At 35.3% G+C, this 72,089-nt stretch overlaps 3 protein-coding genes across 3 annotated transcripts; all 3 read left to right on the top strand.

Annotated features, from left to right (window-relative positions):
- The first annotated feature begins 8,152 nt into the window (after positions 1-8,152).
- Positions 8,153-14,627, top strand: LOC132290144 (probable mediator of RNA polymerase II transcription subunit 26b). Its single transcript, XM_059790049.1, has 9 exons — positions 8,153-9,331; positions 9,804-9,872; positions 9,996-10,078; positions 12,631-12,683; positions 12,797-12,918; positions 13,032-13,059; positions 13,175-13,506; positions 13,622-13,679; positions 13,927-14,627. The coding sequence occupies exons 1-9, from the start codon at positions 8,852-8,854 to the stop codon at positions 14,049-14,051; spliced, it is 1,350 nt and encodes a 449-aa protein (XP_059646032.1). The 5' UTR covers positions 8,153-8,851; the 3' UTR covers positions 14,052-14,627.
- Positions 14,628-24,046: 9,419 nt separating this feature from the next.
- Positions 24,047-60,477, top strand: LOC132290128 (stomatal closure-related actin-binding protein 1-like). The gene is made up of 13 exons (XM_059790048.1): positions 24,047-24,271; positions 26,127-26,429; positions 26,791-26,919; positions 28,172-28,264; positions 29,899-30,039; positions 31,160-31,228; positions 41,748-41,831; positions 44,168-44,348; positions 50,944-51,060; positions 51,276-51,334; positions 58,808-58,942; positions 59,522-59,671; positions 60,197-60,477. Exons 2-13 carry the CDS (start codon positions 26,145-26,147, stop codon positions 60,239-60,241), a joined length of 1,488 nt encoding a protein of 495 aa, XP_059646031.1. The 5' UTR covers positions 24,047-24,271; positions 26,127-26,144; the 3' UTR covers positions 60,242-60,477.
- A 3,030-nt stretch (positions 60,478-63,507) lies between these two features.
- On the top strand, positions 63,508-67,318 carry LOC132290112 (G2/mitotic-specific cyclin S13-7-like). Its single transcript, XM_059790047.1, has 9 exons — positions 63,508-64,146; positions 64,876-65,059; positions 65,139-65,193; positions 65,356-65,640; positions 65,757-65,885; positions 65,971-66,219; positions 66,312-66,470; positions 66,564-66,742; positions 66,850-67,318. Exons 1-9 carry the CDS (start codon positions 64,107-64,109, stop codon positions 66,986-66,988), a joined length of 1,419 nt encoding a protein of 472 aa, XP_059646030.1. The 5' UTR covers positions 63,508-64,106; the 3' UTR covers positions 66,989-67,318.
- Positions 67,319-72,089: the final 4,771 nt, after the last annotated feature.

The raw sequence follows: 72,089 nt of genomic DNA, 5'->3' as shown, positions 1-72,089 counted from the left end.
TTTATTTAATTGGTTGTTTGACTTTCCTATTACACCAAAACAGAAATTAAATTTTTTCCCCGAAATTATCATCCAATCAGGTTCAAGTTACTCAATTAAACTTTTTTAAATCATCCCAATCAGGTTAAAGTTGGTGAGATTTATGATGATGAATTTATGAATTCTGAATTTGTTAAAGCAACTAATGGAGTTTCTTATCCGAAACTGAATTGTAGTTTTACCCTTCTAGTCTTTTACAAGGTTTGAGATTTGATGGGAAAAAGGTTAAAGGGTGTGTGGTTTAACTGAAACTACACTGTTAAGTAACATGGAAAAAAAACAAAAACATTGAGTTAATTGGGCTGAGTTTATATTAAGTGAATAGAATACTTGTAAAATAAAAAAAAATTAAGTGCATAGGAGACAATACTTGTGTTCATTGATCGTAATTAGAAAAAAATGATCTATTTATATTGTCAAAATGATGATTCAACCTTTTTTTTTCTTACTCAATACATTTTTCACGTGAATAAAGTTTGTATGAAGTTAAGAATATGTTATTTTTATTTTTTTTCATGACAAGAAACATACTTACATATTCATTTTTTATCTCTATATGAACTTGAACTCTCGAACAATTAGGCTACGAGGGTTTTAGTGAAAAGAATACATTACATGTGTAAGTTAGTGTTATTACTTATTAGATATTTGATGTCCTAGGAGCGATAGATGTAATTTATTTGAAAGTACAACTAATTGTTCTAATTAATTTTTAAAAACTCAGTTAATTTTCATTTTTGAGTTGGAAGCATGGTTTTATGGAAAGGCGTGAAAAATAATGTCACGAGAACAAACTTTCATTTTTCGTTTTGGTAATCCATCTAATTTCCAATACAAAGGCATTTGAAAAACAATTTTGTGGGTTCTAGTTTTTAGAGATTAGAGTGGTCCGTGAAAAATAATGTCATGAGAACAAACTTTCCTGGTTTGATTTTTCAAAGTCCACTTTTGTGTTTTTGGTATTGAATTGAGATATATATATCAATGAGTCGTCACTTTCCAATTTTCCATGTAACACACAATTTAAATCCTCTCTAGTACATCTGCACCTTTGCTTTTTTCTTTTTTTCTGTTTTTCCCAGAAATCACCTTTTCCCCATTCCTTTCTTTAAAAAAAAATGATTATTTTTTCAGTAATTTATTTATAATAATTTATCACTTCACTTGTAGTTGTGGGTTGCTACTTGCTTCCTCTATTTCTTTGGACTATGTTCCTGGCTTCAGAAAATGTAACCAAGGAAGTTGAGTTGGTGAGAATGTCTTAAAGAAACAGGTGTATCTTAAAAACAATATACAGTAATAAAAAACACATTTTTATTTCATTTCATTATTGTTTCATCTCTCCATATCCAAACAAGACCAAGGAAAGGAAACATCCGTGAGACCTACGGATTCAATTTCCATTTCTCTCTTTCCCTTCGTCTCATATTATCTCTTTTCCACCTCCATATATATATATATATATATATATCATCCTACAACTAACAATAATAAATTAATAATACAACCTCTCCTAATAGTAATTAAATACGAGTAATTTATTACTCCGTACATGAATGAAACACGTGTTATAAATACAGTTTCTTACATTGATAATGACTAATGAGACAACATGATATGCCAAGTTGTCTTTGGGCCTACAATATATAATAAGGACTATATACTTTTACATGCTCTCACCAAACCAAACGCCGTAAAACCAACCTTCAACACATCTAAAAGACTAAAACATCAGTACTTAATCTTCACATGAGTTAACCTAATTAAAGTTCAAATAAAAAATATATATATTGTCAGGAGTAGAAAAACAATCCTCCCAAGTTACTCTGTCACTCAATTGGTTCACTGAGAGATAAAAAGTTGACTTCGCCCTATACACATAACTTCGGTACACAATATATTTATTATTTAATGAATTAACTTTCACTTCATAGCTCTCAATTGGTTGGAATTTAAAATTTAAAAAAATAAAGTATCCAGGAACAAAAAAAAAAAAAAAGAATGTATATATATATATATATATATATTTATTCAATTCTTCTCTTTAGAATTTAGGATAAATTACATTGATGTTCTGTTCTTTCAGAGGTTAGGTCAAATCTCACATAGATGGGACATTTTGATTTTAACTTTCATTTACACCCAAATTACTTTGGAGCCTTTAACACATGCAAATTGACTCATTTACCCCTATTCTTTTAATACAAAATTTCTATGTTTCTTCTGGCCAATGAACTTCATAGCTAACAATGAAATCTCCAATGTTAAAGTTCTCGTGCTTAGAGGCAGTTGTGAGATCGATTTCGCATGGTCAGGGGCGGAGTAGGATTTTAGTTTAGGGGGGGCATAATGTTGTAAAATAAATAAATAAAATAAAATTATTTAAAGGAGTAAAAGGGGAGGGGAAAGTAAGAAAAATGACAACTAAAAAATGAAACAATTGAAATTTAATTTAACAAGAAAAATTTAACTTTTTTTAAGGAATTTGAAGAGTAAATGAGGAAAAAAATAGAAAAATAAGAGATAATTTTAAAAACTAATAAATTAAGGGGGGGATTATATAAAAAATTTCATATATACACATAAAATATTTAAAAAAATCTATAATAATTTACGCGCGCGCGCTCGCCGGGGGGGGGGGGGGGGGTGGGTGGGTGGGATTATATAAAAAATTTCATATATACACATATAAAATATTTTAAAAATTCTATATGTACAGTGGGCGAGGCCACCCCCTGGGCATACACTGACTCCGCACGATGGCGACAGTGGCATCATCTTTCTCTGTTTTTCTATGTACCTTTTTTTTTTTTCCTAGTAGATCTTTATACTTCATCTCTCTCTGTCTCCTTGATTTGTTGCTCAATTTGTTTTAATTTCAAATGTATTTCCTTTAATTTTGCAGAAAAAATATGATTGTGACCTTTTTTTTTTTTCCCTAGTAGATCTTTATACTTCATCTCTCTCTCTCTTCTTCATTTGTTGCTCAATTTGTTTTAATTTCAAATGTGTTTCCTTTAATTTTGCAGAAAAAATATGATTGTGAATAGGTTCCTAATTTTCCTTATTGTTAGGGATGGCAATTTACCCCAACTCGATGGGGAACCGCCTCACCCCGCCCTCTTTAAAGCGGGGTTGGAGAACTGTTTATTTAAATGGGATGGGGGATGAAGGTTGGGAAAAAAAAAAAAATCGGCCGGATTCGGGGAGGGGGTGGGGGCAGGGAAATGGTACCCCCACCCCACAACCGCCCCAATTATATATAAAGTTACTCATATTAGCTCCTACCATGTTATTGTACTTACCCACTTCTAAATAAACCCCAACTCATTCCTATCTTCTAAAACGACAGCTGAAAAATGAGAGCCTGAGAAGTGAGAACGAAGTTGTGAGTAACGCGACTAAGCGAATGTCCTACGACCTCCTTCATACTTTCACCATCATCAGATCTTCCCTCTCTTCTTCCCCAGCCACAGATCTCCACAGCCTTAGCTGAGCGATGAAATGAATTCCTTCACCATCTTCATATATTCTCTCTCTTCTTCTCCGACCATAGATCTCCACAGCCTTAGCCAAGCGATGAAGCGAATCGACACTTCTCAATCCCTCACCATCATGTGACCTCCTTCAGTCCTTCACCATATTCTTTCTCTTCTTTTCTGGCCACATATCTCCGATCAATGCTAAGACCCTAGTCATATATATATATATATATTGAAGTAACAAGTTCTACCTTTTCACAGTTGGGTTTCGTTTTCACAGTTTGATTTGATCATCTAGTTTTTACTTTGATTCTCTTTCACAGTTGATTTTGTAGCAATAAAATCCAAAAAAACTCTCAAATTTAATCGGGGGAGGGGCGGGGCAAAAGGGGATGGGCGAGGGCGGTAATGGGAATTAGGGGTAAAAAAATAATCGATTATGGAACGGTTTTGGGGGTGCCAAATTTAAACTGGAATGGGGAATGAGAAACCCGCCCCATTGCCACCCCTACTTATTGTAGATGATTTAACCAAACAAAAAATAAGAAACTTTAAGTGGGCTGTTTAGGTTAAAAGAAAAATTGTTGTTGCTCAAATTGTTGTGTCCTTTAATTTTGTAGAAAATATCTGATTTTGAAATGATTTCCTTGCATTTCAATTCTAATTTTCCTTATTGTAAATGATTTAGCCAAAAAAAAAAATACTTACAGTGGGTTATTCAGGAATTTTTTTTTGTTGTTGCTTAGTTTGTTTATTCCAAATAGGTTTCCTGAAAATAAGAAATTTTGTAATGGTTTCCTTACATTTCAATATGATTTAGCCAAAAATAAAATAAAAATTTGTTGCTTAATTTACTTATTTCCAAATGGGTTTCCTTTAATTTTGCAGAAAATATCTAATTTTGAGATGGGTTGCTTTCAAAGATAGCCTCGATCTTGGGCATGGTAATGGCAGCGGCAAGATCGGTTCTATATGATGCTGACAGCAGCGAAAGCATTGGTCTCGACACCGCGAAGGTGTCGAGATCGGTTCAACAACTCCTCATCGCCGACCATAGTTCCGACAACCATGAATTATGGAGAATCATAAAGAGAACAAATTATCTACACTTATAACAAACAAACATAATACATATATGGAGTAATAGTTTCACCACTATAATACCATTAAAAGATGGTTGCACAAAGGGAATTTTTTTAACTTAAAATGGATTGTAAAGGGTAGTTTTGTCATTTAATAAGTGAAACACTCTTTTTGTAACTCAAATAACAAGTCAAAAGGGTAACATAGTCATTTTACATTCAAAAGTACTTTGACACTTTAAAATGAGAGTGAAAGTGAAAACCAAAATATTTATCCTAACCTCAAGGGGTGTGAGTGTAATTAATCCTAGAATTTAAGGTTAGGGGGTAAGATTTAGTTTGTGGTGCAAGAATTAAAATTGTTAAATTCGACCCAATATTACGCAATTACAGTTGGAAATTTTCGATTTGGAAAAGTTTCGTGAACGAGTGATTTGAATCTACTTTTGAGGTAAGGGTATACTAACTATAATAACCCATAATTATATTTTGTTTCAGTAACATGATCTGTATACATATTTAAATTCTTGTGGAATTGTTTTAAAGTGAGGTTATTTTATTTTATTTTAATTTCAGTCAAAAGGTAAAGTTGAATTATATAATAATATACTCTTGTATAATACTCCCTCCGTCCCAAAATAAGTGTCATGCTTTCCTTTTTTTTTTTTTTTTGCTATCTCAAAATAAGTGTCCACTTTTCTTTTTTAAATAATATATTTCACATCTTTCCATATATGTCCTTTGAGTTTTAAATTTTAAACTTAAATAGTCAAAACTTAAAAGGGTAATTTAGTAACTTTCTAGGGAGACAATGCATATCCCACATGTCCCCTTAAAAATTACTACTCCCCAAACATGACACTTAAATAGGGACGGAGGGAGTATATTGTATAAAGTATAACGTATAGAGTGATATTCGTATATATGATAAAACAAAAATAAATTTCTTTCATAACTTGTTGACTTGGCGCTGACTTGGTGATAACAAAACTATGTTGGGGAAGTAATGTTAATCGCCATCGTTAAATGCTCTAAAAGGGCCGAATTGGTCCCTAGGCGGGTCCAGCAAAACCACGGAGTATTCCCAGTTTTGGGTCAGCCCGACCAAAGATCCAGGAGCTAATCAGGCCTCTACTGGCTTAGCCCCTTCAGCCTTAGTCACAGTAAAGCCGACACCAGGCCTGACTTCACTTATATTCCATATGGGGCTTACACCCATCATAGCCTGAGAAGGAGATCCAATTTAGAAAAGGCCGAAGCCTAAGAGCTAAGAGATGAACTTTAGGGTAAATGTAAACTTCTATAAATAGACATTAGAGAGTATAATCAGGCCTCTGCTGGCTCAGCCCCTTCAGCCTTAGTCACAGTAAAGCCGACACCAGGCCCGACTCCACTTACATTCCATATGGGGCTTACACCCATCATGGCCCGAGAAGGAGACCCAATTCAGAAAAGGCCGAAGCCTAAGAGCCAAGAAATGAACTTTAGGGTAAATATAAACTTCTATAAATAGATATTAGAGAGATAATGGAAGGGGAGATTGTTCTAGGGTGTAAGAAAATTCTTTCCTAATATAAAGAGCTATTTCTTGCATCTTCATCTGACGACCTCTGTGGGAACAAAGGAAAGATCAATCAATTCCAGTAACGAATGACACAACTCCGATTGGGAACCGTGATCAGAGAAGGATCCTCCCGCCAACAGGAACGAAGGATCTTCCCGCCAATAAGAATGAGCTGATGCAAGTCATTGAATGAAAGGACGCACCGCCGCTCCTTCGTCCACCAGCAACAGATCAGAAAGTAGAGCCAACAAATGTCAACCGGAGAACAAAGAGGGCAGGATCCGTACACATGGACCCACAGCTCAGTAGGCTCGAACCGGAAGAGATGATAGAATGTGTTGAGGCTGTTCATTTATGGCAGAAGGAATCGACTACAAACAGGGTTTTCGGCGATTTGCGTCAATCAAAAGTGAACACTCATGACCAAAGAGCCACTGGCAAGTAGCGACCCGAGTAGAAAGCACCTCCGATGAACAACGAAGCCATCTAGTCGTCCGCCAGGATGGTTGATTCTCCCTTCACGTAAGAGATACTATGATCCCCAAAGCCTAGGAAGTTCTTATTAGGATGATGATGATAACTTGGAAGAGGTTGCATGTAAACTTACTCAAGTAAATCTCCATTGAGAAATGCATTCTTAACATCCATTTGAAAAAGTCCCCAATGAAAGGGGAACAACCACAACAATAAGAATGCGAGCAGAGGGAAAACGTGTAACATGAACAAATATCTCCTCAAAATCAATGCGATACTCCTATGTGAATCCTCTGGTTAAAAGTCGGGCCATGTAACACTCAACGGGCCCATCTAAATGAGTGTTGATACCATATTAGAAATAAAAAAGAAAGTATACAACTCTATTGTATTTATATTTATAATATAAGAATTCATAAGAGATGATATGTATAGAGAGTTAGTAATCGTAACCACTATATATTAAACCTATGGCAACAATATATTCTATAATATATTCTAAACCGTCATGCGCTTGGGTTGCTCAGACGTGATGGGTTGCTTCAGAAAAAGGATTTAAATTTCGGCGTCGACGATCATGGCGAAGCTAGAGGCGGTTGCGAAGGCATCGAATCGTCTCCGAAGAGTTCTCAATCGTATAATGGAAAAATCGGCCGGATCTGAGCATCCTGAAACGCATAATCAGTAAAAATGGGTGACGAGAAATCTACTCCTCCCGTTATCTTCCATTTGATTACTGTTACAATCGTTCACACTCCCAACGGTTAGAGAGAAAAAAGAGGGGAGGGAGACCCGGTTAAAAAATAGATCTGATTCAGAGAAATAATAATGTGTGCGACTGTCAAACCACAGTCGCATCCACGACTGCACTGTGGTAATTAGCAATCCTCTCTAATCAATATGCATCTAGGCTGCTGACATATGTGCGACTGTCAAAACATACAGTCGCATACGTGACTGCACTGTGAAACACAACACAAAATTGTATACAAGCCGTCCATCTACTGGTAGTGGGTCCGGTCTCATCCTTACGAATCAAGAAATTATTGGCTGTGTTTCACCCTAGCACAACAGAAGGGTGAGTTTGGCAACACCTTGATCGTTTCAGAAAAACGAGTCGCCGAGTACTCGTCTAACAGTTTTTGGACACAACTCAAAACCAACAGTCGTCGGGACTTGACACACACGTGAAACACGCGACACATAACATTAACATCACACAAATGCCGATTATATATTATATATTATATATTATTATTAATATATAATATTATATTATTATAGATAGGTTAATAACAAACAAACAAGCACAGACCCGACCCTCCCATTCAATTAAATGATTAATTCAAACTTCACATATAATGCTCTCTCTCTCTCTCTCAACCTTCTCAAGTTGTGACACAACAAGTCTAGCCCTAATCCAAAAATTAAAAATAATAATAGTAATAATATTAATTAATAAAATTATTTTTTATAATATTTATACAATTTTATAAAACCGCTTCAACTTGAACCCGTTCTTAGTTCTGATCACCACCTGCCCTTATTTTTATGTTTTCTAACCAAAAAAACTTTTTCGTCTTCTTGCAGCACCTGGTTTTATGATAACTATATATACACACACATAGAGAGAGGAGCGAGAAAGTCTCCCACAGTTCCATTGTCTTCCTGAATTTCCCATAATTCCCATATATATAATTTCCCTTCGATTTGTCCATTGGTTTTTTGGGAAATTCGGTAGACTTGAAAAATAGTAAAAATAATAATTCTACCTTACCCTGGATTCTGTCTGATATTGATTTTTCCTTATCGTAAATTTTGGCAGAGTAAAGAAGATATATAGATTCGTATAGATTACATTTGTAGACTTCCCGAAATAATTATTATTATTTTGGGTTCTACCAAATCCCAGAAAAACCCTCTTCCTTCCATACTGATTGATATTGGTTTGTGTCTCTCTGATAATCTGTTACGATCGTATCCAAAGTCTTATCTGTCCAGTAGACGGTTTGGTTTCTTCATAAAAAAAGAAATCTATCACAAGTCTTTTTTTGGTCGAAACTGATAGAAACCAAAACCTTGTTTCTCCACCATTTTTTCTATTCAAATCGTGTTTTCATTTGTGGGTATATATCGATTAAAATCGCTTGAAAACCACTAAATCTCAATTTTCCGATCTGGGTTTGTCTGAATTTGATCAATTTCCAGTTATGGCTAAGAAATCTGCAACTCTCGATAAATGGAGAGATTATTTCAGGACAGCAAATTCAGATATATTCGATATAATCGAGCATGCAATTATGGTGGCCGCTTCAGATTGCCCCAAGGAGTTCAGATTGCGAAGAGAGAGAATTGCCGAGACATTGTTTTCGTGCAAACTCACTCGCTGTTTCGGATGCGATCGAATTGAGTTGGCAGTGCCCGGAGATGGAGATGGAGACGGAGACGGAGATGGAGAGGATGAAGAAGGTTGTAAGAGTGGGGCTGGCTGTGAACTCGAGCCTGGTGGTTCTAAGGAGAGCAAGGTCAGTAGTAGTAGAGATGATCTGGTTGATATGAATATGAACCAGCAGGTTAGCAATTATAGCTTTGGAGATGCCGAAGCATTGACGGATGAAATTGAGCAAGAGGCTCAGATCTTTGGGGAGGTCATGAGGATAAAAGAAATTCTTGATGACAGTCAAGAACAGGTTTATATATACTCCTTCTAGTGCTCTATTATGCTTTATAAGTTACTATCAATTTGCAACTTCTAGTCCAATTTTAGGGTTGTGTGCATCAATGAAAGTTTTTCACATTTTTTTATGGTCATCAATTTGATAGATTGCCATAATTCTGTTGCTTTAGGTTTTAGCTTTTGAATTTTTTTTGCTGTTAAGTAATATAGTGTCCTATTGTTTTTTAGTAGCCTTTCTCTTACTACTTCAAGTTTAGGGTTCTTTTAAGAAAGTTTGGAATTTTTTTGACATTTTTTGTTGATCCAATTGTTGTATCTTGTTGATATGTTGGCTTCTTTTTACGTTTTGAAGATTTTAAAAAATTTTGCTATCTTTTGGGAGATTAGTTGATTCTAGTTTAATTAATTGGTTTGGTTATAATAGACCCATCCATTTATCCTTCTTAAGTTATCTGGTTTCTGATTATTGGTGTTTTATTTGACAGTCTGATTCAGTATTATTCGATTCACTGAGGAGGCTTCAACTAATGGCCTTGTCTTTGGATACCCTGAAGGTTTGAACTAAACTTTCTGTTAGTATTTTTTGTTTTCCATATGTTTTACGAGCAGTTGCAATCTCTTTGAACTTGTTACAAGTTCTCTACTGTCATGGAGACTTATATTTCTTTATACCACAGGCTACAGAGATAGGAAAGGCTGTTAACGGTCTTCGAAAGCATGGATCTAAACAAATTCAACAACTTGCACAGACGCTAATTGAGTATGAAATTCTTGCCTTCAGTTAAATAACGGTTATATGTTCTACTTGTCGTCATTTGACAGAGAAAGAAATGTGAAATTATCGTCACTTGCTAAACGCCATTTATTATGTTTGTCATGTTTATTGCAACCATTTATGACCACCGACATTTTTGTTATAGTTGATGTAACTAATAATTCGATGAGAAAAGTTATCATCGGCCCGTCCTCACCGTGAGTACGCCTCATCAGCTGTTGGTTGAGAGCTCTCACTGAATCCTCCAACAGTTTTGGTGGCATAAGCCCATTGAGTATGAAATTATTGCCTCCGGTTAAATAACGGTTATATGGTCTAGTTGTCGTCGTATGGCAGAAATGAATGTGAAGCTATTGCCACATGCTAAATATCATTTATTATGTTTGTCGTGTTTATAACCAATTACGACACTGACATTTTAACTTTTGATTTTAAATTTGGTGTCTACTAATAATTCTATGAAAAGCTATCATAAGGGTTGCTCTTACCGTGAATACAAATATGACATTATCACCTCCAGTTAAGTATTGGTTATATGGTCTAGTTGTCGTCGTATGGTAGAAATGAAAGTGAGGCTATTGCCACATGCAAAATATCAATTATTATGTTTGTCGTGTTTATAACATTTTAGTACAACACCGACATTTTAGTTAAGTTTTTATTTTAAATTTGGTGTTTACTAATAATTCTATGAAAATGTGTCGGCGGGGTTGCTCTTACCATGAATACGAGTATGAAATTAACACCTCCAGTTAAGCAGTGGTTATATATGGTCTAGTTGTCGTCATATGGCAGAAGTGAATGTGAAGCTATTGCCCCATGCTAAATATCAATTATTATGTTTGTCGTGTTAATAACCTTTTACAACACCGACATTTTGGTTAACTTTTGATTTTTAATTTGGTGTTTACTAATAATTCTATGAAAAGCTTTTGTCGGAGTCGCTCTTACCATGAATACCTGTTTGAAATTATCACCTCCAGTTAATTAATGGTTATATGGTCTAGTTATCGTCATATGGCAAATATGAATATGAAGCTATTGCCACATCCTAAATATCAATTATTACCTTTGTCGTGTTTACAACCTTTTACAACACCGACATTTTAGTTAACTTTTGATTTTAAATTTGGTGTTTACTAATAATTCCATGAAAAGTTATTGTCGGGGTCGCTCTTACCGTGAATACGCCTCATCAGTCGTTAGATTGAGAGTTCTTTCTGAATCCAACGATTAAGAGGGGGTGTTCATGATAGGCATACTCTAATTATATCTACTCAATCAATGCACCTTTTTTTCTTTTCTTTTTTGGCAGTATGCGCTCATTGAATGAGTATGAAAATATCAACTCCAGTTAAATAACAGTTATATGGTCTAGTTGTCGTCATATGGCAGAAATGAATGTGAAGCTATTGCCACATGCTTAATATCATTCATTATGTTTGACGTGTTTATAACCATTTACGACACCGACATTTTAGTTAACTTTTGATTTTAAATTTGGTGTTTAGTAATAATTCTTGAAAAGCTATTGTCGGGTCGCTCTTACCATGAATACGCCTCACCCTTGTTTTTTTGGCTGCATATGAATTATCGCCTCCAATTAACTAACGGTTATATGGCATAGTTATCGTCATATTGCATAAATGAATGTGAAGCTATTACCACATGCTAAATATCATTCATTATTTTTGTCGTGTTTATAACTATTTATGACATCAACATTTTAGTTAACTTTTGATATTAAATTTGGTGTGTACTAATAATTCTATGAAAAGCTATTGTCGCATCGCTCTTACCGTGAATACGCCTCATCCATCGTTGGATTAAGAGCTCACTTTGAATCCAACGATTGGGAGGATGCTACCATGATATAGACTCACTCTAATTTTCTTTGCTTGATTTATTGTCTTCTATTTTTTTCTCCACGTCTGCTTATATTCTTTATTTGTAAAACCAAAATTTACAAGTCACATGGGTGTAATTCAGAACAAACATAAGGAGAAACCATCGAAACAAAGAATGAGTGTAAGTCCTCCAGACTTAGGATACAAAGTCACAATTACACAGACAAACAACTGGAAAATACTGTCATGCTTGTTAATGGAGAATTCAACACTTCTGGAATCCCTCCCATCTTTTTTTTTTTTTTTTTCTTATAAATTTAGTGATGGTTAATAATTATTATGATTATGATGCTAGCTATTTTCACACATCTGTCAGCTTTTTCTTAGCTCAATATGAACCATGCATTTTGTGTTCCTCAATTTTCTTATGTTAGCAGATCTTGATTGTTTACCAATGTCAGCTTCACCAGGAGTGTACAAGTTAAAATCTTGTTCGATTATTGTTTGATTCATTTAGAACCAGTTATCAATATCCTGCTCATTTTGTTCTCTTACTATTAATCAGAATGATTCAGTTCATTTCCTTTTCAACAAGATGTAGTTGGATGTGTCCTTCAATTTTTCTACCCTCCATTTCAAATTAGCAAAACATATGTCCATCAAATTAAATTCAATTGTTGCAAATTGCAGTGTGTGGAAGGATTTGGTAGACGAGTGGGTCAATGCGACAGCAGCTATTGCTGGTAGGAGCACATATATATATATATAATTGTATTTGATAAATTTGTATAATATATCTTGTATTTTGCATTCTTTACTCGAACCGAGTTCAATGAGCATATGTTTTCACTTATAGGTGCAAAAGGTACCCCAGAATCTGCGAACCCATCTGTTGTTGATGAAGAAGATGGGCTCCCTTCGCCTCCAATGGATGAAGGAGCTTTCTTTGCTACTCCGACTACAATGGAGCTCTCTCAGGTATTTATACCAGTTTTTTTCTTAGTTGGGAAAGTAATTTTGCTTTAATTTTTGTGGTTGTAGACTGACTGGATTTCCGTTGTGTTTGTGTTCCTCAATTTTGCATTGCAAAGTTCTTTGACGGGTTGGATGATTATGAAAGTGAGTTGAATTTGTGATCCCTTTTGCTTTTCTTATATAGCTATTGCTATTCGGTTCTTTATTTGAATTCCCCACTTTTTAGATATTCATGATCCTGATGGGAATATTGTTGCAGATCCTCAAGACAGTGGGGAATTCAACAAGAATCGAGAAAGTGGCAGAAAACTGTCGATGGGGAAGCAAAATGTTTCCAAACAGAAACAGCAGCTTCCCAGTCAGTCCAATGTTCCTGCCAAGGACAAAAAGGGTGAACAGATGAAGAAACAAGAAGTTGTAGTGAGGAAACAAATGGCTGTCGCGAAACCACATAAGCCCTCAAACACCGAATCGGGGCCGGGGAGACCAACAAAACTAAATGTGCAGCAAAAGGTCGATAATGAGACAAAATTGCATAAAAAATTAGACGAAGCTGCAATCCAAAAGAGATCATTGGCTGCTCAACAGGATGTGAGTATCAAACTTACTGATGCCGTGTAGTATATCTCTTGGAGCTTCTATTGATCTTATTGTTTTTACTTGTTTAAATTGGAAATTGAAGTGCTCAAATGAAATTGCTGTCCAGGTGAAACTTGAAGCCACAAAGAGGAAGCTCCAGGAGAGTTACCAACAAGCTGAAAACGGTTCGTTTGTTCTCCTATAAACTTAGATGTCTTATTATTTAAGAATTTAAGTTATTGATTTTATATCAATTTAGAACCTGGTGAACTGAAGGCAAAATTAGATTTTCAACTTATGCTAAAACCCGACGAGTACATTGGACTCATTCCATTAAAAATCTGAGAATTTTTTATCCTTTCAGTTTGGGAGCTTCAAGTTATAGCTAGTTCTGATTTTTATCTGATAGTACATTGTAATTCTTGTCAACAGCCAAGAGGCAACGAACAATACAGGTTGTGGAGTTGCATGATCTCCCTAAGCAAGGGCTTGGCCATAAAAACCCACATGTGAGACCTGGGAACCACAACAGGCACAGGGCAAATGGACATCGCTAGCTTTGTAGACCTGGTTTCAATAACCTTTCCAGTTTATTCGATTTTGAAAGTTAAGATGACAGAGGAACACGAGCAAGTCTCGGGCATACTGTGGCTTAACCTTTTTGTGTTTAACGATGGGGATTTCATCCACTGATATTACCAGAGGGGGCCATACTGAAATTGGTAGGGGTAGCTTTTGAAAGTTGTGTCCAGATGAAGACGACTTGTTTTTTGATGGAGGTGTAGACTTTTCACTGAAATTGGGAGGCAGTTAGAGCTTATGGAGGAGTCTGTAATCATGTTTTGTTGTAGAGGGAACCCTAATTTGCACCCACCTGTTTGATGATTCTCTCAGAAAACAGTGTCTTTTTGCTTATCAATAATCAGAGTGGGCAACATAAATTTGCACAGGGTATATGCATTTTTCATTAGATGATGATAATTGATCACATGTAGAACATTTAAACATGAACATGGTAGGAAGTTGGTCAAATGTTTTTGTTTTGTAGAAAGCATGAATTGTTTGATGTCTTGAGATTGTTTGGAGAGATGAGCTAAGAAAGTGAAGGAAAAATAAATTATATTTTCAATGAAGCCACAGGGCGGGTAAGCAGATATAATGTAGCAGCTATACGGAGTTTTGCAACTCTCTCTCATATGTGACCTTCTTGTAGCTGGCACAATTGCATGTACATAATAATAAAGAAATAAGATGGGAATTACATTCATCGTGATACTAGTATTTTCTTAGCATGCAACAGATGGAGATATATGTATGTATATGTATTGTATGCCTAAAAAACCTAAATTAAGATGACAGCAATCTTGAGGGTAAGAAATAAACTTTTTCAATTTTTTTGTTCTTTTGAAAAAATCTAAGCATGATAAAAGAATAGAGACCCATCTGACTCCTCAAGTGGTACTAGTAGTAGACAGTAGTATTGTTGTGTATATATTAATAATTTATATGATGTTACTTTTGGTACTAAGAATCAAACTACTGAAAAAAATTAAGAATCAATCAAACTTTTAGGCCGCCCGGAAGGAAGTCAGAAGTGGGAGACGGAAGAAGATTTTACATCGTAATTCAATTCTATAATTATATACGTAGGTAGCCACTATATATATACACACGCACACGATGATGATGATTATATCATACTCTATATAATTTGTTTATGATATCATCATCTCTACTACTGCTATGTACAGATATGAGTTTATGTATTTACATTTTACTTATTTACATTAGGTATCCTCCTGTCCTTTTTGCGGCCCACCTTTTTTGACTGGGTCCACTTCCTGACACGACAATTTTTAACATACTTAATACTTTTCCCATCTATGCTAGTATAATACAATCCACGTGAGTGTGTGTGATTAATAACGTTACTAGCTTACCTTATATACCTCTACAATTGGAAATGGAAATTGTGTATGGGAAAATTAATGAAGTTATTAAATAAATAATTAAGGCATTTAATTAAATTGCTGACATTTCAATTAATTAAGAGAGGAGCAGAAGAAGAAAAACCCACCACGCAAAACAAATCTTAATAATCCTCTTTCCATTCAAAAACCACCATCAATGCTCCAAATCTATTACTTTTTACTAATCATCATCATAACTAAATTGTTGGGTGTACTCCAATTAACTAGTAATTTCATAAAGCTTTCTAATAGCAGCAGGAAGTGCTCATATTTATACCAACGTCTCACACTCGTAATAATAATAAACATTGCTTATACAATATATAACGCCATTTTTTTTTAATTTTTTTTTAATTTTTTATAATTGGTTTGGTTTCTTAAATTTAAATCAGTAGTGGCATTATTATAGGATATTTTGAAAGAGGCGGTGATTAAGAGTTAAAACATAATAAACACATTAAATAATCTCATTCCAAATTAGCTAAGCTGCGCATGCGGTTCCATTTACATTTTAATTTCCATCCAAAAAGGGTATAGGATTTAGGAAAAATTATATTTTGGAGACCAAAATTAAACATAATTAGTGTAAAGTGACCATAAAGTCAAGAAAAGGTGAATAGTCACCAAACTTAAAACTTAGTTATTAATAAGTGACCATTTGATGATTTATTACCTAAATAACCTTCTTATAATATTTTTTTATATAAGTGGACAAATTTACCCTGTACATTAAATTAAATAAACACCTACTGAAATTGATTAACAAAGAGACGACATATTATCGGGGTGGGTCTCTGAAGAGAAGACCAAGATGGGAGAGAACTAAGGATGGATGTTCTGCATAGTTTTTTTTAATGTTTTAAAAGGCAGGACGAGAAAATTGTAGGTATAGTTATTATACTTTATAAGTTGATTTGTTTAACACATCTTCCTTAAGATAAAGATTGTAATTTTTAGGAATTTTTTAATACATAATTATTATACTTTACAAGTTGATTTGTTTGAGAAATCTTCATTAAGATATAAGATTGTAATTTTAGAAATTTTTTAATACTACTTGGTTATAGTTTAAGAAATAATGACCATTGTTGATTAATTTCATAATTTTGTCAACTGTTAATCGGTGTTTCAAAAGTGTGCATATTTATGATTTGCAAAATATGAAGTTGTTATATGAGTTGTTATTGAGATTGCTTGGGCTTTGGAACACCTCATATCACTCAATTACACTTGATTTTTGAAAGTGAATATATTACTTTAGACATTGTCATTAATTTACGTCTCAAAATTAAATTACTTTGTAATGCACTTCATTTGTTTGTTAAAATGCTTGAAAAACTACATATTAAGGATTGTGTTTGGCTCTTAACCATGTAGGAAATGCAAATAAATTGTATGTAAAATATGAATACAACATCTGCTCTTACTCACGGCCCATTAACTTTTTGCTTTCTAATGACAAAAATGAGTAATCCACAACCTTAGTTTAACTAAATAGCCTTTTCTATAGCCTTAACCACATCCTGTAGCCGTGAACTTAAAATTATTCAGAAAAAAAGATGATATATTAAAGTAACAAAGTGAGAAGGGACCCACCTCTATAAATATTCTATAAAAAAACATTTTGGGATGGAACTTCTTTTCTTGATTTGCCACGGTAAATATTATGTTTTGCAATCATGGTGGAAAGCCTTAGAAAAGAAAGAAGGGTGGAAAAGAGGTAATGTTCATAAATAAATCTTAATTTTTTAAATTGGTAAATTGGAAACTAAAAAGGAAAAAAGAAAACGTTGGATAAAAGAGAGAGTATGAGGATGAATTCAATGAGTTATTATTTGTATTGTATGACAATTTTGTCATTTAAAATTTATTTTTAAAATATTTATCAAACCTTTAAGTATTTTTGACCAAATTATCTTTAAGTGATTATTTAATATCAATTAAGTTTTAACATTGGTCACTACCCATCTTTTCTTGACTTTAAGATCACTGTAGAGCAATTATATTATATTTTGGTCACCAAAATATAATTTTCCTGATGCACATGATATGACTAGTTATTTAGCTACAATTATTATTATTATTGATGCACATGATATGACTAGTTATTTAGCTACAATTATTATTATTATTATTTTCAAATCAATCTTATCTAAATGTGTAATGGATGTCCTTTTACAAATAGGTGTCTCAAATTCAAATTCAAGTTTCACATATGCATGGAGCAGTGGTGGTGGGATCAGATTCAAACTAAAATCTAATCCAAATCGAATAGGAGTGTCCCAAACCCACCATACTCAAGGCAGCTTGTTGACATCCAACTAAAATAAAATACTAATATTATTGTGTACCACCTCACTCTGCCATTCGTACATCTTTTCTGAATTTTACATTTTTCGCAATAATTTGTAAATACATACTACATGTTTGTATTCGTATTCGTGTTAATGTTGTAATTTGTAGACTTGCTCGTACTGTACTATTCCTCCAGTGATATGTGGCAATATCCAATGCCCAATTAATAACAGTATACAATACAATCCAAACCTTTTTAGGAATTTTGGGTTGGGCCGCATGTGTCCTATTATTTATTTATTATTAAACCTACCTTTAAGATATTCCAAACAAACAAACATGGCGTTTTTAAGTTTTGAACCCAAGTCCGGTCTATTTGGTCTATGCAAAAAACCAAGGCTTCTAGGCCCAGTGGACTATGACCAATTTTTTTGTTTTATTTTACTTTTTTATTTTTTTATTTTTTCCCCCTTAATTCAGTCTACTTTGTAATCTGGATTCTGCCTGATTTACCTCCTTGAAAATGGAAGTAAAAACTTTGGGGGGTCTCCAAGAAATGGGCCACAGGGTGGCTGGCACGTTAGGACAAACGCATGGAGCTTGGGATTAAAAATGGTCCTACCATGTGGATGTGTGTTGACTAGCTGTTTGGACATTCCTAACATTTTCAAACACTACTACTCTTTCTTCTTGTTTTTTAAAGCGCTTGCGTTTGGGATAATATTCCAGACCATAAGTACCAACTCCCAACGTCCTAACAACCATTTATACATACTGCGCTTGGGATAATATTCCAGACCATAAGTACCAACTCCCAACTTCCTAACAACCATTTATACATGCATATAGAGAGTGAGAGTGAGAGTGAGAGTGAGAGTGAGAGAGCAGGATTAACTGTTGATAAATAATACCATGGAGAGCGAGGGTGAGAGAGCAGGATTAATTGTTAATAAATAATACTATGCAGTATCCAACAAGAGTCAAGACACTGCGTCTTAAATTTACTTACCAGTGCTTAAAAAATAAATAAAAATTTACTTACCAAAAATTAATATATATATACGTACATACTATTATTAAAAGTGCAATGAGTTTCAGTATTTCAGTAAATTAATTATAAAATTAAAATTTTATTTATTTAATTTAATAAAAAAATCTAAATAGATAAAGAAATATATAAGAAAATCTATTTAGAGAAGGAAACAAATTAATATATAATATTAAAAAACTCTTATATACTATATATATATATATCCATACTATTATTAAAAGTACAAAACGTTCCAATACATTAATGTGTTTCAGTACATTATTTTTTAATAATAAATTTAATTTGATAAGAATATATATATATAAAATAAATAATTTAGTCTTTCTAATTAGACAAGAAAATATATAAAGAAAATAAATAATTTAGCCTCTCTAATTAGACAAGAAAATAAATAAAAATTTTAACTATTAAATTTTAAAATACATAAAAATTTAAATTAATAAAATATATAGAATATACCAATAAAATTTTAAACTAAGAATTCTATATACAAAATTATTTTTATATTTAATTTTTATTTTTAGTTCATTTTAAATTTTTATAACATTTTTATTTCAAAAAATAATATGTTTTTATAATATTATTTATACATAATAAATAATAATGCAAAATCATTCTTCTACAATATATATTTTGTTATCATTCTGGTAAATGCAAAGAGTTTCAGTACATTAATGTGTTTCAGTACATTATTTTTTAATAATAAATTTATATATTCAGTATGTATGTTTCCTTTTAGAATAACACAAATTACATATTTATTATCCGTTTTTTTTTTATAATTAATATAAGGTATTTAGCAGATGAGTTTTCTATACAACTCAAATTACCTATTTATTATGATTTTTTTTTAAATGAAAAGAAATCTAATTAGATAAAGAAATATATATAGAAAATAAATAATCTAGTCTTTCTAATTATACAAGGAAATAGACAAAAAAAATTAAATAATTTAGTCTATTTATAAAACTTAAATTACCTATTTATTGTGAGTTTTAATTTACAAGAGTAAATCTAATTAGTTAAGGAAGTATAGAAAGAAAATAAAATAAGTTAGTCTTTCTAATTAGACAATCAAATATATAAAAAATATAAATAATTTAGTCTATTTAGTCTCCACATCTTTTATTTTTTTATAAATAATATATAAATAATTTTATAATATATAAATGAATAAATATCAAATTTTATTTTAAAATTAATATAAGGTGTTTAGAAGAGTTTCTATAAAACTCATATTACCTATTTATTATGAGTTTTTTTTAATAAAAGGAAAACTAATTATATAAGAAAATATATAAAGAAAATAAATAATTTTGCCTTTCTAATTAGACAAGGAAATATATGAAAAATATAAATAAATTAGTCAATTTATAAAATTCAAATTACCTATTTACTATGAATTTTTTAAATAAAAGTAAATCTAATTAGTTAAGGAAAAATATAAAGAAAATAAACAAATTAGTCTTTCTAGTTAGACAAGAAAATATTTAAAAAATATATAAATAATTTAGTCTATTTGGTCTCCACATCTTTTATAATTTTATAGATAATATATAAATAAATTTTTTATATATAAATAAATATTAGTAAATTTTAATAAAAAAATAGAATTGATTTTGATATTATTTTAGGAGTTTGAAAATACATCTATCAATAATTGAATTCCTATTCTAAAGTTCAATTAAAAATTATATTTTTATCTTTATAATATAGGTAGTTGAAAATACTGAAATTTAATATAAAAAAAAGGAAATCTAATTAGAGAGAAAATATATAATATTAAAAAATATAATTAGAGGAGCAAACACATTATTGGATTTTAGTGTTTCAATACATTACATATAATTTTTTAAAAATATATATTTATTTAATTCAATAAACGAAATATAATTAGGGAAGGAAATATTAATATTAAAACACTTATATCATTATCCCACTAAATATTTGAACTATCTTATACATTTAGTCGGAGTAATTTTTTAAAAATATAAATTTTAACATTTATCTAAAATTACTACTCCCTCCGTCCTAAAATAAGTGTCATGTTTTCCTTTTTTGTTCTTAAAATAAGTGTCCATTTTCTTTTTCCAAATAATATATTTTACAGCCTTTCCATATATGTTCTTTGAGTTTAAAATTTCAAATTTGAATATTTAAAACTTGAAAGGGCAAGTTAGTAATTTTTCAAGCGGACAATGTATGTCCCACATGTTCCCTTAAAAATTATTACTTCCCATAAGTGACACTTAAATTGGGACAGAGGGAGTATATATATCATAAATTAGAATTATTTAAATGAGAAATTGTACACCTTTAAAAATATAAATTGCACTATAAATAAAATTCATTTATGTCTGAATAAGGATCATGCACCAATACACCTAAACTATATACTTGTTTTAAGTGGGCTCCAAGTGGCGGATCTAGAAATATATTTTGGGGTTGGCTAGTACTACTATTTATTTATTATTTTATTTTTTTTGACTGGACTAAAATTATCTATAGTAAAAAAAAAAAAAAAAAATTGGGACTCAAGTCCCATCAGCCCCCTGCATCCGCCTCTGGCTCCAAGCCTTTCATTTGTAGTTTCTTTGGAAGCTTGCTTCAACAATGTAAAGAAAGCTTGCTTCAACAATGTAACTTTAGGCTTGCTTTCTTTACTGCATTCACATGCTTTCATTAGTGTAACGGTGTAGCTTGATTCTTTTTTCGCTGCACTTATACAGTTATACTGATTTCATTAGTGTAATTGTGTGACATTGGTATAATTTTAATTTTCTAAAAGCTTGTAACATATGGAGCAAAGTTCGTGCCATACCATATATGGTAGAATGTAGTTGGCTACATTTTGCATTCTCCAAGGAATTATAATTGATACTTGTCACTTTCTTGAAGTTAACGATGATAATGTTACTTTTTGCTTAAGGTAGTTGTATTGTTTGATTCTTTCTTCTTTTACTGCAAATCATGCACTTGATTGAGGCTCTTCAAGCAAATTTAGATATCAACTCTTTTAAGTTAAGGCTGGGTGAACAAACTAGCGAGGGGGTAAATTCATGCTCTTCACACTTGTTCAAGTGATAAGGCCGATATGTCAAGCTCCTTACCAACTGCCAAAAACCAAACACGCCTCCAAAGGGACGAGATGCATTATGTCATAGGAACTCTCCGAAACCAAGACGAACAAGATGAACAGATTACAGAGATAAAATTTTTTGAAAATACTTTTCTGAATATTTCTCAATGTCTCGGATAAGCATATTACAATACGCGTATGCTTCTAGTTGCCTGTATAACTCGAGAATATTTGATTTCCTCTAGTTAGTTCACCCAAGACAAACTTAGCAGCAAATTTGGTCTTGACAATCCTTCCACGTCCGCACTCATAAAAGTATAGATATACTGTGAGACATAGTATGGCCAAATAAGTTCATGATAGACTCGCCATAAAGGTGCACACGTATACACACAGTATATTTATATGCAAGTGAAAAAAAAAAAGAAAAAAAAACAGACAATGCATGTATTAAGGTCGAATATCTTATAGTTCCCAACAGCTTTCAGATTCCTGGGCCAGATGTAGTTAGCTTTAATTATGGTTACCAAGCAAAGCTCAAGTGTTGATTAATGATTAAGCACAATAAGTTGTGCAATATACCTACCATTTGCGCCCCATCCACACGTAATAAACAATCTAAAGTTGAAAGCAACCCCAGCTACCTCGCCAATTAATTAGCCGTTTTGTCTATCTAATACTACAACAACTATCATTTCCACCATCAATGTGTGTCCCCACAACAACAACACAACCTAGCTTAATTCTTTATTGTATAGCGTCCATATGTCATCTTGTGGTTGGATAGTGAATTATACGCCACTCGTCCGGAGAGTACGTAGTATTATGAATGTTTACTAGACCCCACCAACTATTCTTACTCGATTGTCATCATTAGAATGTTACTGTACAACACACAAGTCTTAAAGTTGTTTCCTCCGACTAATTTCATAATTAGCCATTGTTTTGAAGACCAGTAGCATATATAGCATCCGAATATAATATATAGTATTTGTCTGAAAAAGTGATCATTAATCTCCACCAATTTTCATTTGACACAAATAAAAAATAAAAAATAAAAAATAAAAAAAATCATATTCCATCAGTCTCAAGTTAAACATTTATTTTTGAGAATCTAATTTTATCTAATTTTTTAAGATAATAAATCTTAATATATTTTTATTATATTAATAGTGAATGAATTATAAAATAATGAATTCACATAATAATTTATTTTTATAAGTTAAAAAATAATAAATAAATAAATTAATAGTAAATTGACTTTTCAAGTAAGACACATATAAAATATATATATATATAATTTGTGATATATGGAATATATATATATATTTACGTTTCAAATTAAATGTCCTATTTAGTGAATCGTGACTTACAATTTGTCAAACAGTACATCTTTTTTAAAATAAAAATTATATTCCATCTACCTCAACTTAAACATTTGTTTTTGAGAATCTAATTTTTTAAGATAATAAATCTTAATATATTTTTATTATATTAATAGTAAATGAATTATAAAATAATGAATTCACAAGATAATTTATTTTTATAATTAAATAAAAAAAAAAATAGTAAATTGACTTTTCAAGTACGGCACATTAATTTGGGATATATGGAATATATATATATATATATATATATATATATATACTATATATTCAAGCACGGGGAAACTGATTACTGCCATCGCTACTCGACTCGACTGTCGTTTTGGGGTGGGACCCACACCATGTTGGTTGTTGACTGTTTGGTTGGCAAAGACATACAGAAGAAGACATCATCGACGGTAAGTGGTACCGCTGACTGTTTTGGTATCGTGGCGTAATGGCAGTTCCGTAAATACAGACAGACCCCCACCCCACCACCTCAAGGGCTAGGAAAAAGAGTAAATGGCAGTCCCACCCGCAGCAGGAATGGATAATTGCGCGGTTGGGACGGGACCCACTTAGGGCGAGTGGGGACTGCGCGTGGATTGTCTTTTTACTATTGAACCAGGAGCTTTTTAGCAGAATTACAATGATGACTTCACTTGGGAAAATATGTTTTTGTTGGTGGTGGTGGTTGTGGTGGTGACTTGTGTCTGTCATGTGTGTGTGTTAAAAAAAAAAATAAAGAAAAAGAATTTGTACTACAGTGATGGGGTTTGGCAAGAAGGGTAAAGGGTGGTAGGGAAGGCAGGGAGGGCAGTGGAGAGGGTCTTTCCTTTTTCACTTTGCTTTTTAAAAAGCAGACATCTCTCAGATTCTTCTTCTTCTCACCTGTTTACATCTCTCTCTCTTTCTTTCTTTTCTTTCCCTGCAAAACTGGTTGAAGAATATATAGACATGCACTGATGCACAACCATTTTTATGAGTAGCCTTCTCCACTTTGTTTTATCATCTATCTGTAAGTGCCATCTCACCTTCTTAGCTTCAATTTCTCTCCCTCTCTCTCCCTATATATATTTATTTTTATATGCGTTGACGCCATTTGTTTGTTGTTCAAAAGTTTGAAGGATTAGAGTTTAGTTTGATTATTTTAAGCAACACTAATTTTCTTTTACTTTTGACTCTGCTTTAGTTATGAGGACTCTATTCTTCTTTCTCTGAATGTTCTTAAGTTTATTGATATCAACCTTCATACTCATATTGTACATGGTATGCATTATCTATATCCATATATGTATCTATTAGAGGTGATGAACATTTAGTTCTGTAAAGCCACTTGGAAACGTGGGTTCAATTTATGGAATGCCGTTCGAACACCAGCAATTCATGACTCCATTTAGCAATAGCAACACACATTGGGAAATCATAATTGCCAACTGATTTCCCATTTCATATTTAACATCATACTACTTATTTTCTTAGATCTTAAATTTTATTTCTTTAATTTTTTGGGGGTAAAATTATAAGAATCTTGTTTCCTTTATTTTATTTTAATTTAATTTAATTTAATTTTTTAAAATTTTCCCCTTTCTTGATGACGGAACTTGTTCTTGAATTTTATATTAACATGTTTTAGAGAGATTAGGTGGCTTATTATGGATGCTCCTTCTGTCTCTAGTCATCAGATATCTTACTTTTGTCATAGAATCACTATTTCCAGTCTTTGTATATTTTTTAAGGAAAATGATAAACATCAGGAAAGGTTATCATGAAAAACGTGGCAGCATTCTATTTGCCACGTTTTTCCTTTTTTAATTTTTTATTTATATTTCCTTTTTTTATTTTATTTTTTTATTTGGAATGTTTTTATTCCTTCTTTGAAGAGAGAGTAGATACTGATTTATTTAGGGAATGCATCTCTCTATAAGTCTGCGAGGAAAAGAATATGATACTAATATGTATAAGAAGAGATAGGGAGGACAAGTTGTGAAGAAGGGGTTTTAGTTAGAGAAATGATTATTATTCCATGAATATTACCATGCTATCAAATTTTTGGAATGAAAATCAATCTTCTCTGTGCAATAAACTTCTCCGCTAATGGTTTCCGTGATGTTAATTGAAAAACTTTAGTTTCATTTCCCGTGATTCAAATTCAATCACAAGAGAAAAAAAAAAAAACCATTAAATTAAACTTTATTATGAAAACAAAATTTAATTAAACAATTTTATGAAATTTTTTATTATTTATTTTTATTGAATCATTCATTTGTCCACTTTTTTTTTTATGGGATTTCATTTAGAACAATTCACTATGTTTTAAAAATAGCCTAAAATCACTGGTATCACCATATATATATATTTGGCCTAAGGGAGAGCCACTTATCATTTAAGATTCAAATCATGAAATTTATTCATGATGTGTATCACTGCTCCTTTTTTAAACATCTTGATTCTGCTTCTTTGGTTATGCTATGCAGGGCTTTTCTTTGATTATCCTCCATTCATAGAAAATCTTTGGCTGTTTTAGTCTTTCCAGCTTAATATTTTCCTTCATTGCTTGGATATATTGGTCATCCATTTAGCTATAGACGATCAGTTGATCAATGTCCTTATAGGAATCTTTCTTGATTACAAGTCCCACCAATGTTGATTTTTACCTATTTTCCTGGTTACTTTCATTAGATGGTTTGAATATTTTTTCTGCACTATGATATTAGTGGTACTTTGTTTATGGACATAACTGGTATGAGAAAAATCAACCATGTCTCATTATTGATTATGTATTGATCACTTGATGTTCCTGAGATCCATTACTAAATTTTATTAGCTGTTCATATTAGAGGTTGTCTCTCTAATTTGCTTATGATGAACAGAACATAAAATCTGGATAAATGACGAAAGTAAGTCCGGAATGTGGAGATCAGATGCAAATGGAGGCGGTTCTCTCAGTTTCAGCTGATGTGAGCTTTGCTGCTAACCAGTTTCCAAAATATAAAATTGGAGCTGATAATCAGATTTTGGAGGAGGTGAAGGAAGACAGGAAGGGTCCATCCTTGAAAGAGGTTGTTTCACAGGAAACGACCCAGCTACTGGAGCAGCAAAAGCGTCTCTCTGTTCGCGACCTTGCCAGTAAATTTGACAAGAATTTGGCTGCTGCCGCTAAGTTGTCTGATGAGGTCTCAGTCTTTTTGTTCTTTTAATATGTTGGGATTACCCCTTTACATTTCTGTTTCTAATTCATACACATGCTAAAGTTGGTATTATCAATCTATGTTATTAGTTGACATATACTTATCTTATACTCAATAATATGTATATGCATTTTTAAAAAAAAAAATTCTTAACCACCCAAATAGTTTGGAAAAAGCTTTGTGGAGTTGAGTTGAGTATATTTATATATTTTAACCAATAATGTCTTTTAAAATTAAATACTCTTTTCCTTTCTAATTTAATTCACTCTTATCTCTTTCTGGGAAGACTCTAGTGAGAATTCCAGATGAGCAAGTGAACTATACACAAGTTTTTCTTGGTATCCAGGCTAAACTTAGAGAGGTGGCTTCTTTAGAGGGACATGTTCTTTTGAAGAAACTTAGAGATGCACTGGAATCTCTGAGAGGCCGATTGGCTGGATGTAACAAGGAAGATGTAGATAAAGCTATTTCTATGGTTAGTCTTGTGTGTTATTTTCTCTCATTTGATAACTGTCATGAGCTGTTCGGTGTAAATGCTCTTTAACCCAAGTAGTTTGATGTTGTTTTATCACTGCATATATTTGATGCCATGTTGAATAAAATACATTTTTGGATATGCACAACAATGTTTAATATTTTTCTTGAATTTATTTTGATCATGCTATATATAATATAGATTGAAGATATACAGAAAATGAGCCATGAACGATATTGTTGCATCTCCCTTATGCTGCATGCTTTGGCCTACTTGTTGTACAAGTCCCAAATAATATTTGTAGCCCATGTTACATGTAATCCAGTATTCCCACTAAATATTTTTATTAGAGACATTCCAATAAGCAATAGCCATTTCAATAAGCATAGTAGTCTACCAAAGAATAAAGAAAATATGTACATGGCAAACCTTAATTGGCTTTGTGTGTGGGGGGACTGGTGATTGTGCTTGTTGCTTATGGTTGGAAAAAAAAAAGAGAACGGAAATAACTTACCGGACGATTGGAAAGTATGTTCTTTAGTCTTTTTAACATAAAACATTTTTTACTTCTAACTAATGGGCCATTTTTATTTTTTTGTAAATTCGAGAATTAAAGGTTGATTTACCTATTACTGGATGACTTACATTATGCCTTCAGGTTTGGGTGTGTGTCTTGGTCCCAAATCTGTCTAATTCCCAAATCTCAAGACGCTCTAAGACAATGGCACGTAAATGAACTGCTGAGTATCCAATTTTCTTCTGTTGTAATGGGCATGTTCAACATGGTTATGTCACTCATTTTGAATTATTTATGTATCATTGGAATAATTCCTAGTTTCTACAAATACTCTTTGTCTAGATGCCTTTTTGGTACATGTTTCAGTATCGCTAACATTTAACCCGTATATGGGTCATATTGTGTCGGGTGTCCTAGATGGTACTTCACCATCTTCAGTCATTTTGAAATGTTTATATGTAACAATTGATCATATTAACCATCTGGGCAGTCTCAAATGGAAATACATCGTTTATAACATTTCATGCTTTCAAGTGACAGGTTAGGATCAACGTGGTCTTGCAGATACTATATCATTTTATTTAAATTTAGTTTATTAATCAAAATTATATGCTACAAAAAATTATCTGTCTGAATCTTATTGTTCGTTTGGAGGATGAGTATATAATGCCCTTTATTAGTGAATCCCAGATTTATAAAATGAGAAGTGCTTCAAACTTTGGTGACTTTGTGCAGGTGGAAGCTTTGGCAGTGAAGTTGACTCAAAAAGAAGGAGAGTTGATTCAAGAAAAGTTTGAAGTCAAAAAACTAGTGAACTTTCTGAAGCAGGTCAAGATGATGGCAATTATTTGCTTCTCATAAAAAAAATATGACGGCACATTTTGGTGTTCTTTTCTTTTCATATTATGATCCTTGCAATTTTTAGATAATAGGAGGATCAAATATTATCACGTAATCCAAATTTCAATTCTGATCTTCTTATTTACAAATTTTAAAATTTCAAATTTCCTAATAATTCCTGTGTAGCTTAAGAAAAGTTATGACAGACATAAGGTTTTGGCTTCTCCAATATAAGCTGCATAATTACATGACATCATATTCTGGTAACAATGCACGATAGATAGTAGATTCTTTTAAGTTAATGTACACTTTCCCTCCTTAAATTACTGTCGGAACAATAGTTGGCAGAAATATGCTTATAATTACTTTTTCTAAAAATATACATAAAATTAAAAGTGATATATAATATATCCTTTATCATAAGTGTATTGTAAAATCCCATTAATTATTGGAGAAACAATAGCTGTACATGTTGATTTTCCTTATCATATACATATCTGCTGTGTATCACATGTTACTGACTAGTGATAAACTATGTCTTTAATCATACTCAGGATGTGCATCCGTTTCATGCATGTAGACTTGATTGCAATTATTATTGGAATAAAAGAACATAATAAATCTTGGGGCGTGTGGGAGGGAGGATGCTTGATTGATGTCAATAAATATCTATTATATCTATTTCTTACTAGTTATAGGATTACAACTTCTTGTATCTAGTAGGTATGAAATTAACTCGGTAGTACATTAAGGTAATATTCCTCAACTTCAAAAGTAGAAGCTGAGGTTTCAAGTCCCAACAGGGGCAAAAAAAGTTAAGGTAATAATAAGCTTCCATCATGCAGGATACCTTGTCATGAATTGGTTATATAATTCAAGAGAGAACTTTTATAATTAAAGGAGCTGTGGGATATAGATGTATAAACTATCTGTATTTCTTTGAATTATAAAGCTAATATCTAATACTGTATGGAGATACCCTAAAACTATGTTAATTGTTAATATTGAAGAAATGAAAGGTAACAATAAGCTCCCAACATAAAGGATAGCTTTTCATGATGTGAGAAGAACTTTTATAACCAAAGGAGTTATGGAACAACGGACATAATAAAGTATGGCAGAGTTGGAAGTTATGTTATATCGACTTGGTTACTATGATATACATCTGTTGGTTTGGGAATTGTGTCTTAAGTGTTAGATTTGGTACATCCTCAAACTCAAGGACTTGCGACAAGAATAAATGTTTGTATTTTTGAATTGTTTTCTTTTATTTTCATAGAGTGATATGGTATTTTTACTTGTTTTGAAGTAATAATATAACAAAAATCAAAAGGTACATTATAAGACATTGACAATGCTTTGTTCTGTGCATCATCTCCATGTTTCTAGCCGTATAACTAGTTTTATTAACCATCCGCTTTTTCCTTGGTCAACTTAACTGCTACCTAAGTTTAAATTCAAGCGATTGCAATTAATGCGCTCAAGATGAATAATTTCTTATAGCTTTTGCTTCCTTCCAGTTTTATATCTGAACTGCATTGATTTTTTCTTTTTCTTTTTTTGTTAATGTTCATGTGTGCATGTGTTTTTTCAGAGAAACTGAATGCATTATTTCTTTTCAGGCTTCAGAAGATGCTAAAAAATTGGTTAACCAAGAAAGATCTTTTGCTTGTGCTGAGATTGAGAGCGCTAGAGCAGTAGTGCAAAGATTTGGAGAGGCCCTCGAGGAACAAGAAAGAATTTCTCAGACTTCAGAAAAGCAGGTTCCCACTGAGTGTTTTCTTTTAAATCTAAAATAATGGTTGCACATAACTTATGTTCAAGCTTAGCTCTAACTTCTAACAAGTCAGCTGATCTTATTGATACTTGGCTCATTAAATTTCAACAAAACTCAAGTGTGGTTTGGAAGATGAAAACCAATCACAATTTTTTCTTTGAACAATAAAAAAAGCAAAAACCAGTAGGTCATTTCTGTTGGTTGCAGGGAAGATTAGATCGCGGCCCTCATCTTGTAAGTGAAGTAAATATTGAAGAAGAAGAAAAAAGGAAAAATTAGCAGACCTGTAAACCTTGTGTTGAACCATCTAAGATAAGCTCCTGAGTCTTTGTATCACATGACTCTTAGTGATGATCCTTGAAAATTTCTAGACTTCAAACCGGTCTATAGAATTAGATTTACAAATTCTCATGCAAGGCAGTTGTTGTCTTAATTTATACTTAAAACTTTACCTGATGATGCAATCATGTCTCCACAGTTTTTACCTAGATATGATTAGACACTACCAAATTTGTTGACTGATGCAATCATGTCTCCACAGTTTTTGCTGCATCTGTAAAAACAGTTACTTGTTTTGCCACAGTGGTAGTGTGTGTTATTTGGGAGTTTGTGCTATAATTGTTGCTATATGTTTCTACTGACTTATGTAAACAATATTTCTCAGTCAAGAAGGCATTGCTATGACCATCTTGCGTTAATACTTTTCTATTTTTTCCCAAATAACTGAAAACATACCGCAGTTCCTTAATGTGAATTGATTTCATAGTTATACTTTCATGCCATTGTTTTCTGAGTAGAATCTTATGTGTGTAACATGGTTAGGATTTTCTAATTTTAATTGTAGAAGTATTATCGGAAGTTGCTTTTCTGCACCTAGATCTCTTGTATACGTTCAAGCTTTATGAATCATATTTTCCCCCTGAGAACCTTCAATGCTTGAACCACATTCTTTTCATTATATGTTATGCCATCATCTGCGTCCATTTAGTGGTATAGAATTGGGCAATGTGCATGGAAGATGAGTTATCTTTTGAGGTGGACACTGATGTTCACCATTGGTTATAGAAGATACTTGTTATCTAATATATAACGCTTAATTTTTCTAGGAAGTGGAGGGACTAATGGAGGAGGTTCAAGAGGCTAGAAGAATTAGATTGTTGCATCATCCCAGCAAGGTGTGTTAAGACCAAGCTCTTTACTGTTTGATGTTGCACATAAATTTATGGGAATTTCACTGCTGCCTGATTTGTGAATATCAATTGCCAAGCCCCCTCCCCACATGGCCCGTGGTGTAGGGAAAAAAAATATCGGGATGAGCCCAGCATTATTTCTGCTGAATCACACTTTTAAAATGCAAATCCATACCTGATTGTTACGGTGCAGAATTCTTTTAATTCAATATATATTTCTTTTATTAAATTGTTTTTTGAATATTGCTGATACTGTTAAAAGAGTTAATAATTGCAAAGCTTAGCTTAAATGATAAGGACCAATAACAGACCCTGCTTTTATAAATTCAGTTTGCTGCAAGCATCCTCAAGTTTTGGGTGGCAGTGGCTGCAGATTTTAAGCTTGCTTTCTACGTAAAGCTACTGTGCTTCTCTTCTTGTGTCTGGAATTAAATTGTGAAAATGGTATGACAAAAACGTTACCGGTGAAGGCTGTGTCATATGTTGACATTCTCTTAGGAAATGAAATATTACAATCATCTGGTTTTTATTGTTTAATGGCAGGCACATTCCAACAATGTGATCTTGTTTCAAGGTGGTGCTAGTTTGGCCACAGGCAAAATAGGCCAATTAATGCAACGTCTAAGGAAGTGATTTTATTCAAATTGAAGGTCTTAAAAGACAAGGGGATGATGTCTTGTAAGAACATGTGTGGAGGTTGGGGGAAAGGACGTTATCACCATTTATTGAATCAATGATATGGTGTCATATAAAGTAGACAAGAGAATGTGGATAAGTAGTTGGGATTAAGGCTTGTCTAGTTGAGTTGGATCCTGTTAGAAGATTTGGAGAATGTATATATTGTATTTGCCTAAATAAACTATACATAAGGATCCTATTTGTAGGCGAGGGATAGGGGTAGGTGAGTGCTATACAAGTAAACTATACAATGCAACTGGGTAGGTGAGTGCTATACAAGGCAGTAATGTAGCGTGCAACGAAGGTGTTTAGTGAATGTAGCGTGTCTAAGTAAATACATCATGTGAATATTATACTTTAACATCCCCCTCAAACTCAAGGTGGTTGAGTAGATAACTTGAGTTTGGAAACTAAATCTTGTAGTCATTCTGGCAGAAGAAGAATTGGTGAAGATATCAGCAGCAGGTCCTGGAGTGATGGAGAATTTATGAAAATCCGACACGTTTAGGCTCGCAAAGGCATGTTGATGGCAGATCTGTGAAGCACGTTGAGGTGTGTTAATTTGATGGATTTTCACCCATGATATAGACCCATGCTCAGTGGATACGTTTTCACCCACGATGTAGATGGGTTTTCACCTATTATGTAGATTAAGGCGGATGGAAGTGCGGTGGCGGAGCTGTGAAAATTCGCCACTTTGTGGCGCGCAAAGGCGCATGATGGCGAATTCGTGAAGATCCGGCATGTTGAGGGACACAGAGGCACGTGGTGGCAGATACGTGAAGATTTGACACGTTGAGGAGCGCGAAGGCGCGTGGGTGGTGGATCTGTGACGATCCAGCATGTTGAGGCATGCGGTGGTGGATCTATGAAGATTTGGTGGCAGAGGGAAAAGGAGATGTGTTTGTCTGTAGAACTTTGACGATTGACTGCCGCCGATGATGGGGCTTATGGTGCCATCCTCGGCAGTGACGACGGTGGACTAAGAAGACTATTACTAGTGAGCATCAGTGATACCATGTTAGAAATAAGTAAACTATATATTGAATTGATGAATCTTGTAACACATAAAAAGGGCCTATTTATAGGCGAAAGCTATACAAGGCAATTGGGTAGGTAGGTACTATAAAAGGTAACAATGTAGTGAACAAGAAACCTTAGGTGGTAGGTAAGAGGTATAATAGGGATAATCTAACAAGTCCTCTTTAAACTCAAGGTCAGCTTGAGAGCTTGAGTTTGGAGACAAGATCACGAAAGCATTGGTTAAGCACGAATACCACTGGAGATGCGTGGAAGCGCAGTTGACGTGCAGATCACTGGAGGTGCACGGAAGCATAGTGGTCCGACACGTTGAGGCGAACGGAAGCACATGGTGGTGGATTTCTGAAGATTCGGCACATTGGGGTGCATGGTGGCGGATTCGTGAAGATTCGGCACATTAAGACGCGTAGAGGTGCATTGACATAAAAACCACTGGAGACGCATAGAAGTGTAGTGGCTCGACATATTGGTGGCGGATGTGTGAAGATTCGACACTTAAGGCGCGTGGTGGCAGATTTGTGAAGATAAGGCGCGTGGTGGCATATCCGTGAAGATTTGGCACGTTGCGGCGCACGGAGGGCGTTAGTGGCGGATACATGAATATCCGGCACGATGAGGTGCATGGAGGCGCGTAATGGCGGAGTTGTGTAGATCTGACACCTTGATGAAAGCGGTGGTGTAGCGTGATGTTTGTCGTCGGTGGCAAAAATTATGGTTCAGTTTGCAGAATTTTTACGATTGACCGCCGCCAAGGATGGGGTTGATGATGCCATCCCCGGTTATGAAGATTGTAAAGATATAAATCAACCACCTTGATTCCTTGATTCTAGGTTGATTTATGGAGCTTGATTGTAGGGATTATTATTCTTTCCTAATGTATAGTTGACTATAGAGATTATATTATTCTTTCCTATTGTATAGTTTGATTATAGGGATTATTATTCATTCCTATTGTATAGCTTGATTATAGGGATTATTAGTCTTTCCTTCGTAATCCAATATTCTGTATTATAAATACAAATGACTGCAGTCCTATTGCGATATGCAAAACATATAAAATTATATGGTATCAGAGCCATAATATTCTCTTCTCCAAGTAATAATCATTCTTTTTTTTTTTCTTCTTCTCCAAACCGGTAGCATGTTTTCTTCTGACAGCACAGCGCCCTCATCTCCCTCTCTTGCCTCCAACTTCACCACTTTCAGATTCGTCTCTCTTGGCTGCACCTCTGTCTACTCCGTTTCACCATATCTCCTATCTAGTCTCCATTAAACTTGACCACTCCAACTATCTCTTATGGAAAAGTCAGTTTCTTCCTATTCTTCGTTCTCATGATTTCCTCTGTTATGTCAATGGCTTTCTTTCTCCACCGTGTGACACCATTGATAAAGGTGTTGTTATTACTGTTTATAGTCCTGCGTTTACGTTTTGGACTCTCACTGATTAACTTCTCTTAAGTTGGATGAATGCCACCCTTACCGAAGCTGTTCTTGCTCAAGTTATTGGGCTACCAACTTCTCATGACGTCAGGTTTGCTTTGGAAAAAGCTTTCTCTGCCTCCTCTAGCCAACACTCTCTTTCCTTGCTCTTTTATCTTCAAAACCTCAAAGGAGGTTCTTATTCTATCACTGACTATCAACATGAAATTAAGGGCATTTCGGATGCTCTTGCAGCCATCCAACAACCTCTCTCCGAATCTGATCTTGTTTTACATGTCCTCACCAGTCTTGGCCCCAAGTATAAGTCTTTTCATATGGCGATTATGGTTCGCTTTGACCCCATTTCCTTTGTTGAATTACAACCACTTTTCCTCTTTCATGAGCTCCATCTCTCTCATACCACCAATATGTCTCAGCAAACTGATCAAACACGGCATTTGTAGTAACACGTGGTGGTTGTGGTTATCGAGGCGGCCGTGGTCGGAACTCTCCAAATTTCTTCTAATTTTTCTTCAAACCCCTCTGGCCAACCTTCCTTTGATCGTGGTCGCCCCTCCTATGCCTCTTCTGGCCCCCGTTCCAACAGCGGTATTCTTGGCTTTGCTCTTTCGGACATCTGCCAGATTTGTGGTGGTCGAGGTCATACTGCACTCCGCTGCTATAACCGTTTTGATCTAACTTATCAGGCTGATGACTCACCATTGGCCTTTGCTACGATGCATCTCCATTCTTAAGATCATCAGTGGTATCCAGACACTGGCACCACCAATCATATGACTGTTAATGTTCAGTCCTTTCAATCACCCAGTGAGTATCTTGGCAGCGACTCCGTAAGTGTGGGTAATGGAAAAACTATACCTATCACTCATATTGGTAAAATTACTCTCACTACTCCTTCTTCCTCTTTAACTCTTAAAAATGTCTTTTGTGTTCTTTCTATTTAGAAAAATCTTATCTCTATCGCTCAACTCACTCATGATCTTAATTGTTATTTGGTTTTTCACTCTTGTGGTTTTGTTATTAAGGATTGCGCCACAGGGAAAATCCTACTCCACGGTCCATGTGAATGTGGTCTTTACCCTCTCTTAGTACCTCCTCTGGTCCATGTGTGTCTCCTCCTCATACCACTCTCATCAGCCGTCGCACATGTGGAGATGTCTGGCATGTGCGTTTAGGCCATCCCCATCATCAAATCCTCCGACGTCTTGCCTCGACCCATGCCATCACTGTTGATGGATCTTACTTAACTAAATCTATTTGTCCTAGTTGTTTAGTTAGCAAAATGTCTAAACTTTCCTTTAGTTTTTCAGACACTAAAATTTCATTCCCTTTAGAGATTTCATTTCTTAAATTCAAATGGAATACAACACCGATTCTTTTGCCTAAAAACCCCTGAACAAAATGGCGTTGCGGAACGAAACCATCGCCATCTTGTTCACATGGGTCTTGCCCTTTTAGACCAAGCCCAACTTCCCAAAACCTTTTGGGTTGAGGTATTTCAGTCATCAGTTTATATTATTAATCGGCTTCCCACCAAAGTTCTGACAATAAATCTCCTAACGAAGTTTTGTTTGGCTCTTCTCCCACTTATGATAATTTGCGTGTGTTTGGCTGTGCATGTTACCCTTATTTAGCCTCCTATAACACACACAAATTTCAACCTCGCACTAGACAATGTGTGATGACCCTGTGGACGGGTGTGCCGTGGGCGGGTGCGAGACACTGACAGACTACCACACTGGCGAGTTACGGGTGCACAATCCCACATCGCCTGGGAAAGGGAAAGGTGAAGTGCTTATATGTAGGTATGTCACTCCAATTGGTATGAGGCCTTTTGGGGTAAAAGCCCAAGAGCAAAACTGTGCGGGCTCAGGCCCAAAGCGGACAATATCATACCATGTGGTGGAGTGGGTCGTTACAAATGGTATCAGAGCCTTACCCAGCCGGAAGTGTGCCGACTGGGACGTCGGGCCTTCAAGGGGGGTGGATTGTGATGACCCTGTGGACGGGTGTGCCGTGGGCGGGTGCGAGACACTGACAGGCTACCATACTAGCGAGTTACGGGTGTACAATCCACATCGCCTGGGAAAGGGAAAGGTGAAGTGCTTATATCTAGGTGTCTCACTCCAATTGGTATGAGGCCTTTTGGGGTAAAGTCCAAGAGCAAAACCGTGCGGGTTCAGGCCAAAGCGGACAATATCATACCATGTGGTGGTGTGGGTCGTTACACAATGTGTGTTTTTGGGATATAGCACTCGTCATAAATGATAAAAATGTTTTAATCCTCTCACAAATCACCTCTACATCTCTCGTCATGTGGTTTTTGACAAGACTCTCTTTCCATATCCTTCCTTTACCAACTCAGTCTCATCTTCTCGGGTCTCTCCTCCGGTCTGTCTTTAATGGTTATCCCCGGACTCATTGTCTAATTCCTTTATTGTGGTTTCTAATCCACTTGTGCCACCTCCCTCGCTCGAGTCTCTCTCCCCTTCCATTGAGCTTTCTTCCCCTCCCACGTCTCATCACAATCCGCCTCCATAATAACATGCCTCTCCACCACCTTCTCCCATTTTTGAACCTCCTCCCCCTATACTACCTCTACTCATCCCGTGATCACCGGATCTAAGTTAGGCATCCGAAAACCAAAAGCTTTCCTAGCCACCAAGCACCTGCTACCCTATTGCCTTCTTTCAACCTTATCCGACATTCCCCGAATCCCACATCTTTTACGGTTGCTACTAAACATGCTCATTGGCATAAGGCTATGACTGAAGAGTTTAATGCTCTTCTTAAAAATCATACATGGACTCTTGTTCCTCGCCACCCTCACATGAATGTTCTCGGGTGTAAATAGGTGTTTCGTACCAAACAAAAACCAGATGGTACTATTGAACGGTATAAGGCCCGATCGTTCTTCTTAGTCTATTGCCCTCACTCAGTCTAAATATGCTCTTTTTCTCCTTGACCGTGCTGGCATGACGGGCACCAAACCTCTTGCTAGTCCGGTTGTCTCAGGTACTAAACTCTCTAAAGATGATGGCACTCCTCTTGTTGATCGTACTCCTTTTCGACAATTAGTAGGAGGGCTCCAATATCTCACTATCACACGACCAGATTTTTCTTATGTCGTGAATCAAGTATCTCTCTTTATGCATGCTCCGACTTTAGCTCACTTTGATGTCGTCAAACGAATTCTTCGATATGTGAAAGGTACAATTTAGTTTGGCTTGCATTTTATTCCTATCAAAGACATGCATCTCTTTGCCTATTCAGATGCTGATTGGGCGGCTCTCGGGATGACTGTCGTTCTACTTTTGGTAGTTGTATTTTTGTTGGTTCTAATTTATTAAAGATTTAATGGAGGAATTAGTGGAGGAAAATCTTTAAGTAATTGACGTTGTTTCCTATTATTGAAGATTTGGTGTTATAGAGGAATCAGTGGAGAAAAATCCTCCTTATTTCCTATTTTCTCTCTTTCCATTCTCATAATTTCGTCTCCTATATAAAGGAGCCTCCAACATTGTATTGTGTATAAATTGAAAGAGTATTACAAAAGTGATGTAGCCCTTTGTTGTGCTGTGGATGTAGGCCCTAGTAGCTGAACCACGTAATATTCGTGTGTTCTACTCGTTTAATTTCCATTCGCTTCCATTTTATGCTTTACAACATGATATCAGAGCCTGATTTATCTTCCTAGGTTTGGACCCCTGTTTTGGGGTATTCCCTTAGCATCTGAAATGTTGCTAAGAGTTTCTCGGTGTTATTTGTGACTTGTTTGGGTTGCCGGTTTGTTCGGCAATAATGTTCTTCACCTTTGCCGTGTCTCCAGTAGTTTTTATTGACTTGTTTGGGCTGCCGGTGTGTTCGGTAGCACTGTCTTCGTCTTTGCCGTGTCTCCGGCAATTTTTTGTTGACTTGTTTGGGCTGTCGGTGTGTTTGGTAGCATTGTTCTTCGTCTTCTCTCTTCATCATTCACACTTGTTGCTACTCGTCATCTCAATGGCAAGTTGGGCATTCATGCTCCAACTTGAGGGGGAGAATTGAAGATTTAATGGAGAAATCAGTGGAGGAAAATCTTTAAGTAATTGACGTTGTTTCCTATTATTGAAGATTTGGTTTTGCTACTCGTCATCTCAATGGCAAGTTGGGCATTCATGCTCCAACTTATAAGTTGAAGAACGATTTGAAGTGGCAAGATTATAAGTTTTCTGTTTTTGTCTTATGATGTCTTGTTTTCCCACGTTTTCTTTTCCTGTTCATATTGTTGCCCTTTAGGAAGTGCTGCCATATGTAAGTGATTTTTATTTTTAATTTTAATTTGTTTAAGGTTTATTCCTCTTGGTCGACGTTTATCATTTTTAGTGCCATCTTGTTCTGTTTTACTATTTATATATTTTGCTATTTACTTTCATATTTTCGGACCTAATTGAAATTCATGGCTTGAACTTAATTCTATTTATTTATTTGTAAGCCTTTTGATACCACTTCAGAAGTATGGATTGTTTTTTGTTTTGGGACTTGGGGGTTACTGTGTTAATTTTGTTCATGTTAATTTGCTTCTATTTGTACAATTATTTTATTTTTTCTTGCTAATTTTCTTTTACTTTGAGGCACAATTTTGTGATTTTTAGGGCCTGACATTTGCTAGTAGTGGCTAAGTCACACAATCGTCTTAAAGGGGTTTCGCTCTCACATTCCATGCGTAAACTAGCTCTCTAGGAGCAAATCTTTCCCTAATTCGTAAATTAAATTCTATGAATCCTCGAATTCAATTAGGGCCTGTTTACTTACAGGAATGATTCTTGATTTCTACTGTCAATTCCTAAAATTATGAAGTAAAAGTAAAAATCATGTTTAATAAAATACTTTCACTTTTTTGCTTTAAGAAAGTACTTTCTAATTTTGTGAAGATAACAGAAAGTGAGAAATCCTTACTTTCTCTATTTTCTACACTGTTCACACAAATTACTTTCTCTACTGTAGCACTATTTATAAAAATAAAATAAAAAATATTCTAACCATCTCTCACCACCATCCCCTCCACCATGGTCATTGCCACTACCACCTTCTCCCACCATAGCTACTGCCAGAACCATCTCTCTTCTCTCTCACACACATTAAAAGCGATGAATATACCTGAATCAACTTCAGTCAAAAAAAAAAAAAAAAAAACCGAAAGCAGACCTTCGACGTCGACAACCACCGCCATCATCGCCACATCCGAAATCTTCTTTGGTTTTTGCAAGCTTCCCAGAATTTTGGCGCAAAGCACGACGGGGCCGGCATGGGATTCGCAGAGAGGGGGTGATGGTGAGTGAGGGTTTTGAGATGGTGGAGGTGTTGAAGCGGCGAGGAATGTCTCCAAGATGAGGCCAGACTGAACTTATCGGTGGATCGAACGGCGACAAGGCTATGACGATATGAGCAAGGAATCCGGCAATTGGGCATAGGAGAGGGAGACCCAAATTCGCATCCACAAGCAATTCATACTCCAAAATTCTAGTCCCAGTAAGTTTGTCTGTGGATTCCGGCATCCGAGAGGGAGACCCAAATTCAAGGCTCTGATTTCCATGGATTCCGGCATTGGCACACAATAATTCCCATCTCAGACGCAAGAAGCCTCTGTGTGTTGCCCATCTCTTACACACAAGATGACCAAGAAAGAATGATGTATCGTGACTCTTCCTCTTTCTCTTTCTCTTTCTCTCTCTTTCTTCTCTATTCTTCCTCTCTCTCTCTCTCTCTCTTCTCTATTCTACTTCTCGTATTCTATTTTTCTTCTTCTTTGTGATGAGATGGAAGTAACAGCAAGCAAAGTAAACATAGTAATCATTTTAGAGAGAGAAAGATAACAAAAAATTAGAGAGACGAATATAACAGGAAAATAAAATTAAATTTATTAAACTTCTTATTTTTTGATTTCAAAATTTTGAAAGTAAAATAAATTATTGAACATTATTTTACTTTCAATTTCAGTTGAAGAAATCAAAATCATGATTTTTCTTTTTGAGAAAGTAAAAATAAGAAAGTGAAAGCGTTAATAAACGGGCCCTTAGTGAATCCTCAAACTCGTAACGTTTTCTCATTTCTTGAATGATATACAATACCATGTGACATTTATGAAGAAAGGATAACAAACCGTTGTCATATTGTTGTCAGCTTCATGTTGGTTATTATTATTATTTTTTTATTTACCTAGTCCTGTGATGTTATGGCCCGAATTTGGTGCCGGGTTGCTTTACGACCCAACGACCATTGATTGAGCTTTGTGTGGGCCTAAGCGCATGGGGGTTCGGGGGCAGCGTCTTGAGGAAACTTTTTGACCCGGTTTTCTGCTTGCGGCCTGTGGACTCTATTTAGTACTCTCTTGTAATCCGATATATAAGGGCGCTTAGGGTTTGGAATTGGAATATAGAGAGACTGAAAATTGCAGAAAAGAGAGTGAGAGCGAGAGCTAGGGTTTCAGGGCAGAAACTTGTAATCTTCAGATTTTCGTATAGTGAATTTTTTCACCGGATCTTCACCGTGGATGTAGGCTTTACCAAACCACGCTAAATCTCTTTGTTCTTTGTGTGTGGCTTGTTTACTTCCTGTCATGTTTCTTGATTGTTTCTGGGTTCGCTGTGTTTGTCGTAACAAACCCTAATTATAAGAGGTGTCAAAATAAGTTCTTAAACTAATGTAGTAATCTAATTGTATTAGGTGTGGGTGTATATATCACATAGGTGTGGGTGTTAAGATGCTTTGTATTTTATTTTATTTTATTTCATTTTTATAGTAATTCTTTCATGTATAAAAATTTAAATAGCATCTCTCTAAGAATCTAAAATTAATGCATAGATTTCTTGGCGCGTGTTTCTTAAAAAATGAAAATACAGTATAGCTTTTGATATTTTAAATTATTGCTAATATTACATATCTCCTCACATAGAAAATAATGACGACATATAGTTCAAACACATTTACTCATGCTTATCTTTTGAGATTAAATTTTTATTATTATACTAGGTAATCGGCTTTAGCATATGTACAAATATTAAAAGTGTTGTATACATGCACATATTATAACTATAATAGTATATAAGTGTACAAAGCTCTTTGTGGGCGCTCTTGCTCTCACGAAATTTTAGATTTTGTCACTTTATTCTCTCCCGCTCTCTCAGATGCTCGTTTTTCATGTTCCTTAGCAATGTGCATTTCCCTTTGTTCTCACAGTTGATACCGATGAATTATTTTCTATTTGTTTGTCATAATTATGAACTTCCTTTACAGTTTATGATGTTGAATATTTTGTTTCAATGGAATAACCGCTTGTTCTTATAAGAAAGTCTCAAATGTTTTGCAGGTTATTGATATGGAACATGAACTCAGAGCACTAAGAATTCAAATTCGAGAGAAGTTTACATTTTCGGTGAAGCTGCAAAAGGAGGTTTGAACTGTTTTATTTTAATAACTTCTTTTTCCATATGAATATATAAAATATATATATTTATAAGTATACTAACACAAATGTGCCCTCATCGGGGCTTTGCACCCTCAACCTACCCTTTAGATAGGTCGAGGATATTCCACTCAAGCCAATACTTATAAATAAATTTTAATGGCTTAAAAACTGAATTTCCTACAACTCCACTCCATTTATGACAGATAGTAGCATTAATAAATCCCATAGTGCTGTACATGCTGTATAAGAATTTTATTTCACTGATAGAATTTCACTTCTTCATAAGAATTGAAAGTGGTTTCTTTTTTTATTTTGGAGTGTGAACTTCGTAGGGCCGTAGCAGCCTTTTATGCTGATTCTTCAATAATGTAGCTCACAAATATTACATTGAACATAATTTGCAGCCTCACCCAGCTGTGTTGAGCTATTTCTTATTTTAATTCAATTTCCCATTAAAAAAAATTAATATTATTATTTTTTGATAAGTGACCCCATTAAAACAAATTATGCCTGGATTATAATCTTAATCACATAAGAATTTCACTTTCCCTTGAAGTTGACATAATTGGGCATTAGTTTTAATTGTAATATCTCTATTTTGAAGTTCCTCATATATTTAATTTTAGTATTTTCATAATGTTTTTAAGCATGTGGCACCAAAGCTTGTTCTTAATTGTTTGAATGATGTAAAAAAGAATACCAGTTATCAACTCAGTTATATATATACCATCTGCAAGTTTTCTTAAGTACATCCAGCGGTCACCACCAGTGCTCCTGTTTGTGTGATGAATTCCCAAATTGAATCCTTTTACCCTAAAGTACTCAATAATTAATTGCATTGCGCTCGTGTAGCAAATACTTATTATTTGAGTCTACCAGCAAAATCTTAAGTATCACAAATATTAGCTCTCTGAAAATTCTTAAGCACACCCGTGCATCACATCCCACTTGCCTTGGATTGTTTGTATGTAGATTGGCCATTTCCTGCATGGGAAACAATAATTTGAAAAATCACACACCGTGATGCACTATTGTCCCATACTGGTTCAAATCATGGTTAGGTTAATCAACCATACTTGCTGGAACTTGTTTTCATGCGTGACTAGGAAGCACAGATACGGATATGGGATATGGGATATGGATACGACATAATACGGGTATGGCGATATGGCAAATATCAAAAAAATAAGATACGGGTACAGCAGGATATGGCAATACAACATTTATAAATTTTATTTTTATATATATAAAAAATTAATTTTTGGTCAATTTTTTTATAAATATTATGAATGTGAATGCAATCATTAATATAACATAGAAGTTCGTTTCACAACACATAAAACAAGCATCCCTAGTCGTAACTTAATAAAATTTGAATTTTTCTTAACAATTATTCTATGTTATTATTGTTGGAAAAGTTGCATTTTAATGTTCAAACTTGTTAAAAATGTGTGATGAAGTGTATGAGAAGTGTTAGATACGTAGTCGAAATACCTAAGAAGTATCCAAAAAGTATTGGATACGTGTTAGAAATTAAAATATATATTTTAAAATTCTGGATACATTTAAGAAGTATGGACACGTATCCGCGAGTATCTGTGGAGTATTGGTATCCGACATGTATCCGATATGGGTACATTGCTCTCCTAGAAGTGTCCGTGCTTCCTAGATGCGTGAGAACTCAGCTTTTCCTTTTGCCATGGTTGCAGAATTAAGAAAGTATATTGTGCAAACACAAAGCCATAACAAAAACAAGGATAGAATTGTCTTCTAAATATTTGTAAGTTAGTTTCCCCAATAATCCCATTAAGATTATTACATTAAATTAAAATTTTCTTCATTTTCCTAAGAATTCGAAACTTTTGCACTTATCAATAAAGAGTTTGAAATTTTAAAGCCACGGTGTTGTACAGGGAGTGGAAAATTAGATCTTTTTCCCCCCCTACTAAATACTGCATAGGTGTTTATTATTCTTATTTTTTCCGTAACACAAAGTCCTATATGTAATTTACTGTTGTGCTACCCTGTAATTCAGGGGAAATAGCTGGAGTATAATTATTTGGTTCCATTATTGATCTCCTGAACACTTTATCATTAAATTTATGGGTACTGGTTCTTATTTTCTCAATTTCTTACCTTTAGTTGATTTCAGCTTTGATTTTATAGGATTGTCTTCTACTTGTTTTCAGACATCTAATTTTTTTGCTGTTTCTTCTTCTGAACTTGCCTAATCATTAATATTACGAAAAGAAGATGTGGGAGGGAGATATAATTTTTTCATTCCTCATTTGCTGCAATATCTTAATCTTTAACATTTGCAGCTAGCAATAAGCAAGAGGGCTGAGGAGAACAAGTTCTGTTTATATGAGTTAGGTGGGTCAGAAACTTTAGGTTCACTTTTACGAGTCCAACCTCGCTCACACGAAGCTATAGAGGTCTCAAAATGTTCAATCCAGTGGTATCGTGTACCGTCTGAAGGTAGCAGAAAGGAAATTATTTCAGGTATTCATTCCATCTTTGACATGTGCTACTTTTTCACTGTGCTCAAGTTGGACAAGCTGTAAATGGTACTGCTTAAAAAGAAATTATATTTTTTATTGTGATGCATTTAGCATAAACTGCAAGTTTTGTGTTTCTATCTTTCTGTTGTTTGCAAATATGGACTTTTTGTAATTTGAGGATGTCTTAATTTTGATCACAGATTGTTTGATGCATATGATCAGGTAGTTGTTTAATGCTAGCGATCATTAAGTAATTCGCTTAGACCCCTTCCCCCTTTTTACCCCCCAAAATGCACCCATAAAATAAGAATATGCTTCATTTTTTTAGTTGTAACTGGTGAGATTGTTGCCGTGAGATGAAAATTGAGTACTCATTTATATGTCAACAAGGAATTCTAAAAGTAATAAACTTTAGGCTTCTTGTAAATGCCACCTGGGAAGTGTTTGCCTATTTTTTGTTCCATACATTTCTCTTTGGCAGCTACTTGTTTATGCATTTACCCTGCATAAGTTCACTCATGGGAAGGAATTTTCATAGGCTTTGATCATCTTCTAAGAATCCGGACTTACATTAGTGAATATAAGATTGTTTCTGCATGACCAGCCTAAGTGTGTTACGCACGAGCAATTTCTTGTAATTGTTTCAATGTGTAAAATATTGCAAATATGCAGAACGATAAAAGCACTCGCATGTCATCTCCATTTTCCGGTGATTTGTGAAGAGAAGCGATGAATAACATAATGGAACCCACTTAAATGAAACATGGAATTATTCTTGGAGTAATCTAGGCTAAACAAGCATGAGAATGCACTCGGTGTAGGTTAGTAGTGCCATGGGAAAGTAGAAAAATTGAATAAAATTTCTCTTTTGACTAAAAACAGCAAATGCAAAAAATCAGAGCAAGCTTTTGTGAATTGTCAAATCTGTAAAATATTATATGGAAATATTAGAGCAAATGCCTGGTTGGTTTCATTCTTATTGTCCAAATCCCTGATTATCATTATTATTATTTTTTATGCATCAGATCTATTATTAACTTTAACCAATGAAATAAGAACATGAAGAGTCAATTCATAATGATGTATCAAAACAAAAGAAGTTTTGGGTTTTGGCTTACTCAAACCGAGAGCCAAGATCTATATTTATATATAAGAATTGGGTACAAAGAAAGGAAAGCAAATCAAAGAAAGACAGAAAATATGCCAAAATCTACGTGATCCCATGATTATAGGGATCTTACATAAAACACCTTATAAAAGGCTAAAAACAGTTAATAATAATAATAATAAAGATATTTCAACACTCCCCCCTCAAGCTGGAGTGAAGATATCAATCAAGCCCAGTTTGGTAATCAAGGAATGAAGCAAAGATGGACCAATTGATTTGGTGAATACATCGGTTGAATGATTAGAGGAACGAGCAAAACACGGCTTGATAATTCCCGAACGAACCTTCTCTCTAATAAAATGAATGTCCACCTCTATATGTTTCGTCCTCTCATGAAGAACATTATCTGAAGCAAGCATGATGGCTGACTTATTATCACAAAACAAGTTTGAGGACTGTTTTTCCCCTAGCCCTAGCTCCTCCAAGAAAGATCGAAGCCAGAGAATCTCACAAGTACCCTGAGCCATGGCACAATACTCAGCCTTTACTAAAGATCTCGAAACTACAAGTTGTTTCTTACTTTTTCAGGATATAAGATGGTCTCCATAGAAAGTACAGAAGCCAGATGTGGAACGTCTGTCAGTCTTGGACCCAGCATAGTCTGCATCATTGAAACAAGATAGCCCAACTTGCTTACTAGAAGAATACAATAATCCAAGTCCAGGACAGGAATTAAGATATCGAAGAATATGATATACCGCATCTATATAAGATGTACGAGGAGCATGCATAAACTGGCTCACAACACTAACCGCAAAAGCCAAATCAGGACGGGTGTTGGTAAGATAAATCAATCTTCCTACCAAGCGCTGATACTGCGAGGGATCAGAAAGGAGATCTCCGGACTCAGCCGAGATATTTAGATTAGGATCCATAGGAGTGAAAGCAAGTTTACACCCAAGCATACTTGTGTCTCGAAGAAGATCCAAGACATACCTCCTTTGCGATAAACAGATATCCTGCTTAGATCTAGCAACCTCAATTGCCAAGAAATTGCTAAGAAATATCTGAGCTGGCCAAGGTTTTTCACATCAAAAACTTTAGCCAATTGAAGCTTTACTTGAGCAATCCCATGGATGTCATTGTCAGTAATGATGATATCATCAACACAGACAAGCAGAATGATACATCGACCATTGGAGGAATGGTGGATAAAAGATATATGGTCAGAATGGCATCTAACAAGCCCCATCGATAGAATTACATCACTAAAGCGGCTGAACCAAGCTCTGGGAGATTGTTTTAATCCATACAAAGACTTCCGCAATCGACAGACCTTTCCAGCATACTCCCCCTCAGCCCAAAAATCGGGTGGAGGATCCATGTAAATATTCTAAAGATCACCGTTAAGGAAAGCATTCTTCACATCAAACTAATGAAGGGGACAATTGTGAGAGGCAGCTAGGGAGACAAGCAAACGAATTGAGGTCAATTTAGCCACTAGAGAGAAGGTATCATTAAAGTCTTTACCAGGAATCTGAGTAAACCCTTTGGCCACCAAACGGGCTTTATACCGATCAATAGAGCTATCAGCCTAATATTTAACACTGAATACCCATTTGCAACCAACAGTATTTTCATCATGAGGGAGAGATACAAGCTCCCATGTTTCATTATGCTGCAAAGCATCCATTTCTACCTTCATAGCAGACATCCAATTGGGATTCCGGAGAGCCTCAAACAACTTTATGGGAATGGAAATGGAATCAAGTTTGCCTAGAAAGGCTCGGTAAGACCCTGAAAGACCATCATAAGAGATATATTGCGAAAGGATGATCAGTACTACAAGCGAATCCAAATCGAGCAGGGGGTTTGCGGTCCCGAGTGGGATATCGAGACTCAGGAACAGGAACATGGTCAGGGCAATGTATAGGAGAGAGAGATGTACTTGAACCTGAATCTGAGGAGGATGAAGGCAGTGGAGGCGGAGCACGAGGGCGACGTGAATAGACCTGCAAAGGGGGTGAGGAAACCACAAGAGAAGACTTTTCTTGAAAAATAGGAAGAGGACGAGCAAGAGGAGAAGCCTCTTGATTGAGAGTAGAAGTTTCATGCAAGATAGTGTTAGAACCATAAAAAGGGGTGTGCTTATGAAAGGTGACATCAAGAGAGTGATACATGTGTTTGTGTACTGGATCATAACATCGGTAACCTTTTGACATGGAAGAGTATCCTAAAAAGATACATTTAATGGCCTTGTCATCAAGTTTAGTACGAGAAGGATTACGATTCTAAACAAAACATTTAAATCCAAACACCCGAGGTATGATGGAAGAGTAGTATCAGGCTGAAGCACTTGTAAGGAGACCTTACCATTTACGACTCTACTAGGGGTACGATTAATGAGAAAAGTAGCTGTAAGAACCGCTATGTGCCAGTATGACTTTGGCACGTTCATGCCACTTAAAGGACATCGAACAACTGACATTAGTTGGCGGTTTTTACGCTCTGCAACACCATTCTGTTCAGGGGTATATGGGCAAGTAAGCTGATAAAGAATACCATGTTGGTTAAGTTGAGACTGAAACTCATTGGAAACATATTCACGACCATTGTCAGACCTAATATTCTTAACAACAATTTTATATTGAGTTTTGATCATTTGGAGGAATTGAGTGAACAATGGAAAAATTTCAGATTTCTTTTTAAGTAAATATACCCATGTGCCACGGGAATAATTATCAATAAATGTGACATAATAACGATGCCCCGAAAAAGCAGTAACAGCAGAAGGACCCCACACATCAGAATGTATGAGATCAAACATTCTAGGTGCACGATGCATATGAGAAATATAATTGGTTCTAGTATGTTTAGAAAGCTTACAAATCTTACATTGAAACTTATTATCCTTACAAGCCATTATTAATGAAGGGAACAGTAGACATACATACTGAAAGTTTACATGCCCAAGGCGAGCGTGTCATAAACTCAAAGTCTGAAAAGAAAAATCATAAGACCTGGAAACTGGAATAACAGAGGCTTGAAGCAAGTGGAGGAGGTGTCGGTGGAGGATCCCTAAAGTAGTAGAGGCCATCATGCTCATATCCTCGGCTAAAAATCCTCTTTGAGCACAGGTCCTTTAAAACACAGTAATGAGGAAAGAAAATCACTACACTGTTTAGTGGTTTGGCAAGTTTGCTAACAGATAGAAGATTGAATGTAAAGTTAGGAACATAAAGAACAGATGTCAAAATAATATCACGGGATAGATGAATATCTCCGATGCTACGAATAATGGTGGTTGACCCATCGGCTAGACTAACAGCCTGATTAACAGGGGTAACGAGAGTAGAAAATAATGACAACTCATCAGTCATGTGATCATTGGCTCCGGAATCCAGAACCCAAGTAGGTTTCCCCGCTTTAACATGATAAGCAAAAGGAGTACCTGTAGCTATAGTAGTCGTGGGAGTAGAAAAGTCGGCCCTAGTAGATAAGGCTCCGAACTGCTCCTGAAGAAGACCAATCTGGGACTGTAACTGTTTGGAGTCCTGAAAAGATGGTCTGGGAGTAGTTGAAGCAGGATGGACAACAATCAGTGGAGTAGTATATCCACCAATAGTATCAGCTACTGCGGCAATGCGGCCACAGCCTGAAGATAAAGTGTCCTTTTGGCTACTAGAATCACTCATAGTACCAAAATAAGGCTGGTCCACACGTCGAAGAGGGAGGAAAGAGAAAAATAAGGCCGGAAAAATCGGCGCGTTCCTCCAAATATGCTGCCAAACAAACACCGGCAACCCACAAAGAAAACAAAAACACTAGAAGAACCATTGCATCATAAAAAAACCTAAGGGATTTCTCCTAAAAAAGGAGTCAAAAACATAGGTTTACCCGAGGGGTCCGGCGCAAGGGCTGGGAGGAGATGGAGGTGCGTTGGAGGCGAGGGAAAATGGAGAGAGGGAGAGAGAAGGTGGCGGCGTTGACGAGGAAGATAGGGAGGCGAAGATTTTTGTTTTACTCTGATACCAAAAAGAAGAAGTTTTGGGTTTTGTCTTACTTAAACTGAGAGCTAAGATCTATATTTATATACAAGAATAGGTTACAAAAAAAGGAAACCAAATCAAAGAAAAACAGAAAATATGCCAAAATCTACATGATCCCATGATTACGGGGATCTTATCTAAGGGATCTCATGATTATGGGGATCTTATCTACGTGATACCATGATTATAGGGATCTTACATAAAACACCTAATAAAAGGCTAAAAACAACTAATAAAAATAAAAAATAATAATCATAAAGATATTTTAACAAAAACACTAGAAATGGTTTTGTATGTTAAACACACAAGTTGAAAAGGTTTTATGTTTTGCTGACTCAATTTTTCAAATTTTGGGATTAATTACTATTAGACTTGTGTTTTGACAAGATTGTTTTCTGTCATCATATTTTCTCTCCGAAACTTGCTAGATATAAAAAGAGTAGCTATCTTCAAAGCCCGTCCTCTAGCATCTCTTGGCACTATCCCACCACCACAAGAATCACAGATGGAATTAAAAGAGTTATCCACATTAAGCTTAAGACTCTCAATCTCAGGGGGAGACCGCTTCTTTGTAACAGAATGAGTATGGGGAAGATTCGTGTGAAAAGATTTATCAAGTTGACAATTACCTTCAAACTCATTGAAATAGAACTTCGCTTTTTCAAGGATGTTGATAGGATCCCGTCGTCCAACTCCATTAAAGTGGAAAAAAATTTCTCCCCTTCCACAATTGCCACAGATACTTTTCATCCTCTTCATATCCCAAATTACATTGGTTGCTTAAACTGAAAATTGTGGTCTCAGTGGGGACCATTTCATATCAAGTCAGTGAAATTCCTTTATCTTATTAAGGCTTTCTCTTCATTATAGTAAGATATTCCAGTTTGTTAGATGTTCTAGTCATATGGCTAAAGTCTTCTTGAAATGTATGATGCTCACATACTAGGTAGAAATATAGCTTGCATGGCTGACTCTCTTGTATTTTTCCTTTGGCGTTTTCTTTTAGGAATGGTTAGCTGATAAATCATGGTAAAATAGGTAGTGCTGATATAGTTTAGTCAATCCAGACCAATAATTGTTGTTTCTTGAAGAGATGGTAGGTTGAAAAAGTATTCTGATATGCCTTTGAGTTTGGTATAATACAAGTTTTCATGAAGTATTTGGATCACTTGTATCTCTTTCAACATTCTATGATTTACTTGGCTTTTCAGTGATGTATATGGTTGAGTAAATATCCTTTCTAATTAGGACTTTGTAGCTCAATTATGGTACTTTTTACAAACACACTGTGGAACCCAATCTAATGTTCATATGCTACTGTAATAATTGCTAGATTTTCCACCCTTTCAAGTACCAAAGTATCAATAACTGCTCAATAATCTTTTTCTCTTGCGTGTCATGTGCTTTATCTTAATTGACTTGAGTATCTACTTCATCAGGTGCCAATAAACCAATTTATGCTCTTGAGCCTCTTGACGTTGGACGATTTTTGGAAGCTGATATTGTTTCAAATGGCCAAAAAGTTGCTGTGCTAACTGCTGGTCCCATTGTGTCAGGTTGGTACCACGAAGGTTCAACATGATCTACGTAATTGTTCAAACCCACTTTTGGCATGTCTTTTTTCTTTTTCTTTCCTTTTGCCATTTCTCATTTCTTTCAGCTGAAATTGCCTTTATTAGGCTACTTTGATCATAAGTCATATGCTTGTCACGTCCCTATTTTGATGCTTACTAGACTGAGAATAAAAGTCTGATTAAGCTGTTTCAAACAGCTGCGGGCTTGGGAAGTTATGTGGAGACACTTTTGCGAAAACCCAATACCGAATTCAGTGTACGTCACTTCTTTCTTCACTAGCATTTCCAATATTAGCAAATTAATTATTTCTTGTGTTCTGAGGTAAAAAATATTGTGATCTAAATTTTAAACTTGAGGTCATGACTCAAACCTTGTATGGTTGAGCCTTTCTTTTTTCACTTGGACTTGGCTGCTTTTCGGTATAACCATCATGCCAGCATCTAGATCTGATTGGCATACCTTTTCACCTTTTTATTTTTTTTTTATAAGTTTAATTTTTTTAACTGTTAATGAAGAATAAATAGAAACTGAAAGGCTTCAAAGTCATGATAAATTTCAGTTTGCTCTATCAACTTAGTCCGTAACCTGCATGTCCTGCTTCCAATTTTGGTATCTTGTCGGGCCAAACTAGTACGATGGCAAAGAGCTATTATCATATAATTTGGTATGTGGAGCCTCTTTTGAAAGTTGAAACAGCTAAATTTGTGTCCTCGAGGGACTTGACTTAATTTATAGGATATTTAAAGAGCGTTTTGTCATTTTTTCCTAAAAAAATTAACTATCTCGAAGTATGAGCTCCCTAAATTATTCATGATAATTATATTATAGTGAACAATTAGAGGGCCATTACCCAGTGTGATCTTCGTTAATTGAGGGGGTGGTCACAGACCTAACCTTTAGCATTATTTGTACAAAGTGGTTGTTCTCAAGATTCTATTCTCACACTTCTTTTTTTTTTTCCCCTGATTCTATTCTCACACTTGACAGCCCGAGCATTTACCACTTCACCCTGCGATGGTCCCCATTTTACTGAATAAAGGTCATAAAGAATTCTATTTCTAAATTAAAGGATCGTACCAGATTTATCGAAAATGTGTTCAAGAGTGTCGAAGAAGAGCCTGTATATGATACGGACATGGCTTCGAAGCGCACTTTATTCTCAGTTGAGTAACAATGGGCTATGGCAGGCTAATCTCACCATTGACTACACTCATTGCTACAATAAATGATGAACCATGCCTAGAATCAAGTGTTTTGCACCTTTTAGAATCTGTGTATGCGATTTAGATTTAAGGAAGAGAAGAAGAAGAAAAATAAAGAACGTAATTTGACAGATGTAGGGTTTCTAGAGAGAGATAAGAAAATTACAATAATGGCCCAAAGTAAACAAGTAAAACACTAAACACCCTGTCACTCTAACACTCCCCTTCAAGCTTGGAGCATACATATTAAATATGCCCAGCTTGAAACACAACCGCTGAAAGGCACCACGAGCTAATGGCTTCGTAAGAATATCACCCAATTGACCGCGTGAGCAAATATAAGGAGTAACAATCTGCTTCCGCATCAGTAGGACATGAATAAAATGACAATTAACCTCTATATGCTTGGTACGCTTGTGAAAAACAGGATTGCTAGCAATGAAGATAGCTGTTTGATTATCATAATGCATAGGCATAGGGGAAGGAACAACAATACCCATCTCTTGGAGAAGAGGGCGAACCCACAACATCTCAGAAGCGGTGTGGGCATAGCACGATACTCAGCCTCAGCACTAGAACGAGCAAACTCAGATAAGGAGGAAGAAGGCTTATACAAACAGCCCACTACCAGGCGCACCCTTCAAATAACGCAAAATACGACAAACAACCACAAAGTGAGGTTGATGAGGAGCATGCATATATTGACTAACCACTCCAAGAACATAAGTATTGTCGGGACGAGTAACAGTTAGATAAATTAATAACAAGGCGACGATATCGTCCAACATCAATAAACGACTCCCCTTGCTCACTGTAAGTTTGATGGTAGAGTCCATAGGAGTGTCTGCAAGTCGAGCACCTAAGAGACCAGTCTTATAAAGTAGACCAAGAATATATTTCCGTTGAGAGAGTGAGATACTCTGACGGGAACGAGCAACCTCAATCCCAAGAAAATAGCGAAGTGCACCTAGGTTTTTAGTATGGAATCGCTGACCCAAATGACGTTTCAACTTTGCAATTCCTATGGAATCACTCCCAAATATGATAATATCATCAACATACACAATCAAGACAATGGTGCCCTCAGAAGAATGATGAACAAACATAGAATGATATGAAGTGGAGCGCTTAAAACCAGAATCAATCATCACAGTACTAAATCTATCAAACCAGGCACGAGGAGACTGCTTCAGACCATATAGAGCCTTGCACAAACGACAAACTAGGTGCTCACTACCAGCAACAACATAACCAGGTGGCTGATCCATATAAACTTCCTCCTATAGATCGCCATAAAGAAATGCATTCTTGATATCAAGCTGATATAAAGGCCAAGAATGGCAGGCTGCCACAGACAGAAGAACACGGACAGAGTTAAGACGGTCTACAAGAGAAAATGTCTCTGAGTAATCAATCCCATAGGTTTGAGTGTATCTTTTGGCAACCAAACGCGCCTTAAGACGCTTAACAGAACCATCAAGATGATACTTAACAGTGTAAACCCAACGACACCCAATGGTTCATTTCCAGAAGGAAGAGCTGTAAGCACCCACGTCTGATTCTTGTGAAGAGCATTCATTCATCAAATATAGCGTGTTTCCATCCAGACATAGATAAAGCCTATTGATAAGATGAGGGAATAGAAATAGAGGACAAGGTAAAAGCAAAAGACTGCAAGGTCGAGGAAACACGATGATAAGACATAAAATTAGCAATGAGATGTTGAATGCAAGTACGTTTACCTCGACGTAAAGAATTGGTAAATCATCAGAAGTGGAGGGTGGAGGTACAGGAACCTCTGGTGGAGAAGATGTCATGTTTGGACTGTAAGAAACAACCGGCCGAGATTTGGATTGCTTGTAAACGTACAATGGAGGATAAGAAGGTGGAGGTAATGACATCGACAGTGTAGGAGAAGAAAAGGAAGGCTCCCCCTCACGAGGAGATATGAGATCCAGAGACAAATTCTGGCCAGGTGATGGAAAGAAAGCAGTAGACTAAAAAAAAGTAACATCAACACTGACAAAGTATCGCCGGGATTTAGGACTATAACAACGGTACCCTTTCCGAGTGCAGGGTACCCAAGAAACACACACTTACACGCACAACGAGACAATTTGTCATGCCCAGGATCCATGAACAAATGCCACACAACCAAATACACGGGCGTGAGCGAAAAAGGAGAGGCATCAGGATATAACAAAGAAAAAGGACTCTGATTATTCACAACAGTAGATGCATATGATTAATAAGGTGACAAGTCGTGAGAACATCACCACCCCAAAAATTCTTAGGTTACTGCATATTGAGTAACAATGTACGAGCCACATCCAACAGATGGTGATGCTTACGTTCAGCAACACCATTCTGTTGAGAGGTGTGAGCACAACTAGGCTGACGAGCACAACTATTCTGGTGAATGATACCCCGATCAACACAAAATGAATTCGAGGCAGATTGTATATATTCCAAGGCATTATTAGATCGAATAATTTTAATACATTTACTAAACTAAGTAAGAATTTCATTTTAAAACTTAGTAATAATATGAGGTAACTTCGACCCCTCTCTTTCATTAAAAATAGCTGTGTCATGCGAGAATAATCATCAACAAATAATAACAAAATAACGATATCCATTCAAACTTGTAGTTTTAGAAGGACCCTAGATGTCCGTGTGGACTACATCAAATGACTCAATTTTACGACTATGACTATGATGCAAAAAAGAACTACGGTGATGCTTGCCCAACTGACAAGCTTCTCATTCTAAAACAGACATGTGACTCAAGGTAGGAATAACTAATCTCAACTTGGCCAAGGACGGATGACCCAAACGAAAGTGCCACTGCAGAGGTGGGTCTGTAGCAGTCAAGGTTGATGACAAAACAAATGGATGTTCACCAGGATCTAGATAATAAAGCCCGTCCTTCTCATGCCTCGAAAAAATCATCTTCTTTGTCATGAGGTCCTGAAAAACACATGATATGGGAGAAAAGGTTATAGAACAGTGTAATGCTTTAGTCAGTTGACTTACAGAAAACAAATTAAAAGGGAAATGAAGAACATAGAGACTGGAAGATAAAGATAATGAATTGGTAGGGTCAAGATCACCTTTCCCAAGGACGGGACGAGAAGATCCATTAGCTAAAATAATGTGGTGGTTAACAGATTTCAAATCAGAAAAGAGAGATGATATACCAAACATATGTGAACTCGCTCCAAAGTCAGTAACCCAAGATGGAGATGACCTGGCCACACATGCAACATTACCTGAGTTGGCTAAGGTAGCAGTGGAAGTGGATGGAAAAGTAGTTTGTAATGTCTGAATAAGCTCGCTAAGTTGAGCGGTGAGGGCATCACGAGAATAGAATCGGAAGCTACATGTCCAGAACCAGTACAAGGCTATGACTGTGAAGTACCATCAATAGCCTGATGAACATAATATGGCTTGCCATATTTTACCCAACAATAAGGTTAGTACGATTCGTACCACCACAGTGATCACATTTCCTATCTCCACGTCCACTAGAATGACCACCACCACGGGAACCATGGATGAGAGAAAAAAAAAAAGAAATCCGATCTTGGAATCTCTTCAAAACCCTTCACACCCACTAGGGTTTACACAAACTTGCCCTAGGGTTTCAACTACAAACCTAGAGCTTTACAAACCATGCTGTAATACCATGTTGACTTTAAGATATAATCAAATCAAAAGTAAGTGATAAAGAAGAAGAAGAAAAAGAGATGGGGAAAGAGAGAGAGAATGAAAGAATACTTTCATCCTTCCACCACATTCTATTTATAATAACAAGTTTCAGAAATTACACATAAGCCCCAACATTATATAAGTAATAACAAATAAGCCCCTGACAACAGAGACAACCTCAATCGAACCCCTTAGAGCCAAAGAAATCGATCCAAATGCAACAAAACAGCCATCAAGCAGTAATCAAAGTATATTCCAATAAAAAAACGCATCATATAGGATGGATCTCAGCCAACAAAAACAACTGAAAGCCCTCCTAAAATCAGATCGAAACAAACATGGCTGAAATCCAGAAATTCTTTCGAAAAAGGAAAAAAAAAAAAAAAAAAAAAAAAAAAAAAACAGCTAAACAGCTTCAATATGAGTCGAAAATACCATCTGAAATCTCAGAAAATTCAGGCAATCCGGGCTGTATAATCAAGTTTGATGCTGACATCAGCATGTTGTCACTGATGCGTCAGAAACTTCAACCCTTTCCTGTGTACTTCAATTTTCTGCAGAGGGTTTTAGGCTTTAACACACTGCTCTAATACCAAGTTAGAATAAGTAAACAAGTAAAACACTAAACACCCTATAACTCTAACAGCACCATTTCATCTAACTTTGACCCTAGTCTACACGATCAAGAATCCCTCTTGGAAAATCACTTCTATAGCCTTCGATGCTATTCATAATTATCCCATGTCATCACCATTGTTTGGACAAATCAACTAATGAATACAGAAGCTATTTTAAGCTTATCTTGTTAAAAAATGATTTACAGGGACTATTCAATTCTTAAGCACATTGGCATTTATGAGGGAGCTGTATTTTATTGTATTTGTATCAGATATAAAAACTCACTTGATATTCAAGGATACGTGTCCAATATTTTCCAAAATGTGACTTTTTAAAGCATTCCACTATCACCCCCAAAAAACCAAAAGGCCGAAATTGGCTTGGCTTCGCCAAAAGACAACTAATATAATCATATAATTGTTTGGAAAGGTATAATACAGGTTCCAAGTACACAGATTTTCTTAAAAGTGAAGCATAATGAGAGTATATCATGTCTAATTTAGTCTAAAATTTATGTGCATGCAACATAATTCTCTACTTGTTTGACATGATTTTTCATTGGGAAATGTTAATAATATGTAGTATGATGAACAATTACTCTTTAGAACTTGTAGATATATATATTTTAATATTTGTACAAATATACATGAATACAATACATACGCATATATCCTCGCCCTAGAATCTTTTTTTTTTTTTTTTCCTTTTAAGAATTTTGTGTATGGCCGTGTCTGTATCATGTTGTATCCTTATCTATGCTTCATCTGAATCATCCTTAATCAAGATTGGCTTGTTACTTAATGAACGAATAAAAGTCAAGCCTTTAGTGAGTCAATATTGAACTGTTCATGTATAGCTTGATTCATTTGTGTGCATTACCGCTGCTCTTGAGATTCTCTCAACTATAGGATATTTTGAAAATTGTTGCTCTCACTCTTGCTCCATGTATGAGTGGTAACCTAACTAGTGACAATTAAGTGTAGAAATCATTTTTTCTAATGTAGATGCTAATTGTTTAATGAAATATTGACAGAGGGAAAAGGCACGGGATTAGTCCAGGATGTTAGGTGCTGACTTTTTAGGCGTTATAAAATCACAGCATTTCTCATGTGATGATTGGTGAGTAGGTCAAATATGATGATTATGCTCATTAATAATCAATTACATAAATTACACAATTAAATGGATAATAAATTGACGACCTTTACAATATAGACATGATTTTATGTGCAAAACTCCATTATGGGGAAACAGGAATGTGTTATACACAAGTTACCCACTTGACTTCATGAGCAGTGCCACTATTTTACCATGTTCACTCACGAAATGGAACCCCCAAGAACAAGGAAGTTTACCGCTATTGTTCACTTGACTCTACAATCTCAGCCGCTGCTTCTTCGTGCTCTCATATTTTCCATAAGCCGAATCCACAACATGCCTTTGCAAATTGATCGTTAAGAACAATCCAATAAACACTCAAATTTAATAAAGCAGTCACTTGACAAGGTGTAAAGATGGTGTGATTAATTCTTCTCGAATGACTATATCATCCGGTCCCACTTGAAGTCACATATGCACAACAAATATAATCCGGTAGATGAAAGTATTGCCATATTGTCCGCAAACTGAATTTGTAACACATTTTAGAAAATTGATCTTTAAAACAATCCAACACACTCGAATTTTATGGAGTAGACAAATGACAATGTGTAAAGATTTTGCGGTTAATTATTATCTAGTGATTATATCAATGTGTCCCACTATAAATCACATACACATGGCCACATTTAATCCTATATATGACAAACCAAAGTCATTTGTATATATGGTTTTCTGTCACAGGAATTAAGGGTGATTTCTCTCTCTTCTGTGTCTTTGCATTAACCGAAGCTAGTGTACATAGATTAAGAGAGTTTGATCCTAATAAGGAAGATTTAGAAGTTGTTTCAGAAGAAACAAAGCAGTTTACTGACTCTGCTCAATGTTCAATAATTACAGCTTATTGTTATCTAAACTAATATTTACCAACCTAAAACCTGTGGTCTCCAAATCCTTATCATTATTCACCAAGTGTGCGATCAAATTATGATACCCAGACACTTGTCTGTCTGGGAGATTGGTTAATTGTGTGAGTTCATGTGATCGGAATTCTTGTATCATTTAGATGTTATCTGTTCTCTAATTTATTAGTCTACAGGTAGTTATTGCCCAGATGAATGGCCAAAATTATTCGTCACATTCTGTCCACTTGTTTCATGTGGGGAAAATGAGGATGAAGCTTTGTAAAGGGTGGATTACAAAGGCAAGGGAGTCCTATTCTACATCAATGCAGGTACTTTCTGTTGCTGGGAAATGAATAAAATATTGGAAATTAGTTGAGCCGCATGCTGGGATGTCCCATTAGATAAAGTATTCCATCGTCTTTTACGTTGCATTTTGAAATGAGTTGGTTTTTCCTTCATACCACCGATTTTCCCCCCCCTATTTTTGTTGCATGTAGAGGAAAATTTTGAGTTATCACATGACATTGTTTCACCTGTTCTGCAACTTGGGTGAGGCCTCATTTATGTAAATGCTCCCTTGCAGAGGATGAACATCCCTAATCTCTATATAAAGACGCAATTGAGGCTATGTCTATGTCCAATGTTTTAAACTTTTTTTAAAAAATTTCTTTTTTTTGCTTGCTCAAATAAGCCTGTGTATGTGTGTGCACGCACTTGCATACTTGTTGCATGAAAGAAAGAAAGGAAGGAGTTGAATTAGAATGAAGTTTCCCCTTTGATGGGATTGTCTCCTTTAGGCTCGAGCTTCTTGTGGAACTACATACCATCATTGCACTACACAAGTTTACAAGGTAATGGGTCACTTCTTCCAACAGATATTAATTACTCCTTTCTTTCTTGGCCTCCAGCTTTGTGGGTTTAGAGGCGGTGGTAATTCTGCAGCTAAGTCATTGTTTTGGCTAGCAAGGAAAGGACAATCCTTTGTGCTAGTGTTTGAATCAGAGCGAGAAAGAAATGCAGCCATTATGCTTGCCAGGCGATACGCTCTTGACTGTAATGTATGTAGCTTTTGCTTTCCTTTTCAGTTGCTAACATGATACTATCTATAGCACCTTTATATTTTTCTTGGGAACTTTACCAAAACTGTGGAATAAAAGAGTTCCATATGTTTAGAGGAAGCCTGATTACAATAGAAAAGAATGGAAAAAGAGAATTCATGTTGCCAACCCTATGGATATGGGAACAAGGCAAGGATGATAATGATATTTAGAGGAAGTATACCCTAAATTTAAGAAACTGTTTCTTTACCCAAACTTTTAGCCAGCATGTTTTATTTGAAGCCTCTAATATCATTTATGCGTATCAATTAAGAAAAATGACGATCCCCAATCCAATGCTAAAAATCTAGTTGAGGACTTCCTCATATTTTCAGCAACTCTTGCTTTATTTATTTTCTATTTTCTTGGGAATGGTGATGGGAAACCAATTAAGAAGGAAGATATTTAACATTAAATCAGGATTTCCTTTTTTGAAAAGTTACCATAATCATAGATCGTAATAAACTAAACATTTGAATGGGGCAGGTGATGCTTGCTGGACCGGATGATCAAGTACTGATGTATACCTGAGTGATATCTCCGAGTTCTCGACTAATGCGAATATAACCAGGTTTTCTAAGTCGGAGCATATTTTGTATTCTTGTGTGCTTTTGATGAAGAAGAATATCTTTGTGTTGTGGTTTGGTTTCCACTAATCTGATTACATTATATTTCTAGCCATCATTTTTTTTTTTTTTTTTTATTTGCCTAATAATTGTTTGTAACAAGTTTTACTAATTATAGTCAAACGATTCATTTGCATTTTATGTGTTTCTTCTGTGTATAAACTTCCAAGTAACATTTCTAACTACGGATAACAAAATTTAGCTGAAGTTATACTTGTTAGAATTATTTGGGTTGGTTTGGTGGATAACATGTATGGGTTTAACAAACATTCATAGACATTGTAAAGGAAAAGTAGATTTGGCTTCAGTGGCGATATAGCTTAGTTGTTGGTGGGTAATTTTTGTATAGTAATTGATAACATCGTTGGAGATTGCCAGTAAAATTCATTTGTGTGTCTCAAGCAATTTGCAAGAGCATGTTTTTTTTTTTTTTCAGAAGTGGCGCTTCTTCTTAGACTTAAGTATGATAAATGCATGTACCTATCTAGGATCTGGTGAATTTTTTGAGTGATTTAGAAATGTGGTAAATTAATTACATGCATGGAATGGAAAGTAAGCCAGAGAGACTTGGGGGTAAGAAACAGTGATATATATATATATATATATATATATATACACACGCACACATACACATAGCTTTTTTCTGTAATAAAGAGCTTGATTAATACACAATTTCCAAACTGTTTTAAATTGAAGACGGAGAGGGGAGTGCTTTACGTTACCAAAGATTGTGTATTGAAAGCACCACCTTAAAAGTAGAGGGGAGGGTTTCCACCTCGGGTGTGGGCAAAAAATGTGAGAGTCAGCGTGTGTTTTTGCCAATAAAAAAAAAAGGCAAAGTCCAAAGTCCGGGATATAACTGCCTCCACCCAGCCTGAATGAATATATTATTTCCGATGATGGCCATATGAACCATGTAAAGATTTTTGGTGCGTGGCACTTTCTGCTACGAGTTTATTTTTGACATAAAACTCAACTTTTTACATGAATAATTTGTCTTCCTTCCGTTTTAAAGGCTTTTATTATTATTATTATTATTATTTATTATTGTGGCTTTCAATAAATAAATACCTGATAACAAGAAAATGAATGATAAAGACTTGTCAAGAGCATCATGTACGATTTATAGGTTTAGGTCTCCACATTTTCTCATTGGCCCCGGGATCAAATAATAACTTCTATATCTGATGTCCTAAACATGCATATAAGTTTGGTACGTAGGACATGTTGAAAAGGTGATTATGGTAAATCATGAAAATCACTTGCACTTGACGGAAATAAAATTTGCAGAAAATTTGGACCATAACTTGGAGGTTGTAAACACTTCTTAAAAATAGTCGAATGTAAGGGATCATGACAGTTTTATATTTGATATTCAACTAAGTTTGGACTCGATTACAGTATATTTGCACGATACACTATTGAGTGCAACACTTGATCTCTTTTCAAAATGCCCAATTATGAAGATTAAAAGAGAAACTTTTGAACTTAGAGTTAAGTTAACAAAACCGGAGTATGAAATGGGATTAAATTTAACAATACTTGATCCATATTTAAACATGCTTTACCAGGAAAGTGTGCTCTTATATAGACCTCTAAAGTGAATTTTCATAAATGTGTTCAAACCCCAAAATTCATGAATTAAGAAGGTTTATATTCCAACATGATGAATTTGGATAAATTCATTCATAATTTGAACTGAGTTTTCAACTTAAAAGGACCGCCTATGATTAAATTACCTCACATTTAAGGTGATAGACTTTGTGGCATCAATAAAAATTATTCTCTCAACCCCTTATTCCCATTTAAGTAAATGGGTAAATTACACTTACCTTCCTTTAAGTTTGGGCAAATTACACGCATGTAGAGCATCCCTTAAGATTTGGCGCGTGTGCTTAGCGACACCTCCTGCCATTAATGAAAATTTAAAAAATGTCTAAATTGTTCTTTCCTTATTTTAAAAGATCTCAATAACCTTATATTTTGATATGAAATAATAAAAATATCATGAAATGCCATTAAAATGCAAAATATCAATTTTTATACCAATTTCATATTATAAAATTTTACAAAAATATATATATTTTTTAATGACATTTGATTAGGTTTATTTTTAGAATTTTATTAGGTTTTTTTTTAAAAAAAAAAATAAAATAAAATATAGGTAGGGTAATATAGTGTTTACAAGAAGGGAAAATGGGGGTAATAGTATTTCGGTTTGATATTTTTTTTTTAATAAACTATTATTAAATTAGATAAGGGTATAAAAAAACGTTTCACATTTTTAGGGAAGGTCATAGTAATAAAGGTCAAATATTCTATTTATGTGTTATTTGTCCAAACTTTAGGGGAGGTCAGTGTAATTTACCCTAAACAAATCTAACACTGATTTGGTAAATATTTTTGAAACTTTTTCTTCTCTACCCAACAAATGGAACGCCGTAATTTTAAAAGAAAATATTTACCAGAAAAAGGTAACAAGAAAATAAGTATGACCATGTAAGAATTATCATTTTTTCAAGTGGAAATAAAAAAAAAAAAAAATTTAAAAAGAATTAATTTGTTTTTCAAGAACAAAAATCAAATTCAGATGTGAAAATCTTAAATCTTTGTAAATAATGAAGAGAGAGAGAGAGAGAGAGAGAGAGGGGGGGGGTAAAGTACAATGACATCCTTAAGGTTTGCTATATGAATAGTCATATACAAATTGGCTATTTTTTAGAAAATGACACTTCTCGTCAAAATTTCATCCAAACAAGGCCTTAAATGATTCGAAAAGAGAAAATTGCCTCTTAATATTAAAATCAGCTTTATTGTAAAATTTTATACATGTTGAAATGTCAAAATTACCCTTAAATTAATATGAGTCACGAAATAACACCAATTTACTATACTGAAATTTATTAATTTCTCCAAGGTATTATAATATTTTGATTGCTATGAAATTTTTACCAAAGGTTCCTCTGCATAACTAGTTACTCGCTAAAAATTTTCTTAATTTTTGGCCAAACATATACTTTTATAAAAATTCGACAACTGTTGTTGTATGGAATTTTTCACTTTTTGGAATCAAGTCTTTAATTTATTTATTTGACAACCTGTATGTCATATATGACAGGTGGCAATATGAACGTCTTTGGTAACTTTTTTTTAAACTTCAGGGTGACTTTGTCTCTAAAAAAAAAAAAAAACAATCAGTGTGGTACATAAGCCTAGTTTAAAATCAGCTTGAAGAAACAGCGCAAAAGAACCATGAAACATTGATTACACGTGTATTGTGTGTACAGAAACAGAGGTATTGTGACTCCGTGATATTGGATGAGACTGGTTATCGCAACACTAAATACCATACCCTTTTATAACCTCTTTGGTTTTTTTTTATTTTTATTAATCAACACACTAGCTAACGGTAACTTTTGAACAGTCCAACGGTTATATGAGCAAACGATTTTCACAGCCGTTGGATGGGCTATCGATCAAACGGTCCTAATTTAAAAAGGAAAAGACCGTTGGAATGAAGCGTCGTTTCCTCAGCATAAAAAAAGGGGTGTATTGTCAGTCCCCAATGCCTATGCGCACTGTCTGTTTCTGATGCAGAGAGAAACAGAGAATTAGAGAGAGAGAAAGAAGAGATTAAACCGGTGGTGGCGACTACAGACGACGACTACTACTCAGAAGAGTGAAAGTCGATTGGGCTAATAATCAGGACGTTCCTGTCATCTTTTTTTTTAGGGGATTTGGAGGACGAGATTAATCAAGCTTCTTCTGAAATGGGTTCAAGACCAGCCCTTGTTCAACACCAAAATAGAGGTACGTACTATTTGATCGCATTATCTATCTTGATGTGTGTTCGATCTTGCCGCATTCTTTAATTCTATATTGTTCCATCTAGTCATGGGTCTAATCTAATGGATCATTTCTTTAGGTTCTTTGTTTTGTCTTTTTTCCACCTTCAATTAAATCTTATTATATATATATATGGATTGATAGTGATTTGAAGGTATATATATATATACACACACACACACTACACTACACGTAGGCTCTTTGGAATCATAGATGTACATATGGTCTTCCATACATCGCCTTCTTGTCTGTAGATGATTGGCTTCTCTGTACGTGTTTGTCTCCATCTTTCCTTAAATTAAGCTTGTGTGTGTCTCTATGGAGTTAGTTTGACTTGATTGATCATCAGAACCAAGTTTCTTTCTTGATATTTCTTTGTGGGTCTATTTCCTTTCTGAATACTCTTATTGTTAGATAATTGTTTCATCTCTGATAGAGATTTGATTTCTAACTTCATCATCATCATCTTCATGATATGTCAATTTATTCATTGCCCTTTTAGGTTTTTCTTCTTATTATTATTCTTCTTCGTTTTTCTCACTTTTATCCGTCCAAGAATCTCCGATTATATAATGATTAATTGATCTGCTGAAATTTTAGGGTTTGTAAAGATTATTGTTATATATATATATATATATATATATATATATATATATATGTCAATAGTGAATTTATGTAATGGAATTTTTATAGGAGAGGCAGTTGCTGGGGATATTATTGTTAAGCAGAAGAAGAATATGGCAGCAGCAGCAGGAGGAGGAGGAGGCCAAGGGAGAAACCGTCGTGCACTTGGTGATATTGGGAATTTGGTCACTGTTCGAGGAGGAGGAGGAGTTGTTGATGCGAAGCCCTCTCACATCTCTCGTCCCGTTACAAGGTCTGTCCCTCTCCACACACACACAATTCTTTTTTTTAGATGTCTTTGTTGTTGATTTTGTGAGATTCTATTGTTTCAGGAGTTTTTGTGCACAATTACTCGCTAATGCACAAGCAGCAGCTGAAAACAACAAGGTATATATATATATATATATATATATATATATATATATATATATATATATATGATAGTCTCAAAATCCTTTTCTATATTGATATTGAAATTATTAATAATTGATTGCATTATTTGGTGGTTTGACAAGTGAGTGTTGTTTTGGCTCCTCCTTTCATTTGCAGAAACCAGTGGACAAAGCCGCCATTGGTGTTGATGGAGCCATAGCCATAGCCAGCAAAAGAGCAGTAGTTGTTGCACAGAAGAAGGCTGCAGCTCACAAAAAAGTAGTTACTGTCAAACCCAAGCCTGAGAATGTGATTGAGATAAGTCCTGATACTAGTGAACAACAAGAAGAAGATGTCAAGAAGGAGAAGAAGCCTCCTCTCAACCCTAAAAAGGCAAGTGAAGATGGGTCATCCAGAAAGAAAACCCAAACTCTAACTTCAATCCTCACTGCTCGAAGCAAGGTGAGCAGCATCACCTTTTCATACATGTATAGTCATTCATATTGGGGGGTGTTGATAATTCTAGTACCAATTCATTCAATCACATACATATTATATATATATATATATATATGCAGGCTGCTTGTGGCCTGACTGATAAACCAAGGGAGGAGCAGATACTGGATATTGATGCTGTGGATGTCAATAATGAGTTAGCTGTTGTTGAATACGTTGAAGATATATACAAGTTCTACAAGCTAGTTGAGGTATATATATAATTATCCTGTTTTAATTAATTAATGTCTGATGTTAAGAAAGAGTGTAATTTATTTTAACCCGTACATGATGCAGAACGAGAGCCGAGTTCATGATTATATGGATTCGCAGCCTGAGATCAATGAGAGGATGAGAGCAATTCTAGTGGATTGGTTGATTGAAGTTCACAACAAATTTGAGCTTATGCCAGAGACTCTTTACCTCACCATCAACATTGTTGATCGCTACCTTTCCATCAACACTGTGTCAAGGAGGGAGCTACAGTTAGTGGGCATGGGCGCAATGCTTATGGCTTCCAAATATGAAGAAATATGGGCCCCGGAGGTATATATGTATATGTTATGTGTTGGTTATTGTACGTTCATATTTGAACTTTTGTCATACATAGGATATTGATGTATGTATGTATTGTGCAGGTGAATGATTTCGTATGCATTTCAGACAGAGCTTATAGTCATGAGCAGGTGTTGATCATGGAGAAAAGAATATTGGGCGGGTTGGAATGGAACTTAACAGTTCCTACTCCTTATGTGTTCCTCGTTCGCTTTATCAAAGCTTCTGATCCTGATCAGAATGTGAGCAGTAGTATTTCTTACTCTATAATAAATAAATTTAAATAGGTGTTACTAAACTAAACCAACCTTACTTTGTAATTTATTAATAAATAGATGGAGAATATGGTGTATTTTCTGGCGGAGCTGGGTATGATGAATTATACCACCATAATTTACTGTCCATCAATGATTGCTGCCTCAGCAGTCTATGCTGCCCGCTGTACCCTAAACAAGACCCCTCTTTGGAATGAGACCCTTAAACGTCATACCGGTTTCTCAGAGCCACAGCTCAGGTAAATTCCATTCAATCTTAATTCCATTCCCCTTTCTCTATTACTCATTTTTTTTTTCTGCATTTAGTAAATTCCATTTGTTTTATTTACACTTGTTCTTCAAACAGGGATTGCGCTAAACTACTGGTTAGTTTACACTTGATGGCATCTGAAAACAAACTAAAGGTTATCCACAGAAAATACTCTAATCCTCAGCGAGGTGCGGTTGCTCTGCTCCCACCAGCCAAAACACTCCTGTCTACCTAAATGAATGTTATTTGGCAGCAGCAAAGGCAATACCATTTGATTTTATCTGAGTAATATTGTCTTGTCATCTGGGTACTAGTGGGTGGTGATAGAGACACAGAGAGAGAGAGAGAGAAATCATTGGTTGAGATGATCCTTAGTGTGTAGGTTGTGTGTCTCTCTTGTGCAGTTTGGAACTAACTTGGAAGTTTAATATTTGCGACAAAATAGGCATTCAATTCATTTTTTCATTCAAAATGTACCCAAATTATCGATTGGGTAATCCATTTCCATTCAAAATGTATTATGTTTGTCTCACGTTATGATAGACGAAAGTGTGCTTGATTTTTATATCTTCTGTTGCTCCGTAAATTTGCTTGATGTGCTTTTTTTCTGGCTCGTGATGTTTGAATGAAATGTACACTTGGATTGGATTTGACAGTCCTTGTAACTCTGCAGTTGCGCCTCAAAAGGCACCGGGTCCGAATTCTCACCCGCTAACCCAACCGCGGGTTTTGCTATTCTTTATTCATTATTCTATTATCTGGAAGTAGAGAATGCTAGAATTAATATTCCCACGTGGCCAAGAAGAGGTTAGCATTCTGCTTCTAAGTTCATTATCTAATATTAGGAGGATGTATGGGAAATACTTAAAAATATTTTACAAAATTAAACACACTACTGGGTGCTTGCTTAATTAGTGTTAACGGTACATTATCTAACATTGGAATATGATTGGTATAACATGTGGGTGGACAAGTGCCCCATTTACCCAAAAATTTAAATTTATTTACTCAAAAATTTGAGTTATTGAATAATATTGCATACCTACTTATTTATACACATTTATTTTTTTATCGGAATTCGAAGTAGAACAAACTCCTTCGTAACAATTGGTTTATTGGTACTATTAGTAAAGTGTTTCTGTATATATCACTGACTGGATTTTGAACACCATTGACATTTTCAAAGAAGGGATGGGCTAGCTTCCGCTAACAAATGTCAAAAGCTTTTCTCAACATATACCAAAAACCTCGAATATTAAAGTACTGATTATATGATATCTTAGAGGTTGGATGCATTTGGCTCCCGGTGTTCACAGGGCCTTGAGCAGTGTGTGAGGGGCAACCTTTTAAAACAACAATAACAACAACAAAGCAGGTATCATAGTTCGCAGTAGCAGTCACGATTGCGGTATCAGTTATGATCACAGTGTAATGTAATCGAACAAAATCAGTGTAAACTAACCGATACAGGTTGCATATTGGATTTGAAAAATGATCGCGTATTGTACGATACGGCGAACTATGGTAAGTATATAATATTATAGGGACAATTTTAAAATTTTATAGGGACATAATTCAAAAAACAAAAAAAAAAAAAACCAAAGAGAAATATTTTTATGAGGGCAATTGCCTCAACGAAGGACTGAATGGGTCCATGTTTGTTTATGGCACGCTAGAGTTCTATAAGGTCCAATTTGCAGCTAAGCTAGCTAGGCCGAATTTCACAAAGCCAAGCATATATTCATATGATGCTACGGCGCGCCTATAGTTTTTGCCTTATCTAACTTAGGCAACCGTGGAGAGCAAAAATGACACTCTCACAGTTCTTTACCACTTCGGCCCTACTTAGAGAGCTCAATTTGCTTGTTAAAAGTGGTGGTAATTTTGGTATTTTCTTTCGGAGAAAGAGATTTTACAAAGGGTCGACCAAAAAGTAACATTCTCGTTATCAACTATAAGAGTGCATTAGTACATTCTACCAGAAAGATTGCTCCATGATTACAACTTATAAAGCTAGGCTAGGAATAGAATGGTGTAACATTAATGGAAGGAAAACAGGAAATGCTACGCTATGACATAAAAACTAACTAGATAAAGATAAAGATAACTAGTGAGGAATGTTGGAGGCTATAAAGGGAGACAATATGGAATGCGAGTTATATTAGTGCAGGACTTTTGCTCATGTATAAATGAGTTCTATTTATTATGAACATTTGAGATAGACGCAAGCTAGCATTAATCATTTGGGAGAGGAAAAGTTGAGCTTTGATGGGGAACGTTCTGATTAATGCATTTGATTTAATGAAAGGAGGGGAAGGGGTGGCACTCTTGAAGCATTTAACCTTTCGCGTCAGCTACTTAATCAAGTATCCTTCTTATGCAGAATCTATCACTAGGATTTGGGTTTTGAAATTTAACAGGCCCGTGAGTTTACTCATGAAGGCACCAAGTCGAGACATAGACTTTGTGATTGACTTAGCTCCAGGCACTACGCCTATTGATAGGGCACCATACAAAATGGCACCAGTGGAGATACGAGAGCTAAAGGATCAAATTCAGCAATTACTCTGTCAAGGTTTCATTCGTAGGAGTACTTCACCCTGGGGAGCGCGAGTTTTGTTTGTGAAGAAGAAAAATGATTCACTTCGCCTGTGTATAGATTACAGGGAGTTGAACAAGGTTACTATTCATAATAAGTATCTTTAATTTGCCCAGGATCGATGATCTTTTTGATCAATTAAGGGGAGCTACTTATTTCTCCAAGATTGATTTTCGATCTGGATATCATCAACTTCGAGTTAGGGAGTAAGATGTTCCTAAAACAGTGTTTTTCACTAGATATGGCTCTTATGAGTTTCGTGTCATGCCTTTTGGGTTGACAAATGCACCAGAAGTCTTTATGGATTTGATGAACATGGTCTTCAGGGCTTATTTAAATCAGTTTGTCATCGTATTCATTGATGATATTTTGGTCTATTATAAGTCAGAGGATGATCATGCTAGACATCTTCACACAGTGTTACAGACGCTTTATGAACATTAATTATATGCCAAGTTTGAGAAGTGTGACTTTTGCCGCGAGAAGTGAAAAATCTAGATCACGTGGTGTCAGAAAAGGGGAGAGCGGTACATCCAGCCAAGGTCTGAGCAGTGTTAGAGTGGGGACAACCTACTTCACCTTCAGAGATTCGGAGTTTCCTGGTATTGGCAGGGTATTATCGTAGGTTCATTCAGGGGTTCTCGAAGATTGCAGGACCACTCATTCATTTGACTAAGAAGGGTGTACCATTCGTATGGGATGAACACTGTCAGAACGCTTTTGATGAGCTGAAGAGCAAGTTGACTTCTGCACCTATTTTAACTATACCACAGAGCCGGATAAAGTATCTTGTCTACATAGATGCTTCTTTACATGGTCTTAGGTGTGTCTTGATGCATGAGGAACAACCAGTTTTGTATTGATCTCGTAAGCGTAGGCCTCATGAGCTTAATTATCCAACACACGATTTGGAGTTGGCAGCTGTGGTATTTGCCTTACGCATTTGGAGGCATTATCTATTGGGGGAGTCCTTCAGACTATTTAGTAATCACAAGAGCTTGCAGTATTTGTTCACTCAGAAAGAGTTGAATATAAGACAGTGTAGATGGTTAGAGTTTGTGAAGGACTATCATTTCTCTATACAGTACCAACCAGGAAAAACAAGTGTGGTAGTAGATACACTCAGTCGCCGACCTTATGCTAGTCTTTCTGCAGTATTCGCTATTAAGTGGGATACTTTGAAGACAGTTGATGAGTTAGTCGATACTTTTATGGCGTGTATAGCAGTTACACAGTCTATTATTCACAAGGTATTTAAGGCACAACTCATAGATCAGCAGTGCATTGATAGAGTTACAGAGTTAGCTTCTAGAAATGTTTCATTTTATTGTGTTGGGACTAATAGAGGCTTGAGGTATAAGGGGTGTTTAGTAATACTTTCTACTGATGAATTGAGGAAGGATGTGATGACTAAGGTTCACAAATCTAACTTTCTATCAATCCAGGTGGAGATAAGATGTATCAGGATATGAAGTGACAGTTTTAGTGGGCGGGTTTGAAGAAATACATTGTTATTTTTGTCTCTAAGTATAGTACTTGCCAGATGGTTAAGATTGATCATCAGAGACCGCCAGGTTCTTTGTAGCCACTACTTATACCAGAGTGGAAATGAGAGAGCATTTATATGGATTTTGTGGAGGGATTGCCTACTTTCAATAAGAGTCATAATTCCATTTGGGTTATTATTGATAAATTGACCAAATCGGCTGATTTCTTGCCTATTCGCACTGATTTTACTTCGGAGCAATTGGCGAGGCTTTACATTACAAAGATTGTGAAGTTACATAGCATCCCATTGTCTATCATCTCGAACAGGGATTCGAGTTTCATCTCAGAATTTTGGAAAAGCTTTCAGTAAGCTTTGAGTATAGATTTGCGTCTCAGCACTGCTTATCATCCTCAGACTAATGGATAGACCGAGAGAGTTAATCAAATCATGGAGGATATGTTTCGTTCTTGTGTCCTTGATTTTAAGGGCAATTGGGAGGATTATTTGTCACTTATGTAATTTGCATACAACAGTAACTTTCAGAAGACTATTGGTATGGTACCGTTTGAGGTATTATATGGCGGACCATGTAAATCTCCTATTTGTTGGTTGGAGATTGGAGAAAGCAGATTTTTGTTTCCTGAGTTCATTAAGGATACCTCTGAGAAGATCTCGTAGGGATCGTATGCACATTGCCCAGAGTAGGCAGAAGAGTTATGCTGACTGTCGTACTTGTGAATTGGAGTTTCTGGTTAGAGATCAGGTTTTACTCAAAGTATCTCCTATGAAAGAAGTAGAACGTTTTGGGGAGAAAGGGAAGCTGTCACCGCGTTTTTTCGGTCCTTTTATAATTACAGATCGAGTTGGACCTGTAGATTATTAGTTAGCACTTCCGGACCATTTACATCGTGTCCATAATGTTTTTCATATGTCCATGTTGTGGAAATTTCTGCGAGATGAGGATCCTTATCAGCATATAGATGTTGACGAGATTGAGTTGCAACCAAATATAACATATGTGGAGCCAACGTGTCGTATTCTAGACCGTAGGGATCAGGTTTTTCGCAACAAGACTATACCTCTTGTGCGTGTTCAGTGAAGCCATCATAATGAGGCTAAGTCTACTTGGGAATGAGATGATGAAATTCACTCCAAGTTTTCAGAAATTATGGAATATGGTAAAGGCGATTTCCCTTTTGTTATGGGGGAATAATGTAATACCCTAAATTTTCAAAGGATTTAATTGGA

The sequence above is a fragment of the Cornus florida genome, unplaced genomic scaffold (genome assembly GCF_030987335.1).
Source record: "Cornus florida cultivar Cherokee Brave unplaced genomic scaffold, ASM3098733v1 CherokeeBrave_3.0.0_Hap2_Chr02, whole genome shotgun sequence".
NCBI lineage: Eukaryota > Viridiplantae > Streptophyta > Magnoliopsida > Cornales > Cornaceae > Cornus > Cornus florida.
Note: the sequence above shows the minus strand (reverse complement) of the source record. Positions and strands in the feature narration are given on the sequence as shown.

What these genes read in the sequence shown, in the direction of transcription:
- LOC132290144 (XM_059790049.1), top strand. Translation starts at nt 8,852, where the DNA reads ATGGCTAAGAAATCTGCAACTCTCGATAAATGGAGAGATTATTTCAGG. An exon ending in TGTCTTTGGATACCCTGAAG is followed by an intron (nt 9,873 to 9,995) that starts GTTTGAACTAAA and finishes TTTATACCACAG; the next exon opens with GCTACAGAGATAGGAAAGGC. An exon ending in CATTGGCTGCTCAACAGGAT is followed by an intron (nt 13,507 to 13,621) that starts GTGAGTATCAAA and finishes ATTGCTGTCCAG; the next exon opens with GTGAAACTTGAAGCCACAAA.
- LOC132290128 (XM_059790048.1), top strand. Translation starts at nt 26,145, where the DNA reads ATGACGAAAGTAAGTCCGGAATGTGGAGATCAGATGCAAATGGAGGCG. An exon ending in CTCAGACTTCAGAAAAGCAG is followed by an intron (nt 30,040 to 31,159) that starts GTTCCCACTGAG and finishes TAATTTTTCTAG; the next exon opens with GAAGTGGAGGGACTAATGGA. An exon ending in CGGTGAAGCTGCAAAAGGAG is followed by an intron (nt 41,832 to 44,167) that starts GTTTGAACTGTT and finishes TAACATTTGCAG; the next exon opens with CTAGCAATAAGCAAGAGGGC.
- LOC132290112 (XM_059790047.1), top strand. Translation starts at nt 64,107, where the DNA reads ATGGGTTCAAGACCAGCCCTTGTTCAACACCAAAATAGAG. An exon ending in CAGCAGCTGAAAACAACAAG is followed by an intron (nt 65,194 to 65,355) that starts GTATATATATAT and finishes TTTCATTTGCAG; the next exon opens with AAACCAGTGGACAAAGCCGC. An exon ending in TCCTCACTGCTCGAAGCAAG is followed by an intron (nt 65,641 to 65,756) that starts GTGAGCAGCATC and finishes ATATATATGCAG; the next exon opens with GCTGCTTGTGGCCTGACTGA.